The 72,089-nt window shown below is 40.6% G+C and overlaps 1 protein-coding gene across 5 annotated transcripts; it reads left to right on the top strand.

Moving 5' to 3' along the window:
* The first annotated feature begins 31,411 nt into the window (after positions 1–31,411).
* Positions 31,412–71,834, top strand: cfap20dc (CFAP20 domain containing). 5 transcript variants are annotated; one of them, XM_056438496.1, is made up of 17 exons: positions 31,412–31,690; positions 31,828–31,917; positions 35,637–35,730; positions 35,820–35,892; positions 38,397–38,511; positions 38,648–38,795; positions 39,181–39,327; positions 40,921–41,072; positions 41,194–41,221; positions 43,631–43,729; positions 43,840–43,974; positions 44,995–45,317; positions 55,405–55,752; positions 56,584–56,838; positions 62,644–62,711; positions 70,314–70,408; positions 71,251–71,834. In XM_056438496.1, exons 1-17 carry the CDS (start codon positions 31,670–31,672, stop codon positions 71,367–71,369), a joined length of 2,310 nt encoding a protein of 769 aa, XP_056294471.1. In that variant the 5' UTR covers positions 31,412–31,669; the 3' UTR covers positions 71,370–71,834. The 5 variants fall into 5 exon arrangements, 4 of the variants coding, with proteins under 4 accessions (XP_056294471.1, XP_056294470.1, XP_056294473.1 ...); XM_056438495.1 differs by having other exon boundaries at positions 41,194–41,287; XM_056438497.1 differs by lacking the exons at positions 31,412–31,690; positions 35,637–35,730 and having other exon boundaries at positions 31,765–31,917; positions 41,194–41,287.
* Positions 71,835–72,089: the final 255 nt, after the last annotated feature.

The following is a 72,089-nucleotide window of genomic DNA, read 5'->3' as shown; positions in this document are numbered from 1 at the left end:
ATTCAAACGAGGCTGAGAGGGGGTGAGAGTGGTCCTTTCAAATACTCTAGGCTTTGCTTTCATTTCTGAAAGTGAACAAATCCCCAGCTGATTCTGTGGTTTCCCCCTGATTGTATCACTGTGTTGCCACTCTGGTTAAAGTGTTTTTTTGTTCAAAGCACGGTATCCATGCCAATATGTTGGATTGTAGAGTGTATCTAAAACCAAGCTTTTAATGCAAGTTCAAGCAGAAAGGCAATTATCATTATAACTCATCGTCACCTCTTCCGCTGCACCTTTTAGTGGCGCTTTCACTGGGATTTGTTAACAGGATTTCCTGTCGTCTGGTGTTTATCTTATCTTAACAGATTTGTTATTGTTAATTTCTATTTATGATTTTTGTTCATTTCTGTTTATGATTCGTTCATTTAGCATATGCATGCCTCACTGTGTTAAATGTAAGCATTTTGCACTAACATGTGAAAGCCTGGTTGGTGATAAACCTCAACCAAAGATCATTCTTTTGCCTCCAGTTGATAAAAATAACGACTAATACCATTAAACCCTAAAGCCTGAACCAAACATGGAATCCTGCTGCTGTAGGAGTGAGGCTGCCAGACAAACCCACTGGTATAATACCTTCATAATCTGCAGCTGAACTTTGTTTGGGATCAACAGGGCGACCAACTGGCAGAACAACTTAAACAAGCTACAGCTTAAACAGCGCACACAAACAGAAAACATCTCCCCGAAGTTCTCCGCACAAAAGCCACGTATCACCAACCACCACTGACCTTCGTGGATAATTGGGTGTTGGCTCCGTCGTCCCTGTCAGTGCTTTCCACAACAAATCAAGCAACACTAAACTTCATAAAGATTTTTTCTATTATCAATCCCACAAATAAAAGCAAATCAGTTAAATGGTTGCGATTGTGATGCAGATACACAGAGTTTCCATTAAATAACCATCAGTACACTCATTAAAAAACTTTTTATGGATAGGATGTCTCACCAATTTAATTAATTTAGGTGTATACGAAATCCGACTCTAATTGAGAGGTTATTCTAACTCTGTGTCCAATCAAGACACAACTTCATCACTTCAATCAGCTGGTCAACTTAGAAAATAATTTTTGCCAATCAAATACATTTAATTCAAATTAGTGCTGGACAACAAAGTCCAGGTCAGGAAGGAGCAACAAACAATATAAGTAGATTATGTTTGATTATGTTACTATTGTTCTATGTATCCCATTGTTTTCTTGGTTTCCCTTATGTGGTTTCCATTTATTTTTCATTTTATTGTGAAGCCCTTGGAGGCTGAAACTATGATTAAGGGACACAAATAAACAGGACTTGATGCAACAGCCCAACAACTCATCACTGCGTTTTGAAGAGGTCATTAGTCTTAAGTTTGTTTTGGAAAATACATTTTCCTCGAGTGGTCACAGTATTTTCTTTAATGTTCGACATGGACGTATATTTTGTATCATGTCCTTGTTACCCAACACAGTGCTCATTATGGCGAGCTGTATTCTATCAAATGGCGGTGTTTACTGCTTCATTTGGACTTTGGCTTTTGTAGCCCGAAGGCCAGGAGACTGTTAGATGAAGTAAGAATTTCGAGGATGAGTAATTGTGTATACTGAATACTGGTTACAAAATATGCATTATTACATTTTGACTGTAATTTGGTCTTAAACGTGTTTCTTTTTGATCTTTAACTGTCACATACTTTTAAACATTAACATATTAATGCATTTCTTTCGGGATATTATCTACTCATTTGATATGCAACGCTCTCTCTGTTTTGTAAATGCTCATTAAAACCTCGCCTCAGGTTATATACACAGGTGCATGGTGTACAGATGGGGCTCATCACATGACGTGTGCTTCAAGCCACTTTGCACCTCTGAACACAGACTCTGCATGAAAAAATACTAACTAAAGTAATTTCCGTTCACTTAACCCCAAACAGGGTCTTTAATATAAGAATGTACAATTAAAAGGTACGGTAATTTCGACAGGATAATGATGATGCGCCAAATGAGTGGAAGAAAAATACAACATTTGAGAAAAAGCTAAATAATGAGAAAGTAAAGGAAATGTATTTGCATTTACAGTTACATGAAATAATGAATACAATAAAATAAGGGACAATTATATGCAGCAATATAATTCAAATGGAAAGTGCATTTCCGTTTGCCATTGTGCCTTTGTGAAGGTCAAACATCTATTTGCAGAGGACAAATAACACACTTTATTTTGAGCTTTGGCTCAGTAATGTCAAAGTGATATGAGGTGTGCTTGAACATGGTTCAAACAGTGGGTTAAAAGTGGTTTGATGGTTAATGCCAAAAGCTGTAGACCCAGCTATTCCTTTGGTCATTAATTAAACTGTAAATGACCAAATGGCTTCACCGTTCACAGTATACACAGGTCAAAAGATGTCATAGAAATAAATAAAATACTTGCTTGGAGATTTCAGTCGTTTGTTCAAATCCTCCCTCACCTCTGATGCATGTAGTTGAAAATTGTTCCATGAGCTATCACACCGGGTTCAAGAACACACTCACACAAGTTATGTTATATCACTGAAAATAAGGCTGGAAAAAATTGCAACTGCCATTATTGACTCAGTTTATTCAGATTCTCAGCTAATTCCAAGTCTTTCAGATATTCCCAACTGCCCTGCAGTTATGCCCATGTTCCATTCCCCATCTCCTGACACCTCGTCCACCTGCATACCTGTTCTATCCCATCAGCCCAGTAGCACACACTGGCCCATTTCTTTTCATTCCCGACTTACTCCAGCAGTTGTCCCTGGCTGCCTGAGTTTCCCATAAGGACCCACTCTCCAATAGGGGATCCAGGTAGAGAGAAGCTCGCCTCACCTTCCCTGCCGGCCTGTTTTTGATCTTGAGTTAACTTACATTTTTTGTTTTACTGGCACTGAACTGGCATGCTTTTAGGTTAAAACATGTATTTACTGCAGAGTAACACTGTTCAGTTTGTAAATTTAGGAAAGCAATCTTTCCGATGTTAAGAGAGAATATAATTGATTAAAAACAAGTTCTTAACTAGTCATGTGTGAGTCGTTTTGCTAAAATAGTGTAACACCATTTTGCCAAGTTTGACTGGTTCATGGAGTAGGCCTATATGCAGAGCTCGTATTTGACATCAGACCCTGGCCCTCATCCCACTCATTTTAGCATATGCCAAACTCAACACTGCAGAGATTGGTGGGTGCCGGTATAACCACTTATTAAATGCTACATTTACTGAAATGTTATGTGAGCAGCAGCAGTAGTAATAGCGCCAGATGTCTTACAGCAGCTCAGTTCTGACCGAGGAAATATCCGATCTAATGAGCAGCTTCTAAGTGCTGTCTGAGCACCAGATGCTGTGTGGCCATTCCCCAACAAAGCACCTGATACGCAGGAGCATCGCTAACACAAGACAGCAGAATCACTGACATAAATTGCTCTAAATAACATCTTTCAAGCAAATGATAAGGATTTCACTCTATGGAAAAACATGTGGGGAAACCTTTGGACCGAACTGTCGATTTGGCGACGACAACTGATACATTTGGATGCCGGCTCTGTGAGGCTGTTATTAGACAGTGCTTTGAAGTAAATGCTAATCCCCCAATGCTAGCATGCTCACAATGACGATGGTGATGACATGGTAATCTTTTGCAGATATGTTTTTCTTGTGTTGTTTGCTTAGTGTGTTAGCATGCTCAGATTTGTTAACACAAAACAAACATACATTTAAAGTGTCATTTTGGCGCTAAATAATTGGCCAGGAGATCCCAAATTATGTTTTATTCATCCTGAGGGAGACATACATGTTCGTACCTGTATTTTATAACAATCTATCCATAAGCTGTGTAGAAATGTGCCCCAAAAACACAACGTCAACCAGCAACCCCCGTGTTCTGCAATGTAAAAGGACAGTTATTTTAAATGGAGTCTTGTGGCTCTGGAAAGAGCATTGCTCGATCCCGTCAGAGGCATCGAATGTGTAGCTGTCTCGTGGATTAGTAAACCATCAAAACTATTCTAAAATATGCCTTCACTTGAACGTATATATTTTTTGCAGGGGTCTTTCTTTTTGGTGGCTAAAATACATTTTGCTGTCCACAGCAGTATATTGCTTTACTTACTTTAACTCCGAGCTGCTTCTCCCAGCTGGGAACCATCATCCACTGTCGGCAATACACTGACTGACCCACTTCAAAGCATCTGCACTATAAATAAACTTCTGCATCCTTGTTCACTTGTGATTTCAAGTTAATGGTGGTGCGAGAGGAAATGTCCTTTAGCACTGTTTTACGAATATGTGTCATCAAGATAGCTATTTCATTTAGTTATACTTTTGTGTAATGACAATAATATAATTCTAATCAAGAAGATACTTGTGATTAAATACATTGCCCGTTTTTAGTGTCATCACGGTCAAATCTACAAAGTCTAATAACAGAGCTGGAATAAATCCCACTTTCATGGATATTATGGACGCATTTAGTTGAAAGAGAGGTGTCCAAAGGTAACAGTTTGTCTTACTATTGAGTTGAATTATAATATGCTGACACATTTTTTCATTAAAATAAGGTGGGAATTATCATAAGATACCTATCTCAAAACATTTATATCTGCAGTGCCTTTGAATTTATTTAACATTCAAAATTGTGGAGAAGTGTTCCTCGGGCTTCAGTAAAATGTGCTGTGACTTATTTGCACTCAAACTTAATTCTTAAAAGAGATTTTTTTGTAATATTCAGTGTATTGTTTTTGCATGAAACTCAATTTTAGAGTGAAAACAGATTTATGAGTTTAGGAAAATATGCAGTGGTTAAACTGAAAGAAAAAACCTTCTCAGTGCAGCTTTTATCATTTTTCTTTGCATTTTGATTACTGAGACATCCGTAGGACTGTGAGACAGCACGGGGGGGGATACAGCTCATTTGTTCGATGCTAATGTGATGGAAAAAAGATGAGGTCAGCGAGGCATCGGAGTCACCAAAGTGTGATTGATTCCAGATCAGATCTTACTTACATGAGAAACATGTGCATAAACATATTGATTATGAGTGCTCAGAAATCCTCAGTGCCGCTGGCTAGATTAAAGATGCTGGAACCAGAATCAGCAGTGTCCTTCTCCTCTTGCCCCGTCCTTCTCTGACAACATCGTGATTATCGGGGATCTGACTCAGTCAGCTCTTCTCACCGCTGGCTTCACAGCATTATCTACTGGTCAGCATAACTTTACTGGAAATCACACGGTCTGAGGGTGTTTAATTAATAGCTACCAATTCCATTTACAGGAGCATTCCCCTGGTATGAAACTCACAAAGCCAAATATAACACGTTAACACAAATGCAGCTTAATTTTGTTGTTACTTACATGAAAAACAATTATTGAAATTCTTAACTATTGATATAAACCCCTAGCAGAATGTATCTTCCTTTGTTATGTTCACCTTTGTGCTTTCACTGAATTAAATTCAAAGCTACAAAACCGAGCACAAACTCTACTTTACAAATATCTAATCATTCACAAGGTGACACATGGATACCTTCGAGGTGGCCCTCCTCCACAAGTCTCAATGATAATCTGCACTTACTTACATCACTGATTATGTCTGTGGAAGAGAAAGTCCACCGGGCATTCACTTGCACTATTGCACAGAGACAGAGAAACACGAAACAAACAAGATTAATAATAGCCGGTGGTACTCATCCCTCGGGCCACGCAGCTAACAACTCTTGACAAAACAGGGTTTAGAGCAGCAGATGGATTGTCTTTAGAAATGAAGAGAATGCGCATTGGGAGTGTAATGAAGAGAGAGAGAGAGAGCTGGGTGCAGGCTTTTCCCAGAGTACCTTTGAACGAGCATATGGAAATTAAATCAGCCTGTGACAGTTCCCATCGACTGATTCCACCTGGGGACAGTGACCACAGTTATGAATATATACTAATCAGACTTGGTTTTTTCCGAAGCAAATAACGCTTTTAGTAATTACAAACAGTACTCTTGTGGTTCAGTAAAAAAACAATCAGTCCTTGCGAGAGTTGTGGGCCAACTAAGAAACTGAACAACGGCATCAAATTCATGTGTTTGTGTTTGGTTTTAAAAATGTCAATTTCCTGATTCTCTTCAACAGCAAAGCTTTCAAGCACCTTCGTGTGATTAAGGCTCGCGCTTTTCTGTGTTTCTCTGACAACTTTGGATACATCTGGAGTCTGTGAGGATCTCTAAGTGGTATTTTATTACGGTGCTGCTGAAAAACTGCACACAAATGGATGTCAAATGATCATTTTAGTTATTATGATTATTTTTAGTTCATCAGTAGTACAATATGAACACCACTAATAATTCAGAAGGGGCCATAAACAGTTAGACAACCATATAGATACTAAACCTTCAGATTAATTTAATGTAATTTGAATAGAGTCCAAATGTGAGCTGTAAAATTATTGCATAAAGCGTCTATTACAAATATCCATCATAGTATACAGTCTGACCTCCTGTTACAATGTGCATCTCTTGTGCTTGCCATATATGCATGTTTACACAGATTTCCTATACATTGATAAAGTAATGCCCACATGGCAGGTGTGCTCACTTTCATTGTTTACTCCTTTTGGATAATTCACTGTGAAATTAAATATAAATTTTGGAAAAAAAACATAGATAACATTCAGTGACGAGCATTTTATAATGTCCAATGTCAGACCTTTTAAAAATTCTTACTTCCAACAATTTCAGTTAATGGCAGCGATGGGTTAAGGTTAGAGACAATTAATGTTGGCAGTGGTCTTCCAATATTATCATAATTCCTGTAATATGGGGCGGCTGAGGTTCAGAGGTAGACCAGGTCACTGTGCGTCTAGTCAGCGCTTCGCGATCTCTGGCTCCTCCACGCATCCTCCATGTGATGTGTCCTTTGAAACTGAACCCCACATGTCTCCGAACCATTGGTGTATGAATGTGTATGAATATGTGAATGTTGACATGTAGTGTACAGCTTGTTGAGTGGTTGTAAGACTCGAAAGGTGCTTTTCAAATGCAAGACCATTTACCAAGTCCAATACCTGCCCCAGTGACAGATGTTAGATGGGTTGGAAAACCTCACGCTGAATGTTTAACAGGGGATCCAATCTCTGAATAACACACCTGGGCCTGTTGAAAAAGACGGGGGTAGTAGTAAGTTTAATCATAAGGTATAACTGCTAATGTTGTGCTCATGTCTGTCTGTAAAATCCACAGATCAGAGATCAAATCCAGAAGCTGTCAGGAAACTACACCCACCGGAAGCTCCCAGGCAGCTGGCATGATGTGAAGACCAACTACTACCTGACACTTTTAATCAAGTGAGAGGGTCCACATTTAGACAGGCATGGTCCACAGGGAACGTGCAGAAGGGCCTCACAGAAAAAAACAAGAGACAGGGAGAAAAAGACTATCTCATCTGATTGATTCTCTCAATGCTTGATTGAAATTCGTCTGCTGTGATCGGTGACTGTGAAGAGGGATTTAGTTTGAGTACTTTAAATAAATCAATGCAACCCTAAACTGTTAAAAAAATTATCTTTTCTGTACTGAAATGGCAACAAAATACAAATAAAAAAATTGAGAAATGATAAAATGAAATATGTATTTAGGAATCAATTATAGGAAATCAAGCCATCAATGCACTTTTGTTTCATACATCAATATATGTCAACATTAAACATATTACATCTTCAATATGTATTTGTATGGAATGTTGCAGATGAGTCGTGCACTGCTTTCTTTTAGTCAAGATAAAAACTATGTGACATAAGATTCTGATAGTCTAAATTTTACCAATGTCAAAGAGAATATAAGGATACAAGTATACAACCCTGTTCCATCTGTAAGTTGATTGCCAGGTTTCAAATATTGAAAAGGGTGAAATGAAATCTGTCAATAGCTCTAAACACTGCTGTGGTTAGTGTTAGCCCTCGATGAATCAACATTAACTTAATTAATTAAGGACCTAAGATAGGAAATACTGTTATTCAACTTTATTTTTATGTTGATATCAAGAATTATGTTTTCAGAGGTTGCATGCAGGATTTCAAATGTACAATACATTGTATTGTAATAAAGCTGTTAAATGCAGGTCTAAACAAAAACTGCTGTTGCATTTACATTTCCTCTTATCTAGAAATGACAGAATGTACCGTAGTAGAAAATAATTAGTGTTGCGGGTTTTTAAGTTCTGGCCACAAGGAAGTTCTAATTATTTTAATTTAACTAAATCGGTCATCTATTGGTCACTGTGAAAGTACCATTATACTGCTGGAATTCAATACATCCTGAACCTGCGACCAGATGCACATACACTTGGAGAAATATGACTGCATAACTTACTCATGACTGTACACGCAACAGGTGGCAGTTAGCGGATGATAATAATCACAATACGTCTATTTATTCAGCACCTTTTAAGGCGTCACAAAATAGTGCGTAAAAGACAAAACAACAGAATATGGTCTACTTTCAAGAGAAGATCCCTGTTTACCTAACATTGGTTATTGAGAAAGTAACTATCCAAGAACTAACTATCTTGATCTGCCGTCGAATGTGCTCGCTTTCCATGGAGACGTATCCCGTCATGGTGCCAGGACCCGTAATAACTGACTGACATTGTCTGTTTTCAACATTATGCTTCACAATCAGTGGGCCGTTGTACGTGACTAGGATATTTCGACCTGGACCTATTACTGTTACTCTGCTGATCACACTGAAGCAACGCAGCTTTCTGCCCAGCTCCCTCCAACGCCCCTTAACCTCATCTTATGTGCTATTAACTTAAATATGATGTATGCTCTTGTCAGTCTCCTAAAAATTACATTTCCATAAAGCAAAACTATAAATGTGCATTACAGAACATCAGGCTTTGACCCAGGAGACTGCCGTCCTTGCCGCTGCTCATATTCTGTGAGAGCTTCTCTCAAAGAGCAAAGCCTTTTCTGTTCAATACAACTGTAAAACTAGTTGCTATAAATTGTCAATTTCTGAATGTAAGTGTTTCTGACTAAACTGATTTAGTTGATTCCACTGTCTCCAGAGTCCAGGGGGAAAGAACTGCTTTCTCTTTAACGTTCAGTTTTACTATACGTCCATATGAGCTTGGTGTTAGCTCTTTAAAAAAAATTAAAAAAACATTAATATGCATATTTTGATAATGGAAGCGTTTTGGCTTCCATTCGTAACCTGGGTAGTATTCTAATGTCCTTTTTCAGTTAAATGTCCCATAGCTAATCTTAAATTGCTAATCTGGAAGCAAATAATAAGCAGCAAATGGAAAAGGAAGTCTTTGCCTTGATATCCGCCGTCTACACCGGAATCCCAGAATTACTGACGCTTATCCGTCGTCAGCCTGATAGCTTCTGATGGGTTACGAGATGGATGACGCTGTAACGTTTCAACACCTTATTGACAAGATGCATCCTCGGTGCTGGATATAAGGTACAGCAAGTCATAATACTTTTTAGCCAGTAGGCCTACCAAGGTTGTATTAAAATAATTTGCCTTTTTAAGGTTGCACATGGTGGCAGATTTCTCCTCCAGCTCATTTGGGTGGTGGGGAGTCGGTCACTGGCTGGATGAGTCCCCAGCATGTTGTTTAGTGGGTTATGTGGCAGCAGGGGGCTGTTCCAGGCATCATGTGTGACTGGAGAGTGATTAGTGACTCGAATGAGCGGATTGCACAGCTTTAAGTAGGTGAATTAACAGCTGAGTAAACACTGATTACATAACATTCAAAGTAATCTCCATTTCTTACAGTGAGTCTGGGTCCACAAACAACTGTGCACACACAGTTTTTTGTTCTCTTCAAATAGAGAGCTCTGTGTGACTGTGTGCTGGTCTTTATTCATATCTTTCAATAACCCCGGTAGAGACAAGACTTGTTTCAATAAAACCTTATGCTTCAAAATGTAAAAAATCGGCTTCTCTGCAAATGCTTTATTGCAATTTACTGCATTTCAGTATATAGAAATGTATTATTTTAGCTAAGAAACATAAATGTCTCATTTATTCCCTGTTGTTCGACAATACGAGTGTTTTTCAGTAACTCATTTGAGAAATACATTTGTTACCCGGAGGATGAAGCTTCATGAATTAAAGTGAGAGTAGCATCTTTTTCAATCGGGTCACGGTCATTATTCAAACAAACAGACGTTGGCACGGTTTTTTCACAAGTTTGATAGTTTTCTTGAAACCAATTTAAAAGGTTGCATCAAAAAGAAAGGCCACATAGATAATTCTGTTCAGTATAACTGGATGTAGGCAGCACACGGCACGTACGGCACGATGGGATAACAATTGTGTGAGCGTAAAGATGGCATGGATTTAAAAATGAAAAGGTTATTTGTCTTTTTATTTTCTTGTCTTGTAGTAAAGATTTTCTCAGAAATTAACTTCAGTCAGGTGACGGGGCATAGAAAAGGGTATAACAGGCAAAGCAGATGTAAAAAAAATATTTTCCTTATCATGTCTCGACCTCTATTACACATGATCACACAGAAGAGTCCATGTCTGAACACAGGATCACCTGAACTGAGAGCGCAGCACGCCTGTGCTTTTGTTGTAATGAGGCATTGACAACCTTCACCAGTGATGGGGTCTTTCATCACTCAAATGACTACATAATGCTGGAACTCATTTAGCTGAACATATGGAGAGTGCTATCAAGGTCTCTTCAGTGGTTTTGAACAGAGACACCATTCATCCTCCAAAGCAACACAAACGAGATCAGCAGTCGAAAAGAATCAACATAATCTGTTCTAAAACGCACGACTTGCAGACAGATCACTGACAACAGTTTGTAAATTGCTTTTTAAATTTTTAGCTTTAGAATTCGAGAAAATAACCTCGGCTCTGAGAAAGACAGTTGAATGAATATAAAATAAAAAAAGTTTAAATAGCCCTTAATCCATTCCTGCCATTGTAATATCCCTGTGTTATTAACACACTTGTTCTTTTTCCATAAACAAGTGTGTTAATAACTATTGTTTCTCATTAGCAGAAGTCATCACATTGGATCAATAATGGAGGCATAATTCAGCTTGTTTTCCATCTATTTAATTATGTGTACTCTATTGTTCCTGGCTTGTCTGTCCGCTGTGTCATGATGAAAAGAACATAGAGGCACTGATGATGATTGCACCCTTTATTTTGGCCTTAGCAGAAGAGGTTTGATTTTGGTTTTGATTGTTTATGTCTTTGCTTGTTAGATTTCAATACATCTCAAAAGCTTGTTTCAATGATTTCCAAACGCAGACTTGTTCATTCAACGGTTGGTTTATTGCTTTCCAAACTCAAATATTCAAGCAGAACTTGAGTCATCAGATTCCAGGTGTGATATTGGTTTGTGATTGCATTAGAGTATAACATATGGCATAAGCACAGCATCTGATATTGTTTGTTATTGTGGTACTAAAAGTATAAATGCAAGCGGGCCAATACTGTCCTAAACAAATATGGCATATCAGTTGCATCAGCAAATTCTCCAAAAAACTACATTTGTTTTTGTTCAAGTGACAAAGCAGACTATGAAATCATGACTGTATTGTGATGTTTGGTTCTGAGGCCTTGCTATAGTGCCCATGTCCATACAGTACCAGCACAACACTACCCTCCATGTTTGAGGTAAAAATCAAATCAAATATTTAAGCATTCATCTAAAGTTCAGCTGAGGTTCAAAGAAGCTAATTTATAAGTTTTCAAGTAAAAATATTGACCTTTTTGTAACACTAAATGAGACAACTCTCTGACAATAGATGATAAAGCTGCATGCAGCTTAATGCTACATTATCAAAACAAATGTGAGAATAAGCAGAATAATATTTTAATGTAAAAATGTAGATAAATGATTCATGCTCAGAAAAACCAAAAGATCATAGTTTATGATTGACATGATTGATGGAGGAGAAACCTAATAGTTTAAACTGTATTTCATCAATTTGATGGCTAGTATTTGGATGTACTGATTCATTGTAAAAATAGGTGACGATAGTAACAGTCCTGTTGTGATGGACGACAGGGATGGATGGGTTTTTTCTCAGCCCAAAGATCTTGCAATCTCTCCAAAGTCAATGATTAAGTGTTCTCTCATTTGGAAATTAATTCACACACAATCCGATATTTCTAGTACTGCCTCAATTTCTTTGCACTGAAAACACTTGCCTGCCCATGTTTTTGTGAATCAGGCATTGCGTGGCCCGTGGGATCACTTAAAATGGTGCATGAGCAACAAGTGTGTTGTGTGTCTGCAGCGGGCAAAGGAATGACCTAACCTTAAAGAAAAACATCCTTGAAGTAAAAAAAAAAAAAAACTGTGATGCTCTGGGGCTCATGAGCGATCTCCATCCCCAGAAGAGACGTTGGCACAGGCAGACCTGCTTTGGGAAGAGGAGCGCCGGAGGGCCCCGTGGGCGGATGAGTCACTTTGAGGCAGATCTGAGAATACGGTTATGGCTACAGGGGCTGGAGAATTGTCAACCACACGGTCTTAAACCTGAAGATCAAGGAAGGAGTCTCCCCCTCACTTTCTCACCAACATCAAACAACAATGACTGAATTATAACTCATTTTTGTTTGCATTTATTCACAACACAAGTTATTGTATTATTGCAGCCATGATTGCACGATGCAGAGGTGGATGCTCAGAAATGTTTTTCATGGCAAACACAAAGGTGGGTTTCCTATGCAAAGAGAACAGAGCAAATGGAAATATCCAGGGAATAATAGTCTATATACATACAGATGGTAAAGTAAATATTCTACCGTAAGGTTAAAAATGCCGTGCTGCAGAAAATGAAATAATTCATTCTCTTATCTGACGGTGTATTAGAAATTACTTTTTTATCTTAAGAAGACTGTCAGAACCGATGAACTAACTGCAGTGCATAAGGTAGCCTTTTCAAGCAGAGCAAAATATTACTTTACTCTATTATACAGTCATTTGAAAGTGAGGCAAAGGTTAATGATGAAAGGAGGGTCGCTGTCTGAGGCAAAAGGTCCAGACGGGTAGACAGAGGATTACTGACGAATGTTTTACAGAAATGACTCAGCACACAGGAAATGTTTTCATTGATGGCTAGATCAAATGTATTTCTTTTTTTTTCCAGTGTGGCTAAATTCAGTCCTCCTTGCTTATTATATGTCTTGCTAGGTAGATATTTGCCTTGCGTGAATGTCCTATCTTACATGGTCCTGTTTCTATTCAGCTATAATACAAAAACATGTGGTATCTATTACTAAATACTGTTGTGTTTTGGAGGATTATGCCAAAATGCTTTTGGTTATTAATGTGGTGGGGAATGCTTCCCAGAGCATAAAGCATAGGGTGTAGGGTTGTGAATGCAGCCCTCAGACTGGCTCCTTCCCCCAAGCAATTCCCTAATCAGTGCTAGATTATGAAAGGCACCTATTGGCATCGCCTCATTCCCTTTTGGCCCCTGTCCTGTCCCGGTGATGGCATGTAGTGGTTTCTGTGTTACAGGTATTGAATGTGATCAACACACATGTCAACCATTATGAAATTCAGCTCCAATTATTTACTCTAGACTGACATGTTGGCTGCAATGTTTTCAGAAACTTCTTCATTGTCCTGCCGTCTGTGTGACTACATTTGTTAATACCCCGTATATGGGGTGGTAAGTAGTCACATCCCTAATTTGTAGTATTTAGCATTGTGTTGAGCCCTGTTAATCAGTTGAAGGTTCACCTGCTGCGAATTGTTCTCTGCTTTGTTGCCTCTGTTTTAGCCTTTCATTTTCCTTTGATTCCTTTCATAAATGCATTGGTCAATTTTTCCCGAAACACGTCTGTGTCATATCTAAAATCATATATTAAGATTGTTAGGCTTATATTTCCTGGGGTTTAATTCCCCTGGTTGTTCCCTCTCATTTCTCCCCGAAGGCCCCACCATATTGAGAATTAAGTAACGTTTTTAATTTTGTGGATTTTTCATGCATTTATATTCCAAATGACTTTTAAATGACTTAACCACATCGTGAGGAAGTTTTGTTGAATACGTCAAAAGCTTTTTTGAAGAGATCGTTATATGTCGCATGATGTACTTTTCTTACATCAATTGTTGTCATTTGAGCAATTTCAAGCCAAGAAACATTATTTTTTCTTACAAACTACCTAACTACCTATTTACCCTTTATGTTCCACCGTCAGGTTTGCTCTCTTCCATCCGGTATTGGAAATCGGTAAGAGTCGATAACTGCTAATTGGTTAAAGTGAGGAGGGAATGGGTCAGGAAGGAGGGAAGTAGACAAGTCTGTAGCGAGGAGAGAGGGAAGGAATGGCTGCCGAGGGTAGGTGTGCTTTGTCAGGCTCCACAGCTATCCTTTTATTCAACATTTTAACACAGTTTTTATTTGTTTTAACTGATAATTTTCAACACAAAAGCTTTAAACCAAGGAACTACTCGGCCAAAAGACAACACCCCCCCAAAAGGTACGGAGAAAATGGACATGTTTATGTCGCATTGCTTTGCCTGTGGTTGCTGATTGCTCCACCTGTTCAAGGTCTTTGTTTGGCTAGAAATCAAACAAATTCTCTTGGACACTTTGCACCTTTGAATAGTGCACCAAGATTAATATACTTTGGACATGGACATTTAACTATACACTTAACATTCTGGCAGGCAAAATACTTAGGAAATTCTAGAGATAAATCACCACCGATCAAGAGAAGCAAATGGTATGTCCACAAAACCTTGCTACTCTTGTTGCTCTTAAGTGGGGACATACAGCTGAACCCTGGTCCATCAGTGAACCTTAATATAGATCAAAATGATGCTCTGTCTTGGCATGTTTTTACTAGAAGGGTTGAACCAGCAGATGATCTCCCCTTGGGACTGCTGGCTGCTGAGATGCAACCAAGCAGTAGTGGTTTAACTTTTCAGCCACTGGATGAGATAAGCCAAGTGTCTGCCTCCACCAGGCCAGGCCCCAGTAGCAACAGGCTTAATATCGCCAATGTGAACATCAGACCAGGCCCAGGCCCCAGTTATAACAACCTAGCTGTTACTAGACCACCTATCATCTGGCCGGGCACTTGCTCTAGTAGCAACTGGTCTGTTACCACCAACCTAGCTACTTTAGGGCCTGAACTAAGCTCCAGTCGCAGTAGTGGGCAAGATACCATCAGGCTAGGCCTCTCATCTATCATCAAGCCGGGCTCAGGCCCTAGCGGCAGCAGCAGCAGCCCACCCACCATCAAGCCGGGCCTAGGCCCCAGCGGCAGCAGCAGCAGCCCATCCACCACCAGGCCGGGCTCAGGCCCCAGTGGCAGCAGCAGCAGCCCATCCACCATCAAGCCGGGCTTAGGCCCCAGCGGCAGTGGCACCGACAGCAGTCCATCTACCACCGGGCCGGGCTCGGGCCCCAGTGGCAGCAGCGGCGGCCCATCCACCATCAAGCCGGGCTTAGGCCCCAGTGGCAGCGGCACCGATAGCAGTCCATCCACCATCAGGCCGGGCTCGGGCCCCAGCGGCGGCAGCAGCAGCCCATCCACCACCAGGCTGGGCTCAGGCCCCAGTGGCAGCGGCAGCAGCCCATCCACCATCAAGCCGGGCTTAGGCCCCAGCGGCAGCGGCACCGACAGCAGTCCATCGACCACCAGGCCGGGCTCGGGCCCTAGCGGCAGCAGTAGCAGCCCATCCACCATCAGGCCGGGCTCAGGCCCCAGCGGCAGCGGCAGCAGCCCATCCACCATCAAGCCTGGCTTAGGCCCCAGCGGCAGCAGCAGCAGCCCATCCACCACCGGGCCGGGCTCAGGCCCCAGTGGCAGCAGTCGCAGCCCATCCACCATCAAGCCGGGCTTAGGCCCCAGCGGCAGTGGCACCGACAGCAGTCCATCTACCACCAGGCCGGGCTCAGGCCCTAGCAGCAGCAGCGGCAGCCCATCCACCATCGGGCCGGGCTCGGGCCCCAGTGACAGCAGCAGCAGCCCATCCACCACCAGGCCGGGCGCAGGCCCCAGTGGCAGCAGCAGCAGCCCATCTACCATCAAGCCGGGCTTAGGCCCCAGTGGCAGCGGCACCGATAGCAGCCCATACACCACCAGGCCGGGCTCGGGCCCCAGCGGCAGCAGCAGCAGCCCATCCACCACCAGGCCGGGCTCAGGCCCCAGTGGCTACAGCAGCAGCCCATCCACCATCGAGCCGGGCTTGGGCCCCAGCGGCAGCGGCACCGACAGCAATTCATTTACCACCAGGCCGTGCTCAGGCCCTAGCAGCAGCGGCAGTGGCCCATCCACCATTAGGCCGGGCTCAGGCCCCAGCGGCGGCAGCAGCGGCCCATCCAACATCAGGCCGGGCCTAGGCCCCAGTGGCAGGAGGCCCCCAGCAACATCAGCAGCTGAGATCCACACGCCAGGCTTGCACGTGAGAAAGCAGAGGCTGTTTCGTCTCTTACAAACTGTTAATCATGCTAAAATCCTGTGGGACCCGACTGTGAAACCTAGGGGTCTATTTGGGGGGCACCTCAACATCAGAAGCCTTACTGGTAAGAGCAGCCAAATATCCCATCTTCTGTCTGACTCAAACCTGGACTTCCTCTGTCTAACTGAGACTTGGTTGAAGGAAACAGCTCCCGCGGACATATTTACGATGCCAGATTATCAGTGTTTTAGACAAGATAGACCAGATGGAAGGGGGGGTGGTGTGCTTCTTTATGTAAGAGACAACATCAGATGTGAACGTGTGACCTACAACGCCGGTGGCATGCTGGAATACGTTGGTGTTAAAATTATCCTGTCCCAACAAATGTCTTTTAATATCATAGGTATCTATAGACCCCCATCTGCCACCGATGCTTTCTATGATCAATTTGAGGCCACCCTGAAAGAATGTAATCTGAATAAGGAACTAATCTTGATGGGTGACTTCAACGTGAATTGGGAGGACAAATCCAAGAGAAAAAAGTTAAAAATGATTACTGATAAATTCCACCTGGAACAAATAGTCAACGGTCCGACGAGAATAACAAAAAGCTCTAGCACGCAGATCGATCTGATGTTCTCCAACAAGACAGAAAGAATAATTAAACACTATAACTTAATTACCGGCCTGTCCGACCACAACCTTACCTTATGTGCAAGAAAACTGACCAAAAATAGGTTTAGCAATATTACAACAAAAAGGAAGATCATTCAGTGTATTCCCAGAGCTAAACAGGACCAATTTGCTACCGAAATTACCACCCTAAATTGGGATGACTTGCTGTCCTCTGATGATCTGGCAGCTGGATGTGACATGTTCACTCACAGAATTAATTCTGTGAGGGAAAGATTTACTGTAAGGTTAAAGACCAAAAAGAAAAAGAGAAATAATTTACCCTGGTTAAATGGTCAAGTATGGAAGCTTATGAAATCTAGAGATGCTGCACTGAGGAAGGCTGTTAAGACCAGGAGAGACACTGACATCCTTCTATATAAAGGTCTTAGAAACAAAGTCACTCAGGAGCTGAGACAAGCTAAATCTAACTTTTATCTTGGTATACTGCATGAAGCGAAAGGGAACAGTAAACTAATTTGGAAGAATATAGATAATCTTACAAGGAGGGACTCAAAATTCTCAGGTGATCTTAAAGTCAAAATACATGGAGAGATAATTGAAGACCATCGCACGGTTGCCAATGTTTTTAATAACTTTTTTCTTGACTCTGTAAACGAGCTGACGAAAGGCTTCATGAAGCAGGACCTGGTCATCCGTCCAACTGACTACACAAAGCAGGCTTTCACATTGTTTGAAACAAGTGAGGTCCAGGTACGCAAAATAATTAGCTCCATGAAAAACTCTAAAAGTAGAGATATGTTCCTATTCGATACTGCGTTCATCAAAGCACACAAAGATCTTCTAGCTGCCCCTGATGCACATTTGATCAATCTGTCTCTTAAACACTGTACTTTCCCTGATGCTTGGAAATGTGCTATTGTGACGCCTATCCATAAGTCTGGAGACCGCTTTGATGCCTGTAACTATAGACCGATAAGTATACTGCCTATACTCTCTAAGGTTGCTGAAAAAGTGGTCGCTGACCAGCTGACCACTTTTATGAACTCAGGTGAGTTTGGGCTGCATCGGATGCAGTTCGGTTTCAGAGCGAATCATTCTACTGAAACTGCAACTTTGCTTTTTGTAGAACATATCAAATCCAGGCTTGATAAGGAAGCTATAGCTGGTGCTGTGTTTTTAGATCTGAGCAAAGCATTCGACACAGTGAACCATGCTGTTATGCTGTCAAAATTGTCTCATTTTAATTTTTCAAACACAGCACTGGCATGGATGTCTTCATACTTATCTAATAGGAGGCAATGTGTTAAAGTGGGTGTTACTCTGTCTAGTGTCATGAACTATACAATGGGTGTCCCACAAGGGTCCGTGTTGGGGCCGCTATTATTTAGCATGTATATAAACGATCTCCCACAGCACTGTCCTCAAGACATCCATCTTCAGATGTATGCTGATGACACTGTTGTGTGGACTTATGCAGCAACAGTACGCTAGCAGCTGTTAAGTTAACAGCTGCATTGGAGATTATCACAAAATGGCTAGAAGAGTCAGGCCTAAGTCTCAATGTATCTAAGACAAAAGCTATGTTCTTCCACAAGAAACACAGGAAGATGGCTCCAACAGCGGACATCTTGATCAAAGGTGTCAAGGTTGACGTAGTCTCTGACTTTAAATATCTTGGTGTGGTATTAGACCCCAATTTAAACTTTAAGAGCCATGTAAAAAATGGTTAAAACATTAAAATACAACATAGTTAATTTTAGACACATCAGAAACTGTCTCTCCTTAGAAGCAGCTAAGATATTTATGCACGCTATGATTCTCTCCCACATGACATACTGTATCACATGCTGGGGACAAGCTAGTGAATCAGATGTAAGACCTCTTGCTTCCTTGTATAAACAAACCCTGAAAACTTTAGACAAAAAGCCTATGCGTTTCCACCACTGTAAGATACTCGAGAAACACAGGCTACTGAGCTTGAAAACCTTAGACAACTAGCAGACTCATGTATGGTCTATAAAATCATTAATGGGTTGGCACCTCCACCACTGTGTGACTTTGTACATATTCGTCCTACAAATTCCATCAGAGCTACAAGAACAGTGTCAGTACTTGATTGCGTTAAACCGTTCCGCTACACTGTGTTTGGACAGTCATCTTTTTCTGTAAAGCAATAACTCAGTGGAACAGTCTGCCAGAAAAGATGAGGAGGTGCAGTTCAATTGTCACTTTCAAAGCTCACCTGAAAGGACAGTTGCTAGCGAGTCAATCATGTTCCCATTTTCAGTAGGGTACCCTTAATGGGGGGGCGGCATGACGATAATCAACCTCTGGGGCCTCTGGCCCCTGTGTAAATAGGCTCATTGACCGTAGGGGTTTTTTATTTCTATTTTATTTTTAATGTTATCGTACGTATTTCATTGTATTGTTCTACATTGTATGTTTTATTTTGTATTGTTTTATATTGTATGTACAAGGGACTGGAGGTGTAAAATAGCAAAAGCTATAACCTAGTGCAATGCATCTTTTCTCTTCGGAGACTAATGTTTTTTTGTACGTTGTCCCTGAAATAAACTTCTAAATAATAATAATATTTGAGGTTCACCACTTTTTTAAATTGTTAAAAACTGCGATTAAAATAAGGAAGAAAATCTGTTTCTATTGAAACGTTATCCCTGAAAATACTTTATTAACTCATATAATCTGCAATGATTATACTATACTATACTTCATTAAATTGTTTCTCTTGATTGAAATGCAATTTGGGAGGACTATCTGACCTGCCCATTGAGGGGGAAAACTATTTTTCAAACGTAATAGCTGGTGGAGAATAATCATAGGTTAGGTTTGGATTTCTCCTTTCTGTTAACATATCAAGATGTGCTGGTGCTCCAACTTGTGTCTTTTTTCAACTAACAATTCTCCTTTGCTGGTGCTTCTTGACACCTGAGTTCCTGTTGGATTGTCTTCTTTCAGTTAGGAAAGGGTTTGAAACAACCCCGGTTTGAGGTCAAGTCAGTGAGATGTTGCATGTTGACAGTTCCAGTCCCAAAAAATAATCCCAATGCTGAAACTTGGTCCTAAAACGGCAATGTCTTTTCATCTATATCTTTATGTGTTAAAGCAGGAAACTTAACTTTTTTTTAGCAAATCTATATCTGGGTATTGATGTGATGTTTTTGTATGACATACAAATTAAATAAAAGCCACATTAATAATGCAAACAAGTTGACCTCAGGACCACAAATTCAATAGGGAGAGGTTACTATGGCAACATGCAACAGAGACAGCAAAGGCATCCACGACATCCATATCTGAATGAGCTACAACAAAAACGGAAAATTCTACACAATGAAAATAGTACAAAGCAACACAGCAACATTCAACCTGAGATGCAACACAATGAAAAGTTCCTTTGTGCTGAACACGGCCAGAGTATCAATACACTTGAGAAATTAGACCAGCTGAATGTAATGCACTGAATCGTTTCAAAACAACAACCCAGTAAATGATTCAAAGGTCTGTATTTCACTGTGTGTGTGTTTGAGGTATTGAGCAGAACGTGTTAATTTAATGATGCCAATATGCCCTTTAATGTTACATGTTACACCTTGTGCTGAGCTTTACAAAATGCCAACAATGGAACTATTGTTACCTGAACTAACTCTTGTTCACAAAGCCCAGTATATATATATATATATATAGAGAGAGAGAGAGAGAGAGAGACTTGTCTGAGATGCACACTGTATAAATAAACCCTTTCCTTTCACTTAAAATACCTTGCTTGTAAGTCTTATGTTCCAGCCAGATGGTCGACTAGGAATGTCTGCAAGATGCAAGATGCAATTCTCTCAAGTCTAACAAGTGGATCAATGAAAAACTTTAAACATTAAACTGACCTGTCCATCACACAACAAGAGCAATATCCATGGCATGATTTTGAATTGGGAGATTATCACGTCTCCGAACCAGGAAAATAAGATGATACAATTCTAGTAGTCTTTGACAAGACCGTCAAAACTATTTATTGAATTATTGCAAAAACATTTGGAAACAAGTTTGTTCAGAACATTGAATCTTCAAAGTTTCTTGCTGTCAGTCAGATTGATTTCAAGCCTTTGTACCCATTGGTTGGGTAAAATGTTTATAGCAGCTATATTTGCCTAATTGCTCATAAAGTGGTGAACCAACCTATATTCATAACCATGGCAACATGCAGAAAAATGGAATCACTAACTTTATCCTTCATGAGTTCAAATTGTTCAACAAAAGTGTATCTTCATATTCAATGGTTCTTTGTGTTTATATCTTGTGTTTAAAACAACGAAACTGCGTTGTTCTTCATGGATTATTCCTTACTTACACAACTATATGCCATTTAGGAATAACTCTATATTACATTAGACAATCTTAGCTTGTGGCAATGCAAGCATATTAGGTGAATACAATCCCCCAGTGGACTGGACATTATTATGTGCAGGCATGTGTTCAAGATAAAGCTTGCTTCAGCAAATGCCTCATACTCAGCTGCAAATTAAATTAAAATGACCAATGGAGATTACAGAATGGCGTGAGCCAAGTAAAACATGTTTTAGTTACCACCACTAATGAGAATAAACCATGTGTCGTGTTATAATTTACATTCACTGACTCAGAGATCATGAAAACATCATTCTTTTGAAAAGGTGCATTGAGCATTTTGGCATCTCCTCATTAAAAGTGAGTAAAACCGAAGAAGCAGCCACCCTCCATTTCACAGCAATCATCTCTATTCATCAAATTGCCGGCACAAGACCTTGATTTCCTCCTTCTAGCTTTAATAGTATTTTGTTGGGCTCTTCATCAATGTGTTCATGGCTTGTTTTATTATTTTCAATGTACTAAAAAAATTACAAAATGGTGCCATTCATAAACACCAGCTGAGGACATCATGTAATCAAACATATGCCTTAAAAGTGAGACAGAATCCTGTATGAAGGGAGTGGTAGAACAAGCTGAAAGCAGTTTATATTTTGGAGAAACTATGAATGTTGCAACATATTCAGACAGCAGAGAGTGAATTATGCAGCACAGAGAGGACTCCACAATACTTTTATTTTGTTCAAGCTGACCGCAGCTGCTGCACTACACTTCTACAAGGACACATTTTGCATGAAGCATTTCTTGAAAGATACATCTTGTTGTGTTGATGCAGGAGAAGTTTTTCCCAACCAAGATTCATTCTGAATCTACTAAATCTTTAGCAATATTGAAGCTTATTGTTGTTCCTACATTGTTATATGTGTGTTGTTCTTTGTCATAGAGGCTTTGCTCCTAAAATGATAACACTTAGACCCCTGTACAGGAAAGCGACTTAATGTCAAAGCCTCTTTTATGTTACATGTATAAAACATCTTTATATTGTAATGTAATTGTTTTACAATGATTGTTATTAACAACAACAAAGCAAACTATAAACCAAATTGCTTGCAATGCAAATTTAGGATTTATTTCCTGCTGATATAAGCTATCTCAACCTGCAGAAAGCTACTAACAACCACAACTTTGTCACACTGCCAACCAAGCCCACCTCCAGGGTGGTGTAAATACACACACACACACACACACACACACAAGCTGGCATATGTGAGGGATCAAGTGCGCGAGACCACCTCCACTGGGTCTAAATTAAAATGAGATCCTTTTTCAGACGCAACCTGAAACTATGTGCATTGACCAAAAACAAGAATTAAATGGCAAAGGTAACATTGTGATCATTTCAAAATGACAGAGCAGTGTTTGCTGGCAGGTATGGTGTGTGCTGGTAGCCAGTGATGTGCAGCTGTTGGCACCGCTGTGCCATAGCAGAGTTAAACAAACCCACCACTGAGCTCTCAATGAAGCTGTGCCAAGTACACAGAAAATAGCCAATTCTGTGTGACTGTCTTCTTCTCTCTCCAACTCACACACACACACACACACACACACACATAATACACACATGCACACACACACACACACATCTACAAAGATATAATTTTCACAAAGGAGGGTCGACTGAACCAGTCTTGAATCTTTTCACAGCTGTCGAGCAACATGAAAAGAATTGAGCTGGTTGGTGTTCCCTCCACCATTTCTCATTTGTCTTGACTGTCCAGCAGCAGCTTATCTCTCATTAAATGAGCAATGAGCCTCCTTACAGTTACAGTTTGAGACGGACTCTGTGCTTGACCCAATTAATATCAGTAACATCATTTAGATGAGCAGCTCATTGTTTTTTCTTTATTAGACAACAGCGTTACATGAAGTTGCCTTGCTGTGATGAATTTGTCATTTGCTAATTTGTTCTTGTCTGTCAACTCCACCTGGAAGTATTGAAAAAGAAAAAAAGAAGAGTGCCATGGAGGATACTGGAGGAGCCAAATCATTTTTAATGACCAACTTCACCATTGGAGTTGTGAAGCCAGCTTGCTCGTCGTTATGTGCCATGTAAATATCAGCAAACAGTCATATTTAAATTATATCAGTTGCGAAATGTCTCACTTCTTTTGTGTGATGTACGAAGAACTCCTGAGGAAATTGCATTTAAAAGTGCTATCAATCATACAGAGATGGCCAGCATTGGAATCATGTGCAACGGTCCGCTTTAAGAGATGTTTTCATCTGGGAGCTCCCGGAGGCCTCTGCCGTCAATCATTGTCCACTGAACAGCAACTGTTCTGTGTTCCTATTGTACAGCTTACTGGACCAGAGAGCTTCAACACCCTTTATTGTTGCTGTGTGTTTTGTATTGATTACCACAGAAAGCTTAAGAATAAGTAAACAGTTCATCAATAGATGACAAGTCAATACATTTGCCATAGTTAAAAAAAGTGTTACCAACTGCAATGAATTTACTGTGTACAAAGTGGAGACCGCAAATGATCCGATTCTAATACATCATCAAAAACAACCATTAAGTTGAATCAGAGTGAGGATTAATGAAGCCTGTACATCTACCCTTTATCTTCACCATTCACCATCCACCTTGCCAAAGTCTTAATATAACCTGAATCAGAATGAGCGGGTAGCTTTGCCAAAATACAAGTTTGGTGTTGCCAGCTCTTGTCATGTGGAGGGAGATTTTGGAAAAATTGCCATAGAAATGATCCAGCTCTTCCACCGTTTTTTGGAAACCTAAATGATGGAAGACAGAATACATCATTTCTAATCCAAGGTAACAGACTCGGTTTTCCCTGTGTAAACATGACGTTTTTTGCATGCAGTTTAAAGGTTTTATTTTAAACTTGTGTATACGATGACCTTGTGTGACCTCTAGCATAATCACAGCCTCATGGAACAATACAATCACAAACTAGACCAAGGCATTCAGAGGATGTATGGCATTGCTATGTATACGGACGACAAGGGGGTTTCGGAGCAGTTTCCAGAACCAACGTCTTTGCCATCAAATTGCAGAAAAAATGCCATTCTCGGGGGAAATCTCCAAATGTCAGAAGTTTTAAATATCGAATCCCAGCATGGCTTTATCAATGATATCCCTCAATGTCCTGTTGTCGATGTTTCGTAAAGATGTTTCACCATTTAAAAAGAGGAGTCAAAAAGGGTTACATTTGATTTTACAATATTTATTACGGATTTGCGATTCCGAAAAGAATCATCAGGTTCCCAACTTTCAAATGTTGTCCACCAATTATACGTGTCATATATTGTTGACCTGCTATTTTCCACTTTAGATCTCTTCTCCCCCCTAAAAAAACACAAGTCTATGTGCATCTGTGAAAGTTGTGATGATTAATGTGGTTTCTCATTTAACTGCAGCAAAGTTCTGACAGTCTGCCCCCCATGCAGACCTGGTTCTGGTTCTCCCCAGCCTCCCTTCCCTCCAGCAGGCTCCAGCAGCATAGATATATTAACTATAATCCCTCAAGGGAAATGGTATAGCCAGTAGCAGCAAATAATACAAGAATAAAATAAAAATAAAAAACAAAAAAAAAATTAGGGTTAGTAGGGTGGCAAGAGGCAGAGGTGAACTGTTGTGAGGCCTCACTGCCTGTTCTCTCGAATGTTCCTCTGGCAGCGGTTGTGGCGGGAGACGTTGGGAGAAAGTACGAAAGTCCCTGTAGGAGGAAAGGGAGAGGGTGGTCCGGGTGGCCAATATGACAGTCGGGTCTTCAACGCCCTCCTTCCACCACCTGTTCACCACCTCCTCCTGCACCGGGGCCCAGAGCCAGCCTCCCAACCAGTTTGATGGTGTTTGCTGGTGTCACTGCCCGATGCTGGCTCCCTGCTGCTCCTCAGCAAAGTCCAGCATTACTGCAGCACACCGACGACTGAATAACTCCAGCTGGTAGAATAACTCCAGCTGGATCAAGCACACTCAGGAAAAAGAGAAGACTTCTCCTCTTCAAATCCTTCTTGCTGGCCTGTTGGTTCAGTCGGTCGATGGAGACTTCAGGTACTGTATGGGCGCCACCATGTCCATCCATCTCCCATACCTCTCCAGTGTCCACTCCCAGGCCTAGGAGCTGAAGCCTCTGACCATCTCTCTCTGGTCTTGGTCTCACGTCTCTCTGGTCTTCGGCGTTCAGGTGGTTCTTTTTCTCCCACTTTACACCACCTCCCTGTACTCCTCCCCTCCCCCCCACCCCCGATTCCCGACCACTGCAGAATCATCAGAGTACTTCTGCAGATGGTATGACCGTGTGTACTGAAGTCACTCGGTGGGTGGTGGGAAGGAGACAGGGAGACAGAGAGTTTCCCTGTGGGCTCAATATCACGACCCACCACCACAGACAGCACACTTCAGACAGCACAAAACTGACCTGTCCTGCTGTGTAGTCAGTCAGTAGATCAGGAGTGGACGCTGCCCACACCTGCCACCCTCCTTCTCACTCAGCAGTGGCTGGATGTGGAAATGCACTGAGAAGTCAAAGAAAGTCAAAAGTGGCTCTCACATCCAGGTGTTTCCATCCGCGTTGTAGCTGTTAGATCAGCAGATGATGGCTGATGATGATAAGTCCACACTCCCATAGAGGCTTGTAGGCAGTCCAGCGACGACAGCACCTGCGGCCGGACCAGGGCTACACCAGCCCACAGCACTCACATCACATGGGAGGTGAGGGCTGACCGTCGGTGGTAGTCGCTGAGGCCAGATGGTGCTGGACGGGACAGGACAGGACCAGGCACACGTCTTCCACAGCACTGATGCCTCAGGCTGAGGTTGAAGAAAGCGCTTTGCGCTGCCAGACACCAGACAGGGGCGCGCGCAGGTCTTTAGGACCCTGGGGCTGATGCAATCAGGACCTTCAGCTCTGCGCTGGTGTAGTTTCTCCAGCTGGTGTAGTTTCTCCAGCATGGTGTTGGTGCTGGCTCCCAGCGGGGACCGATGGCAGCTGAGACAGGTGTGGGCCTCGGTCTGAGCTGAAGGGGGTTTCTGGTAAACCTGCATGATTTCTTCCGATTTACCAGAATCTGACCCGGTGACACCACGGACAAATATTAAGAAAAACTATATAGAAATATCCAATATTTGTCTTGTTTACTGGATGCAGGTCATAAAGAGGCATCAGTATTAAAAACAAAACCTTACCAAAAGCACAAACCACGTACTGAATATTGCAACACACATACACAAATGTATCATCCTTTGCAAACAAAGATCTCATAAAGATTGGAATTATTTTTGTTCCCACGTCTATCAAATGTTCTGCTTTCACCTCTTTACCCTGTTGGCATGCCATGAGGTTTAAGGAGCAGAGAGAGAGGGTAAAAGAGTAAACATAGTTCAAGTTTGCTTGCTTCGGGCTTTGTTCAACATCGGATGCATGAACTTTATAAGAAGTGAAGACACAGTCACGTTTTTCTGTCAAGAGAAGTCAGAATCATAAGTATAGTAATACTTCTGCCTATTCCGTATGGATGAGTGTCAAAGTGGCAAGGGACATCGTCTGTGAAAAAGCAAATTGGATGCAAAAATATAGTATAACAACAGACTGCCTGGCTCCTGAAATGTAGGTCTTGTGTGGGCATGGTAACCGTGTGGCTTATGCTGCAATGTTTTCATCCTCGGAGGTAAAACATGATATTAGACAGGGGGGTTAGTTGAGCATGGGTGACTTAATGTGGCAGAGTTCATATTTCATCATTTCCTTTCTGGAGCTAAGGCACTGTAACCTGCAGCAGAGCTCTCCAGTTATCTTCACAATGATCACAAAGGCAATGTATTTTCATCATGCGCCTTGTGGTCCTAGCCAATTCAAAGATCACCAGCTTCACGTCTACATTTCACAGACACACTCATCAATCGCTGCAACTCTAAAGCCTTGTCTCAGGGCACAGTTGTGTTCAAGATGAAACACCCAGAAAGAGTTCTACTTTGGAGTCACTACAATGCATGTTCTCTTCATCTGCTGCCTTGCAGCGTGGGCGATAAACCTCTCTCACAACTGACATGATTATCCAAATTCAGCACCTTAAATACGGAAAGCAGCCGTCTGTCTGTAACCATGCATGTGAGTGATTGCCCGGCATCGAGGTGACCCGTTCTTTCAGAGCAGAAAGGAAATGTGATTCGGAAACCGCATACTTTGACAAATGAATTCCTCATGTCAGATACTTTACTGACTTTAGCGTATGTCTCGGGGTAATTTCACAGAATGACATGGCCTTGCTCACCCTCAGTTTACAGCTCCCTCTCTGATGCAGGTGTTCTCTTTGATGGTGATCCTCGAAAAGAGCAAAGTAAATAGTTTTTTTCTGATTGGCAATGAAATTGAAGAAGATAGAATTAAAACCATTGGAGAGAATTTAAGGTTAAATTCAATCACTGCGTTGTGATTTTAAGCCTGTACATTGATATATTATTCTATTGTGTTACATTGAGAAATTAAGGCACAATGAGTTTTAATTTTTAATCGAATCACTTTCTAGTTTTCGTTACAAAGGCTGTTTCAGCACATTCTCAGCAGAGGGATCGTCTCATTCAGATTGGCAGTGCTGGAAAAGTGTTTTAAATGAGAGAATGAGCTAATCCAAGGCAATTTACAGCTTCTTTTGATACAGCAAAGTTGCTGTTTTGTACAAATGTATCGACAATAAATAATAGAGATATTTCAATTAATTTAACAACTTCACAATTCTTTAAAAAACATTTTACTGGAAAAAAATGATTGAGGTTGCTCAAGCTCACTTATCTGTTACCCTTCAGCTCTGTGAATAAATGTTAAGACCTTTTTCACAGCATGTATTTGTACTTGTCAGAAGGACATTCTTCTAATGACAGTAAGCCTTGAACATGTGACGGCGAGCCAATAGCAGAACAATGAAACCGAAGCTACATGAACTTCAGCCATTTTATTATTTAGTGAACTTGAGAATGTCTTCTGTGAAAAAAAGGCTTTCAGGATATGTTTTTGGGGATATTATTGTTTAAGTAACGCTCTACATGTTTGTCTGGCTAGAGCAAGGACACAGACATGTAAATGTCACGGGACGATTTAACCACTTTGTCACCATTACGCCTTTTAATACCTTGCAGGCCAACATGTGATTGGTTTAAGGATGTGGGTCAGAGATTAAGGGCTAGAGTCAAAATAGTCAGTAAATGAACCTTTGTTGGTGAATATGAGCAGATACAAGGTATGAGAAGCTTTTCTGATTCTCCCAGTTGGTTTTTTATTTGAGGTTAGACTTGTAGATTACAAAACAAGGTTATAGTGGTTGACAATGTGTCCTACTTGCCACAACCAGTATTAGGAAGTGAGAATATGGAGTAATGACCCTGATCACGGACTTCTCACTTTAATTGGTTTTGTCTTTGTGAACTTCTGAAAAGTCTATGGCAAGGCTCTATTAATAGATGCTGCCCATTCAAGGTTACACTGTGTCCAGACACAGTTAAGGTGACTTGAACAGTGGCTTTTTAACATTTTTTATTTGAAGTAGGTCACAAATGAAAAAAAGTGAAACTGGAATGTAAATTGTGATAACAAGAAATCTCCTAGACAAGGACTTCAACTTTCCAACTTCTAACTTTTCAAAACTGCTGCTTCAACCTAATATGTCCCCAAATACTGCAATGATGAAAACAAAGCCTCTTCACGTTAATAAATGATCACTCATATCAGTTCAAATAAAACTAAAACAAAGCTGCTAAAGAAAAGAGGTGACGCTTATTTTCCACTATAGGTCTTTTTCATAGGATCCCTCTGGGAAACTATTTTCTGTATTGTCTTGTATTGATTACATGTTTTTACTTTGAAATAATTCAGCTTATCCTTCAGTGATGATGAGCAGTGTAAAGAGAAACGCTGACTGGATCAATGCAAATAGGTTTATTTTGTTGCTATGTGTACGATATACTCTGAGATGCATTAGCTCATCTGTAAACTCCCTGCTTTCCTATTGCCCCAAAATAAGCTCTGATGTGTACATATAGTTATTGTTCATAGTAATGGTGATTTCAAATCTGAAACCCTTAATTCCATTCAAAGCTTCATCTTAAAATGTGTTTTGGGAATATCAGCAGCGTGAACCATGAGCAACGCCAATGACAAAACCAGCTTTCGTTACTGTCACTCTCCAGTACATCAACACTAACATTGTCTACACTAATTGATGTGTTTTGACTGATGCAAATGAATAGATTATTTTCAAAATAATGAGTAAATAATTAGTCATAATTATGTATGCTAACAGGCACTGATTTATTAACTGATTTCTCCATACTGGCTTCGTCAGTGTTCACTGCATGCCAGGCTTTATTTTAATGGTGCTGTCTGTCCCAATCATTGTCAAACCAAGAAAAAAAGTTAATTATGAAACTTTCCCTGTGCCATGCTTCATTGACGCTGTTTCTATATTACCCAACTCTGCATTGAATGTCATGATAAAGCAGTAAAACAGAGTAAACTCTGCAGTGATTATTAGTTCGGCAGAGATGCATGCAGCTAAAGTGTATTACAATGAATGAATCATGGTAAAGTGAAGTGTTTCATAATCTTCTACACGGAGGTTCATTCAAGTACGTTCATTGTACAGAAGTAGGATTCCACCTATGAACGTGAGGAAATGAGGAAACAAGAGGACTTTCAGGAAGCAAGATATGACAAAAAAGCACTTGCATTTACAATGTGAATGTGAAACGAGTGCAAGGAGAAGCAGCCCAAATTACTAGTTAGATAAAGAAGAACAATCTCAGATTAATTATCCTCTGCGGAGTTGACCCCATTTGGACGTGATATCATGTAGAAAATCCATTTGCACCTTTTGACCTCTCTCTGTTACATATTCCCATTGTCTAAAATGTTTCTTATAGTCACACAACAGATCTGTACGTGTCTAAAGATCAATTGAATGACACAGCAAGGGTGCAGCCAGGATGGTCTCAGTGTGGAAGATATGGCACCCTTTTCTTTTTGTTCTATGATGCATTCTTATCATTCATTCCGAAAATGTTTTCAGGAACGGCGATGATTAGTTTTTGCTACAATATCAGAAGAGCTTTTTTAGTATCCCTACAGCGAGCCTGAACACAAACAAATCCACAAAAATGCAAATAGGGACAGCGATATTAAATGTCGTCGTGGCGCTTGTTCAAGAACAATAAAACTCATAGACAACGATGTGACGGGACTACTTTGAGTTTTGGTGTCTTTTGTTTTGTATCCATAAATAACTGAGACCACCATGTGTTTGAAGTCAGATACATGCGGGAAATTTTAATAAGTGGTAAGCCATACCGTTGTACTTAAGGATGTGGTCTCCCTCTGTAGCTAATTAAAAAGACATCTTTTTGATCTCATAATAGCCCTGCTGCAGGGTAAACAAAGCAAGCGACAATGACACAATAATGGGGTTTTTTGCATTCCACAAGAAGATATAATTTGAATCCTGTTCTATTTTTTTTACTGGTCTAGAAACATCTGTATTAAAACAACCCATATCACACTATGAACCGCATAGGGATTATCTGGTATGAGAATCTATTGTTTTTTCTCTTGTGTAGTCCGGTGATGAGTTGAAGAGTAAAAGATCAAACACTTACTATCAGCATTCAAAAAGTTAAAGCCATTCTACACAAGACTATTGCCCTGTGTGAAAGAAAATGGCGAATGGAAACATTTTGACTGTGAATTAAAAAACAGATTGTGGAAAACAGCAGGAATTAAATGAAAATAGCCTACATTTGGTGAAAGTAAGTATGATGAAATACAATGTGATAACGTCAAGCTGATCGTGATTAAATTCCGTAGTTTTGCCAGTATTTATTCATAAGCATAGGCTATGCATATTTGCAAAACACCGAAACGATAAAAACTTAATACACAATACAAATAGGTGCGACGTTCATCCATCAGTTACTGGTTTGATATGCCATATTTCCACGTCGATGAGTTGTTCCTTTCCTGAACCGCCAGGTCGCGATGCCCAACAGCTGAGCGGAATAACCTGCGGGAGAACAGCTTCAGTAGCGTCAGGTAACCATGGAAACACGCCCGGAGTAAGCAAAGCAGGTGTCCCATAACTCCGCGTGTAACACATCCAACGCTTTGGGGTAACGAAACAGATAGAATAGAAGAGATTAAATTAGATATTATTTTTCGACCGTTAACGTAAGGTTACGGATAATGTTCAGGACTAGTTATCAGGTGAGTTTGTCTGACCCCGACTGACTCTGGATCTGTTCCTGAGCTACCCGCAAACAGCGTGTTAGCTATGCGCGTTAGCTTGATGCAGCATCACATCAGCTGCAGGCCAACAGTGACGCGTATCTTGTTTCTCGCAGGGTGGAGCAGTGGTGGAAATCTTCAGTGGACAGGGAAAGGACCCTGTAGCTAAATGGAAACTTTACGGAGGCCCGTCAGCCATTCATAAGGTGAGTTTTCAGAGCTGCCAGTTTACCTGAACCATTGTAGCCTATGTGCTCACTATTGCACATAAGTTAGTCAATTTAACTAGCTCAGTTACTATGGAGGACTCAAAATGACTTAAGTGCGACAACGCGTTCCTGTAGGTACATGCTGCACAACATCAGGAGAATACGGCCTCTTCTTACTCAGAAGGCGGCGCAGGTTCTGATCCAGGCTCTGGTCATTTCACGCCTTGACTACTGCAACTCCCTCCTGGCTGGTCTACCTGCTAAGGCCATCCGACCTCTGCAGCTCATCCAGAATGCAGCAGCTCGACTGGTCTTCAGCCTCCCGAAATTCACCCACACCACTCCGCTCCTCCGATCTCTTCACTGGTTACCGGTGGCTGCCCGCATCCGCTTCAAAACATTGGTTCTGGCGTACCGTGCTCTGAACGGATCGGGCCCCGTCTACATCCGGGATATGGTCACACCGTACACCCCGGCACGTTCGCTCCGCTCGGCAACAGCCAACCGACTTGTGACTCCTGCACCTCGAGCTAATCACTCGAAATCCAGACTGTTTGCTGTCCTGGCTCCTCAGTGGTGGAACGAGCTCCCCACTGACATCAGGACAGCAGACTATTTTTTTGCTCCATCCCAATGCGCGCAGACCCGCGTCGGAGCTCTGCAGCGGAACAATCGATCGGCATATTGAGCACCCCTGCATTCAAGCATTAAATAGCCGAGAGGTTTTTTCAGCGTGAGGAATTCGATGTGTGGCGGGAGTGCGTGAGATAAAACCGAAATGCGTGAGTCTCACGCTCAATGCGTGAGACTTGAGAGCCCTGTAAATACTACTGTTGTTGAGTCACGGAATGTAATTTAAAGATGTTTTCAGTCGATAAGTTAGTAGTTTAAGCATCAAATCTATGGTCGGTTTCTTGAGATTCAGCCTAATAAGGATATGCGACGGAGATTTGAGGTCCTGCTCGCGGGACCAGTGAGCTCCGGGCGGTCAGCGCGCTGTGCGGCCGCCGAGAGAAGCCTGATCTCGGCAGGACTTTTTGAAATGCTCCGCTGGCTCTGACGCCTCCGTAGCGGCTAAACATGATATATAATTAGGTTTTGGAGGATCTAAAGAGCACAACGAGTTTATTATTTATTAAAAGATAACGTTACGTCAATTTGACTGAGATTCATAACTTCATATTGTAGCGACCCTGGGTCAGGATGGAAAGCTACGAGACGTTTTATAGTTATTACCGTTTATTCGGGAACAAGTACCAGGCTACTGTGGGCGGAGTATACGCCAAACGACAGTGAACACCGCAACACATTCTACTCCACTGTAAAGTATTTTACAGTGAATAATTGGAGTAAATTCATGAACAAGAACAGTTGATGTGGTGACGTCACACGACCAGAAAGACCGTCCTGCGTCCTCGAGAGTCTGGACTCCCAAGACCAGACTCCAAAAGAACACGAGTCTGTACTCAGTGCACTTGGAATTGATAAACGGCTGAAGTCAAAAAGCTGTCTAGGCTAACTTCTGCTCACGGTGAGCTGAGCGCAGGCCCGGGGTGGGTAATCGGGAGAATCGGGAGAGTTCCCGGTGGGCCGCTTCACTTCTGGGCCGGTCGAGAATTTTATTTGTTGACATTTGTCACGTTAGTCCATCTTCTCTTAAAGTGGGCTACACATGTTCCGCATTCTGACACCGCAGCCTCTGCATGGGTTACCGTGCGAGGAAGTTCACCCCTCCCAAATAATAGAGTTGGTTCGGTCCTTAGCCGTCTTTTCCAAAAAGTTCTCTCAGCTACGGATAGCTGGGCCGGCCCGACCGCAGCGATACGCGTCAGGGAGGAAGAGGGCAGGAGGGGCTGAAAAAGCCAGGTTGAAAAAAAGAAAGGCATTGGAGGAGGATGCTGCCAAATGTGCCAAGCTTACAGATTTATTTTCAAGAGGATAAACACAAGTGGCAACTGGTAAAGAGAGACAAAGGCCTAATGATTAGCAACATAACTATTCGGCTAACGTTGTAGCCTTGATTAATATCATTGTAGCGTTGTCAACCTATTCCCAAGCAAAATATTAAATTGAATTAAAATATTAGCCTTTTTATATCACCCAAAATATGGTGATCCATAGACTTTGCAAATATTATGCAAATATTGATATATACTATTGATATTGAAGTATGCCGTAATATGACTTAATTTTTCTTTGTAGCTTCGGAGCAGCAGATAAGACAGTCTCCTGCTGAAAATGATGAGCCCGACATTTGCAATGAGGAGGCCATGACTACAGGGACAGGTAGAGAGGATAACAGAGGAAATGATATGAATTAAAGTTATATATTCTAAGAAAGAGCAGTATATGACAGTACTTGGTGAACCAATATGCATTGTTTGCTCAGAAGTGGGTGTACTAGTAAAGGAGTAAATCACCACTATATAATACTCATGCAGAAAAATGATGACCATGCCAATGACGGCCCCCATGAGGTCTCACTCCAACAAATCTGGCCTACTGCCTAATCTGAGTCAGACACCCCTGCTACGCCCTTCTGCCTTTTTTAATGTTGTGCATATTTTTTGTTAACTTCTCATCTTAAGTGGATTATTATTGTTGTATTTAACCGTTACATTATTTGTTGGACCATGGTATTAATAAAAGAACTACAGGATAGTAAGAGCTGAACTGTTGCTTCATTTATCCAATTTCCACTACCATGAAAAAAGTGGGCTGGTCTTGAGCCTGAAATTCCCGGGCTGAAAAGTGGCCCCACTCCGGCCCTGGCTGAGCGAGCCAACTTCAGCTTCATGTGCCAGGCAAAAATAGTAGAGCACAACACACCAGGTGCATCACACTCCGGTGACCAATCATGCTTTTTAGACAGAGGTTCGGACCGCCCAGCTCATTTGAATATACGGACACGTAAATGTCACACATAAATAAATGAAGAAATACGTGTGGACACATAAATAAATAAATGAAGAAATACAGAAATGTAGAAATATATTTATTTAATGATGTCCTGTTGATTTATAACTTATATTGATTCATTCCTGTATTTATTTATACATTTATTTAAGCATTTATTTATTTATTTATACATTTATTTAAGCATTTATTTATTCCCATATTTATTCATGAATTTATTTATTTATACTTAAGTCATTTTGAGTCCTCCATACGTTACAGGCCTCTACGTCAAGCTTGCACACAGGCCAGGGCATGGGTAGACAATAACACATGCAATATAAGGCAGTCTAATTGGCTGATTGATCATAGAATTAACATAGTCGTCTGAATAATGTGTTGTGCATGTTCCCATGAATGTCATCCTTTACAGACGTCAATCAGATGTAGGCCACTTACAAAAGTTGGGATGCTGGCACAGCCCAACTTTTGTAAGAAAGATCTGTTGTAAACTGCGAAAATAAGGGAAATAAAATCCCATGATATCAGTAAATTCAACTATAAAAGCAAAATGAACTCTGAACGAAATGAGATCTTTTTATTGTAGATGCTGTGAAACTTTACACGTTCCCTTCACCTTTTCTTTCAATGTCATTATAGCCGAGAGCTGTTCTTGGCACACACACTCAAACCACATATTATATTTTGCTCACATGAAAACATGTACAGCCTCATTGACTGTATGCATACACACTACCGGTCATCATAGCTAAGCAGATCCTTGGACCTAGCAAGGGCTCTTATGTTATTTCTTCCCTTAGGAATACAATAAAGAAGTGAAAGGCTTTGTTTACTGTTTGGAGGGTAGCAGCCAGACAGTAAGGATGCAAATGCCAGAGAATGGGAAAATGTCTCGTGAGTCACCACCAACACCAATTTCTAAATTATAATGTGTTATGCTTACTTATTAGTCGTAATTCAAATCATGTTGTGTATTTTCTTAGTGGGACTTCTTCAACGTTTCTTGGTCCTTCAAGTGAATATTCCCCATTGCAAGGATTTTTCTATTGAGCTAATGTAAGTACAGCACGCTTAATATTGTTTAAATTGTTTTTTATATCGTGCGCTGTGGTATATCTGAATTAATCTCTAATTCTCTTGTTAATGAAGGACTTGTATTTTGGTTAGTGTGGCTCAAGATGGTAACCACATTGATCGTTAATGGAGCAAGTTAACACTTTGTCACATGACAGTATAGTTGATATTATAATTCACTGAAATAAAACAAGTGGATTTCCCTCAGACTACAGAAAATATGACAAGTCAATTGAGCCACCTGGAATATTGATTATATTAGCAATGACTGTAATTTAATCTAATTTCCCCTGTAATAATCATTTATGAACTGCTTAACTACTTGATGAACTACCAGCCTCAGTCAATATAACATAATGTATTCATGTCATGGTAAAATACAGTATACTGCTGTTTCAGGCCTGAACCTCTGAGCTTGGTGTCGAGCTTGGCGGGAACAATAGTGTTGAGCAGCTGAGCTGTAGTCCACAACCAGCATTGCACACAACAGTTTCTCCTCCAGGTGAGTGATTGTGAAGTGCCATGGCAATTCACGTGCATCGGTGGATCTGTTTTGACGATATGCAAATTGCTTAGATTGGCGTGGCAGGCAACATGGAACAAATGAAGTCCTTGACCAACCTCTCAAGCATTTACTGACAATCGAGGTGAGGGCTACGGGTCTCCAGTCATTCAGGCAGGTTACCTTGGGGTGTTTGGGGACAGGCACAATGGTGCGGACATCTTGAAGCTCTCAGGAACAACAGCCTGGGACAAGGAGAGGTTGAAGATGTCTGCGAAGACTCTACCAACTGGTCTGCACATGCTCTGAGGCGCGCCCGGGATGTGGTCGGGACCTGCTGCCTTCCGGATGTCCACCAGCTTGAAGCTCTGCGCACGTCGGCCTCTGAGATGATCAGCAGGCTGGTCTCTCGGCGGCGCTGCCTTGACTGCCGTCACGTCGAACCGAGCAAAGAATGTATTTAGCTCGCCTGGGAGGAGGTAGAGAGTTCTCTTCACCGCTGGTTCCTCCCAAGAGTCCGTGATTGTCTGTAGCCCTTCCACACACACCTCACGTCATGGCTCTTGAGCTTCTCCTCCACCTTGTTCCTGAACTCTTGAGCCGATGGTCTTACGGAGGTCGTGGCGGGCTCTTTTTGTATTCCGCCATATTCCCGGAGTCAAAGGCGGTGTTCCGCGGCGGAGTGCAGCGTCATCGCCATTTATCCACGGTTTCTGGTTGGGATAAATCCGAACCGACTTGGTAGGAACAACGTCATCTATGCATTTCTTGACGGTGACTGAGGACGCGTACTCACTGGCGTTGTTGTCCGCGCGACCCTGAACATATCCCAGTCCGCGCGTTCAAACAGTCCTGTAGCATAGACTCCGATTGGTCCGACCAGCGTTGCTTCCTTCACAGCGGTGGTTGGCTGCTTCAGCCTCTATGTGGCGGGGAGTAGTTGGATGGAGCGGTGGTCCGATTTGCGAACGGTGGGCGGAGGAGGGCTTTATCCATCCGGAAGGGAGTGTAGCAGTGGTCAGAATCCGCTCCCCTCGTGTTGCTTTTATGTGTTGGTAGAACTTGGAGAACTTTCTTCAGGTTCGCTTTGTTGAAGTCCCCATACAATGAAAGCAGCCTAAAGTGCCGACTCCTGCTCGATCGCCCGTAGAGTTCCTTCAGCGCTATGTCCCCAGCGGAATGTACACAGCAGTTACGGTGACTGTATACCCTCCTTGACCAGAGATAGTGCGACATGAGCATTAGGTACTCCAGGTCCGGGGAACAGAACGACTTGAGAGTATGTACATGACTTTGGTTGCACCAAGATCTGTTTATCATGAGACATACCCCCCCTCCACGATCTTTACAGAAAATATGACAAGTCAATTGAGCCACCTGGAATATTGATTATATTAGCAATGACTGTAATTTAATCTAATTTCCCCTGTAATAATCATTTATGAACTGCTTAACTACTTGATGAACTACCAGCCTCAGTCAATTCTACAAAGTCATATTCAAAGAAATAACCATTCGTGTATAACATTGCAGCCTATACTGTGTGGATGTTTATTGATAGAAAGAAGAATCACACTCTTTTTATGGAGTCTGTTATTGTGCTCAATGTATTCATGTCATGGTAAAATTCAATTTATTACAGACTAGGACTGTGTTAGACAGTATACTGCTGTTTCGATTGTGTTGTGTCATGAGAGCAAAATAGAAATACTGTCAGAATTTGAAATAATTTCTCACTATGAAGTTACCTATCCAGCTTTTTACTTGCACACTACACTTTAAGAACCCTGAAGAAATACTGCTGGTGTTGCTGTTCTTCTGTTATACTGTCATGACAGCTGATTTCACAGCAATACATTAAAGCGAAAACACCTTAAGCGCTTATCTCACAGAATAATAAAGCGTGAGGCTTCCTCTGCTCAGAACTTCTTAATGACACAATTGATGCTGGTGATAATTTATGTTCTGTTGTCTGTTTTTGCAGGATAACTGATATAGAGCACCGGAAAAGAAGAATTCACTTATCAACAGTGCATAAAGAGTTGTCTGCCACACTTTTGCATGCAAGGATACCTTTTGTAGGATTGAAACGCAGTATTGTGAGTATTCAACATCCATGACATATTATTTTAGTACTTAAATTGACCTTCTGCTATATGCTTGAAGGTGTTGAACTGCATCTCTCAGAGATCGTTTTACTGCAACTACACAATCATATTGTTTTTCTTGTCTCAGTGGTCTACTTTGTGCATCGACCTTGAATCATTCACCGGGGAACTGTTCAAGGGCTTTTTGACACTGGATGGCATCACGTTGTTTGCCACCTGTAAAGTCCGCAGAATCTTCACCATGAAAACAGAGCCTGCAGGAATGTCAAATGATGGTAATCATTAACGTCAAAACAGAGTTTTATCAGCTTAATTTAAAGTCCCCTCCATAAGTGGTTACTTAAAAGATACAATAGCGAAGCATCTGAAGTAATGTAAGTCAGTGGTCTTCAGTTTGAGTAAAGTAGTTGTGTGTTAATATGACATTGTGTGCATGTGTGTGGAGAGAGAGAGTTTGTCGTAATCTTTCCTTAACTTTTGAAATTGCTCAGCAGAGCCAATTGCTGCACCTGACGCTGGCTATTCAGCGCACACTTACACGACAAGAGAGCTTGTCGTTTGTATTTTTCTGTGTTACCATTGTTTGGTGTTCATATGTCATGATGATGTCTTTTGTTTTCTTCTGTAGACTAAATATGAGATATTTCTCTTTTTATCTAGATATGTTTCTTAGTGGTGCTGGTATTATGGACTTGATACCTCGCAGTTGCCACTTCCCACCAGATGTTACCCACGTCACTCAGGTGTTGAATATGGATCATTTGCGGAAAGCCGACATGAGGCCTGGACTGTTGAGCTCTGACTGTGGTGAGTAAGAGCAAATCACAGAATTGTGAATGTATTAATTAACGGTATTGGAGGGAGTGTCTAAGTACATTTACACAAACACTATACTATACAAAGGTACTCGTACTTGAGTATTTCCATTTTATGCTACTCCACTACATTTGAGGCAAATATTGTACTTTTTACTGTACTATATATTTTTTTCGCCCCAAAGTCTACCAGTGAAATGGTTACTATACATAGAGAATCGTCATGGTGCCAAAATTGTTGCACATAGGGAAATTGTTTTTCACGAAGAGATTGTGATGATAATCGGGTTATTTTCCCGTATGAAATTCCTGTGGTCCTCATTTTTGTGTTCATTTGCACCTCACCTGTACTCAGAGAGCTGCAATTATCTCCTCATATCAAAAGACATGCACCAGTAATTCAGCTCCGCCGCCTCTGTGGCCTTTTTATCAGCGCTTATTTATTTGTTCTGACAGCTGTCCAAGTCATGTTGAATCAACCGGCAATGCCCATAGAAGAGAGCTGTAACCACACAGAAGGAATAGCTTTTCATAATTAGCATCTGCATTATTAGCATAACATTCTTAATCATAATTAAAACGATTGCTATTAAAGTCGGCATCCAATTTAGCTGTGACCAAACTGCTTGGTGAATATTGTTGCTTTAGTACCGAATCTGCCAGAAACGGTTAACGCTAAACTACAGCAGTTCTTACAATGCAGCAACAAACAAACCGTGATTGTCAAATACACCAAAGACATTCTGTTTCAAGGTCAATTCATTTTTAGAGATAAAAAACATCGCTCACAATATTAATTATCATAGATCTCATTGCATTCCTTATTGTTAGCACATTCTTTCTGGGCTTCTGTAGACGTGAAGTAGACGTGAAGTACACTCACTCCTAAACCTGCGTCATTTTCTGAGTGTCGAATCTGCTGCATCAAAGAAGTGTAACTTCTTCTTCTTCTTCTTCTTCTTCTTCTAAAGGGTTTGCTCTCAGCTCTGATTATCAGGATGAGAGAGAACGTTTTTTTTTGGTTTGAGTCAGCTGAGGTGGTCCTAATGAGCCCTGGCAAAGATACAGCAGGGTCACGTTGTGACCCTTTCATGACTCTCTCTACAGCACAATTCTTGTACATGAAGATATGGAGCGGAAGAAATACACCAACTCACTCAGTTCAGCAGTCTAATTCATACACAGCCATTAAACCTCAACTGTAAACTGTGGGTTGTAATCAGCAGGCTCTAATTCAAACTATGAAAGACAAGTTTTCCATTCACAAAAAAAGATTTTTGAAAGGGCTTTGTGGCGAGTGTGGAGGCGGCTTCAATCTTCAATATGCTGCTCTGAGTCCTTCACAATTAACTGGTTTTCATCTATATCAACTATGCTTCACATTTGTAAATGTAAAGCATATCCTTGGGAAGTTACTGTGGTCACTTTATAATTTACTTGACTGACAACAAACAGATTAAAGAATCCAGTTGGTGCCTTTAGTCTGTAGTTATTTAATTAGAATATGTATGTATGACTGAGTGTTGTAAGATGTAAGAAAAACGACTTCAAACAACAAAGATCAATAATGAGATATTCTTTGCAGTTCCTGATCACTCGACCACGGCCATATCAACTGGTTATCGACGATCCAGGCCCCAGGGGGTTTTACACAAAGCCTCAGGCTCCCCACTTTCAGGGCCATCCCCTCAAACTGGAAGAAACAGCAATGCAGCCTCAGACGGAGTGGAGAGAAATGTACACTTGTTCTCAAATGTGTCATGTGTCATGAGTCTCACACTAACATATGTCTTGCATTACCACAAGTACAACATATAACATGTTGTCTTTGAACTTCTCTTTGTGCTGTACCTCACAGGGATCCCCGTCCAGAAGAATGGACCAAAGTGAGAGCCTTGCCAAGCTGAGGGAGAATTTATCCCACGGAGAACCTTCCCCCATTCTTATTGAGGGTAGATTAAAATAAGTCGTCATAGTGCTGTTTCATCTAGTCTGCATGCAACACCTATACATGCCGTCGTGGATTATTTTAATCATCAAATCACATTCCACCACTGTTTTTAATTCTGTATGTGTTGGTGTCGCTACTGACTTACGTACATGGCGAGCATGAGGAGGAGGACTTTGAACTCAATGATGAAAGGCTGTGTCAGAAAATGGAACCAAAGCTGGCTATTAACAGGAAATGGGAGGGGAACGCACGTTATTTGGGGGGCATGTACTTGCCATGGCAACCATTCTTTGGTTTCCTGGCCAAATATGGAAGCTGCTACGCTTCGTTTTTTTCTTGTTTTAGACACTGATGCCACACAGTAAACATATCTGTGAACTGTCACTGTCATCATTGTGTCCTCTCATTTTTTGACTTTATGATTCACATTTAATATCTACAGTACTTATAGAATATATTAAGTTTAACAAAACAATTTCACACTCTAAATTAAAAAATAAATAGAGGTAATGCAAATTGAGCTTTGTATATCTATAACAAGCACATCTGTATCCTGAGACTTGCTGTAAGACAGCGAAGACGCCATCACACTCACACACAGATATTTAAGAGGTACGGGTGGTGGCCATTGTAGGAGTGTTGAACACAGAGCAATAACAACTCTGTGACTGCTTTGGATCTTGTTTTCCAAACGTGTGTATTTATGACCCACATTAGCAACCAGAGCAGTCTTCTTTGTGAGTGTCTGAGCATTTCTTCATAAAGCCCATGCATGACCGGTTCCTTCTCTGATTGCATGTTAAAACCCACACCTGCCGTTTTCATTTTACATCTGAAGAACATTCAGTTGCTTCTCTTCCTCTTCCAAAGCAGAGAATGAAAAAGAAGAAAGAACAAAATAAATTGTAACATTTAGAGGCTACGTTGTAATGTAGACCCATCAGGATGCAGAGGTAGAGCAGTTATCTTTAAAGGCAGATATGATTACTTGTTTTTTGTTCAAAAGCACGGTTAATAATCGGTAAGCAATCAGCAAAGGCACACAGAGCCAATAAGGGAGATGACAGGGCAGCATATATCACGCTCATAAAACAATTTTGCAAAGAGAGTGAGTTGGGGAACCAGTATCTATACTTAGTGACGCAAAATAAATTTAAAACTAAACTGAACTCAATGCATAAATATTGTTGATTAGTTTATGGAAAATCTACAGAGAATTACAGTTGAATCCTGTATCTATAAAACGTTATTTGAAAGAGCAACGCCTAGTTCTTATGCTCACATTTTTGCATAAGTGCTCATCAATCATTATTGATTATGAAGTAAACATTAATATCACCACTACCAAAAGCATCATTAGTTCATAATGTCTCCGTCTCATGAGGTTTTTTTGAGTTGAATACCTTTTTCTCAATTGCCAACAAAGCAAATCAATAATATGTCGTGTTGGGTTTGTGACTTTGTTTCATCGTATTCTTGTTTGTACCCAGTGAAAACGTTGTTGAATTATTAATTTGATAAGTACATTGTTAAAAAAAAGTAGTGTAGAGCTGGGCGACATGGAGAAAAATAAAATATCACGTTATCTCCTAGCAAATACCTCGATAACCATAACGCGACGATACTGTAGGGTTGACTATTGGTTTCTTCTACAAAATTTTTGTCAAATAAACATTAGCAATGTAGATATAATGAATAATTAGGTGAAGAGAAACAATAAAACCGTATGGATAGTTCAGAAAACTTTGCCATATTACCAGAACCAAATCGTAAGACGATAACTGTGTAATAACAATATTTTGTCCCTAATGTAGTGATTTTGCCAGTAAATTTAAAGAAGGTGAAGCAAGAAGACCTGCGAGTGGGTCAAGTTAGCTTCTACTCAGTACATCTAAATATCTTATTTGTGAAATGTGTTTATTCAGAACAGGATTTTGACTGCCAGCTGTAAAAGTGCACCCTATTCCTCTCATTACAGCTCTTTATTCTTATTCTCGTACATCAGTAAAAGCATTCCCAATTAACTAACAAAACAAGAGCCCCTCTTTGTCCAAGCATGTTCTCCAAAGCACCTAATAACAGATTTCATAGTTGGTAATAGAACATCCTCTGAGCATGACTCAATGCAAAAAAACGATGATTAAAATTCCTTAATTCAGTTGAACATCATGTATTCTCCCTGCACTGAATGAATGAAAGCTCAGTTACCGAAATGCCTTCATTCATAGGGACTTTCACAGTGCATAATCAGTTGACAGATATGCTTCTGGCAAACTATAATAACATTGTTGTTTGACTGTTTTGTGTCATAAAGCTTTTCTAATGTTGAAAGTACTGCATGCAGGAACACTTGGCACGATACAGCCCCATCCCCCGAGAGACAAACAGGGATATAAGAAGCTACGAGTCTACGGCGCTGGAAGAGAGAGGCCAGTATCGTCAGGTAAGATATACAAGAGCATCTTATATTCTCTGTCTATGTTGGAATGCAGAATATGGTTTGGTGAACGTGTCATGGTTAAATATGGTAAGCGGTTTAATTCTGCTTAAAAGCAACTCCAGACGCTGTACCTGGTGGCCAAGGAAAGATAACTAAAACTAGGAAGAAGTACACCGCTTCACCCAGTTGGCAAGAGAGCAAGCAAGAACTTCTGACCCGAAGAGAAAAGACAGATCACCTAACAGCAGGTGAGGCTAACATCGGCCTGAATCGACGGCGAGCATGACAGCAGGAAGCAGCAGCGGCGGCAGCAAGACGTGTGCATTTCCATACGGAGTGGTGTTTGGAAAGGTGTAAAAAGACACTGAAGGATGGAAAAAAAGAGAACTATATACATAACAAGTGTATACACACTTAAAAATTGTCTCTGAGAGTTCATTTATCGATGTTTCTCCACAGCAATAAGCTTCTTTGCGGCAGCCGTCCCCACAGACAGAAAGTAGTTAGTTCATTAATGGTAATGTAGCACATTAAATACAAGTCAGAGGAACATGTCCTGAGCCCAGGGTTTGCCACACAGTGGGCAATTAGAGAAAGTCATTATACTGTTGAGAGGTTCAGATCTGCTAACTCATTCAGATAGAGGTGCTCTTTCTTTGATCTCAGGCCTATCGGGGAGTTTAAGGATTCGGTGTGTCTTGCTCACACATATGAGTGATTGCTTATTTCAATTAAGGTTTCAAAATAATGTACCCATATATTTGAGTAATGAAAGCAATATTCCCTTGGAAAATATGTCAGCTGTCATTTCACGTGTGACGACTTTGCAGTAAACTGCTGTTCTCACTCCAGATGATGTTGTTTGTATTGTTATATTGTCCTTAGGTATTAGCAAAGCTGGGCTACCAACAAAACCTACAAAAATGTCAGTGTGGGAGAAATGAATGTTCCTTTTTTGGCATGCAATGAAATTCATTATAATCTAGCATATTGCTAATATGAATTTGTATGTGCATAAAATCAAATGAAATTAGAAGGACATTAGTGAGTCAAATGATGAAAACATGGATTTATTGCTCACTGTAATTAGATTCCTATCATTATTCTCATCTCGGTATTTGTGGCTAAAACCTTCATGTGTATTCTGAAAGACATATTCATCTGTTATACAATTTATCCTCTCAAAACCTCTTTATTTTGCAATATATGCTTCAAATGGAGGATTTACTCCCTTCTCATTTTGTTCTTTAATCTTTTTACAATTTTAGATGTGTATAGCCTGACTCGTGCCAAGGAAAGTTCAGAAGCTGCTCCCACAGCAGCAGAGCCTCTCTCCTGCTCGATCTGTCCAGCTTTTTCTAGTGACCTGCAGGTCTTGAGCAGCTGGGAGAGTAATGAGGGGCCTGAGCCCCAGCTCACTCTGCAAGGGGAGGTGTTCACTTTCAAACCGCAGCCCCACTCACCCAAACCTGGGCAAGTCCAGGGTAACCAAGAGATGACCGGGATGGGAGATGATCAGCTTCGGAACCAAAATGTTAGGCGGTACGAGGCCCAGCTTGAGGATGACTTTATCGGCAGTGAAAGTGATGAGGTACGTGTGCCGTCAGGGAGGGGCACAGGCACGCTGCGCTTTAAATGTATACACGTCGTACAGTGTGTTGATCTGACACTAATGACCATCAGCCTTTCAATACACTAACAGTACATACACACACCAGATTAAAAACTATATTTTTTGGCAAATTTAGGTCTCTATCCAGATTTGTGTTATCTAATTTTATCTCAATTCATCAGAATAGATTCAGTTCATTCTGATATCTGTCACCATTAGAACATTAGTTTTCTTTATGCTGAGCAGGGAAATTAAACTGTTGAATTGAGTATAAAGATGACTATCTTCAAAGAAATGCTAATTACTTTTACTTATTTAAAACATTAGAATAAGTCTGATAATTCATACTTGGGAAGCAAATTGTGTTGCGCAGCTGATTAGTTTAGTTGTATGTATTCTATGCACCAAGTTAAATACAAAATCCACCCTAAAACCCAAAACACTCACGCCAGGGTGCCCTGGTAAGAAAAACATTATATAACAGGTTTGTTTGGCAAGAATGTGATTCTTTTTATGATGAATTTTGTAAACTGTAGGTACTAAACCTTCAGTTTATTTGTCTTAGTTGACATTTTCCCAACTACTTTTTGGTTTGAAGAATTGTTTCATATTTATATTCACCTCTGTTGAACCTGCACAGCCTTTCAATTTTTCATCTTATTATTTAAATGACTTAGCCAAAACACATTATTATCTTATTATCAGCAGTGAAGCAGTGGTACTACTTCCCAAAACAAAAGAAATGTGAAATACACTTATCTGCTTTTGGCAAGGTGGGTATAAATCGTACACCGCGTACACATGTTGAGAGACAGGTCAGCTTGTTAAATGGGTAATGATCACATAGCCCTTTTAAACACAACCAGAATAATGATCCATTAAAACACTTCTGAACGAAAGCCAGCCACCATAGAAAAGTATGGCCTGGGTTAGTAGAATAGTGTGTAGTGTTTGCTGTCTGAACCAGTACAATTCACTTGGCATTAATATTGCCGAGCTTAAAGAGTCATTATCTCCCTTTCACCTTTGCGTGTGAAAACATATTTGCTGCTTCGTCTGCAACAATGTTGGGCAGAAAAAAACGTGCTAGCAGTCTGAAATTCAAAAGTGGTGTTGTTCGGGAGGTGCAGGGACTTAAACCCGGTTAGAGTAGAAGAACAATGAGAAAGGAAAAGTCATAAAAGAGCAGCGAGGTTCGTTAATCCAGTGTACAATTCCACATGCGTACAGGAAGTGTCCTGTCTCAATGAAGACCTGTTTTTGTAAATGACAAAATATGTGTATTGCACTTTCAAAGGATTTATGGTTTGTTTTTGTGGGTCCTTCCGATGTTGGAATTGCAAAGCTGCAGCTTTATACATTATTGACTGTTATAGTTAGTTTTGTAAAACGCATTCTAAAACAGCGAGTATAATCAGATTCTTTGTTGGGCATTAATTGATGAATAAAAGGCCATGTGCAGTATCAATGTGATACATCGAGAATAATTCTCATGTGACTCAGATGAAATTGATCAAACCTTGAAGGCAGTGAAGAAACACTTCTCTACTGTATTTTGAAACTACCAGCAGAAAGAAGACCACTTTCATGTTGTTCTGCCTCCCATCTGCAACCTTTCAGTGAGTCATCTTGGAGTGTGCTTCAGAGGAGAAAAGGAAAGCAACAATATCCAAAGAAAATAAAACATTTTTAAATAGGACAAAAGATCATATTAACCACATTGCCAGACATATTAGCATCACTGGCAGCAACATAGTTCATGCCCTCCTAATATGATCTGAACCAAGATAAACCCACCCACCTATCCAGTTGGTCAAGAAGTATTTTATGGTCAGTAACGGTAACACTATCAAAGGCTTTTCTAAGATCAAGCGGCATAAAAACTGATGTTTTACCTAAATCAGTATTCATACATATGTAATTTAACACCTTTTTGAGTGCAGTCTCAGTAGTGTGATGGGGTCCAAATGTCATGCGCAGTCCAGGTTGTCGCAACGAGAGAGGACCCAAACGCCGACATTATTGCACAAAAACAATCTTTACTCCAAGAAACCAGAACAGTACGAAGCCACACTGGGAATGAGACGAACAGGGTTTACATACACAGGCAAGGTGAGAGGATTGGACAACGAGACACAGGTGGACACAATGAGGGCGGGGCCAGCAATCACAGAAGGAAACAATCAGGGCCAGGGCAGACAATCACAGGGAGACAGACGACACAAGGACTTCCAAACAAGACACAAAACTAACACAAACTCCAGATCATGACAGTACCCCCCCCTCAAGGGACGAATTCCAGACGGCCAAGCGTTCCACAAGGGTGGGTGGAGGGGAGCCGGAGGAGGGTCCAAGGCTGCAGAAGCAGTCCGGGGGGGCGGGCCGCAGGACGATAACCAGGCCGAGGGGCGCTCTGGAGGGCGGGCCGGAGGACAAGAGCGGGAGCTAGGGACCGGGCTCAGGAGAGGAAGTCCCAGGGTACCGGGTCTGGGATGGGGCTCTGTGGGACCAGGACCAGGCGACGAGACATGGGGAACCAGGGCTGGACGGACGGTCACGGGAACCGGGATTGACGGACGGAACACGGGAACTGTGACTGACCGACGGAGGCGGATGAGGAGAACCAGGGCCGGGTGGGAAGGAGGCGGAACACCGGGACTGGAGCCGCGACGGAACACCAGGGACTGGAACCGGTGACGGAAACCCAGGGACTGGAGCCGGCGGCGGAACACCGGGGACTGGAACATCGGGGACTGGAACTTCAGGGTCTGGAGCCTGTGACGGAACCGGAACATCGTGGACTGGAACCGGTGACGGAACTCCGGGGACTGGAACCGGAACCTCGTGGACTGGACCCGGCGACGGAACACCGGGGACTGGAACATCGTGGACTGGAACCTCAGGGTCCGGAGCCTCTGACGGAACCGGAACATCGTGGACTGGAACCTCGGGGTCTGGAGCCTGTGACGGAACCGGAACATTGTGGACTGGAACCTCGGGTCTGGAGCCTGTGACGGAACATCGGGACTGGAGCTGCACAGGGCCAAGGGCCCGGAGGGACTCCCACATGTTGTGGAGATGCACCTCATGGAAGGCTGGCCAGACCAGAACCGGCGACGGAACATCGGGGACCGGAACATCGGGGACTGGAACCTCGGGGTCTGGAGCCTGTGACGGAACATCGGGGACTGGAGCCGGCACAGGACCACGGGCCCGGAGGGACTCCCACATCTCCTCCAGAAGTACCTGAAACTTAGTTGGCCCGGCAGGAACCGTGCAGTGGAAACTGAAGGCTGGGTCCATTCTTGGTGGCTTTGTTCTGTCATGCGCAGTCCAGGTTGTCGCAACGAGAGAGGACCCAAACGCCGACATTATTGCACAAAAAACAATCTTTACTCCAAGAAACCAGAACAGGACGACAAAACACACGGACCAAACAGTACGAAGCCACACTGGGAATGAGACGAACAGGGTTTACATACACAGGCAAGGTGAGAGGATTGGACAACGGGGAACGAGACACAGGTGGACACAATGAGGGCGGGGCCAGCAATCACAGAAGGAAACAATCAGGGCCAGGGCAGACAATCACAGGGAGACAGACGACACAAGGACTTCCAAACAAGACACAAAACTAACACAAACTCCAGATCATGACACCAAAGCCACACTGACATCTGTCCCAAAGGCAATTTATATTTAAAAAATTGTTACGTTTAATATCAACAACTTTAGAGATATTGTTGTGATGTGAAAATGTCTTTTCTAAGAAGCAACCAAAAATGTCCACGCTGCTGAAAACATATTTTTTGGCAGCATGTCAAAACAGCAGGTGGATGAATTATTGAAAAACTAGCCACGTAGTTTCTGGGAGTTTGCAGTCGTGGTTCCACGGTTTGAGATGGTATAATTCATGTCTGACATTTTTGTATTAATATTATTATTTACAAAATGTGCATTACACCTATTGAGGAATAGGAAGTTGGTGTCTATTCATGAGTGATTTCTTAACTTATTATTTATATTCTTGTCCCGTTAGAAATATCAACACCTGGTCGAATAAGCAAACGGCGTGTCACGGTGTGCCCCTTGCCTGTGCGTTGACCCGTTCACATGCTGCAACAGATCAAACGTTTCAAACCGACAAGAGATTTCCATGGCAGTTTGGTCTGTGGGATTGTCGACGTGAATCTTAATATCGATTCATCTGTTGAGATGTCAGAAAACAGCTCAGTGAAGTTACTAACAATCCAGCAAAACATGGTCTGTAAATTGTTAGCAGTAGGGTTTTTCGTGTACCTTTTAACGCAGTGCAAAGATATTCGAAGTAGACTAAATCACCACATGATAACGGCTTGCACTGAAATTAATCTGGCAACATCTTTCCTGTCAGGTCGAGAAATATTCATCAAAGTTAGGTGGCACTGACTCAATGAGAACTGCTGTACTGCCACTATCATCTAACACGGTTTCAGTTAAAAGACGAACAAACACATTATATTTAATTTATAAAAGCTGGCCAGGGGCTAAACGCCAGTGGTGGAGGGTGACGCTGGCTTCAGGGGAGAAAAAATGAAGGGACGAGAGGGAAGTTTGGTTCCAGCTGTGGCCGGTTCTTTCATTTGGTCAGTGAACTCCAGGAGGGGAGCGAAAGCACTTCATGTGGAACATTAAAACATTGAGATAAAGTGCCAAAGAAACACACGATAAGAGATACCAAATAAGATGAAACAGAATACATAAAGTAAGAAACTGTCTTCTGTTCTTTTCTGTGGGGGAGACTTACATTTCTTTAAGACAAAAAGACATTTGAAGAAAGTGAATCCTCACAGGTGGTAATTGGCATGTGGGGTCGAGACTCTTGATTCCAACATCCCTCATGTTTTAAATTATCTGAAGGAAGGGTCTAAAAGGGCTCTTCTTAAAGCTTGGGTTGGTAATCTTGGGAAACTAGGGAGAAAAAGAAAAACTTGCCCAACTGAAAAAACTAGCCCATTGTTCAAACTCTTTTCCAATGAATGTAGCAGCACTAGATCCAAAAGTTGCAAAATGTTATAAGAAATTTGCCAAGTCTGCGACATTGATGACATTGACTGTGGTGAGGCGTAATGAGTGCTAGTGCAGAAGACACACAGGCAGGCCGGTAAGTAGGCAGGTAGCCCATCCAATCATCTCACTCGGGCTGAAATAAACGATTGGACGGGCTCATTACAGTCCTGCCACGGCCACACATTTAATCTTTTCTGTCAGAGAATTTGATTCATTGATTGCTGTCAGGATGTAATGAGAATTAAAAATATATACAGGACTGTCTCAGAAAATTAGAATATTGTGATGAAGTTCTTTATTTTCTGCAATGCAATTAAAAAAACAAAAATGTCATGCATTCTGGATTCATTACAAATCAACTGAAATATTGCAAGCCTTTTATTCTGATTTATTGCTGATTATGGCTTACAGCTTAAGAAAACTCAAATATCCTATCTCTAAATATTAGAATATCATGAAAAAGTATACTAGTAGGGTATTAAACAAATCACTTGAATTGTCTAATTAACTCGAAACACCTGCAAGGGTTTCCTGAGCCTTGACAAACACTCAGCTGTTATAAATCTTTTTTTTACTTGGTCTGAGGAAATATTAAAATTTTATGAGATAGGATTTTAGAGTTTTCTTAAGCTGTAAGCCATAATCAGCAATATAAAAAAAAATAAAAGGCTTGCAATATTTCAGTTGATTTGTAATGAATCCAGAATGCATGACATTTTTGTTTTTTTAATTGCATTACAGAAAATAAAGAACTTCATCACAATATTCTAATTTTCTGAGACAGTCCTGTATATAAAGGAAAGGGGTTTAAAGAAGATTACCAAGCCTGGTGTGTTGTAATATTTATTGTGATTATTTTGAATCCTCAGAGGGATCCAAAGGATAATGTAGGAACTATTTCTCTCCTGACTGACAGCACTCATGTTTCTTAGTGGTCTTGTTGATGTTGTTGTTGTCCAATGTCCAAAGTGGTTTGACCTCCACACAGCCCATTCAACAAAAAAATGAAAGGTTCCAGTGATCTATATCGGCAAAAGAATATAGACAGAGCAGAGAGCAAACAGCAAGTGTCTGCTATAGAAAGAATCTAGAAGTTATCTTCTGAAGATATGTGAAAGAAAACAGAATGTCAAAACGCTTATCGGAGTTCAACGTTGACTTACATAGAACAGGCTTCCACATGACACAAATAGATACAGTGTATAGGTACAAGATATGCAACATGGATTGTGAGCAGTGTTGGGCAAGTTACTGAAAATTAGTAATTAGTTACAGTTACTCGTTACTTCTTTTAAAAGTAATTTAATTACTTTACCAGTTACTGTATATCAAAAGTAATTAGTTACTAGGGAAAGTAACTGTTAAGTTACTTTTATGTCTGCTTTTTTAATGTAATGAACAGTACTGAACAGTCAAACACAATAAACATATTTTTTAGACCTATTTATTGCAATCAACAGGGCAACAGGCCTTCAAATCAAGCAGGAGTACAAAAGTCCCTTTTAATACTTAACCTAATACAAAATAACTGTCTCAGTCATTTAACAGTGTTCTTTTTACCACATTTGGCTCAATGAAATAAAAGTGATTGGCCTACAGTATTAACACTAATTAAAAGAGAAAACAAAGGTGCCTTGAGGTGCTGCATATAATTGAATATGTGATTTAACAAAAGGTTAACAAAATGTTTTAACAAACATGCCTCATAAGGCAAAGCTAAATATAGATAAGAGATGAGATTCTCAACAAACGTTAAAATGGGCTAACAAGTCTCATCTCTCACCTCTGACCAGTAGCCACAACATTGCTAGCTCTCAAACCAGTTATTGTACCTCAAGAGAAGCTTCTCAAACGTTTGATCTGAGAGCTTATTCAATATCAATATCAATATTATATATCAATATTTGCAAAGTCTATGGATCGCCATATTTTGGGTGATATAAAAAGGCTAATATTTTAATTCAATTTAATATTTTGCTTGGGAATAGGTTGACAACGCTACAATGATATTAATCAAGGCTACAACGTTAGCCGAATAGTTATGTTGCTAATCATTAGGCCTTTGTCTCTCTTGACCAGTTGCCACTTGTGTTTGTCCTCTTGAAAATAAATCTGTAAGCTTGGCGCATTTGGCAGCATCCTCCTCCAATGCCTTTCTTTTTTTCAACCTGGCTTTTTCAGCCCCTCCTGCCCTCTTCCTCCCGTCCATCCTCCCTGACGCGTATCGTTGCGGTCGGGCCGGCCCAGCTATCCGTAGCTGAGAAAACTTTTTGGAAAAGACGGCTAAGGATCGAACCAACTCTATTTTGGAGGGGTGAACTTCCTCGCATGGGACACCGGTTGTACCATGCGAGGAAGTTCTCCTCTCCCAAATTGAGTTGGTTGGTTCCATAATGGACTGAACCAACTCTATTATTTGGGAGGGGTGAACTTCCTCCCATGGTACAACCCATGCAGAGGCTGCGGTGTCAGAATGCGGAACGTGTGTAGCCCACTTTAAGAGAAGATGGACTAACGTGACAAATGTCAACAAATTCTCGACCGGCCCAGAAGTGAAGCGGCCCACCGGGAACTCTCCCGATTCTCCCGATTACCCACCCCGGGCCTGAGCTAAAGTAGGCCTATCTTGTCTTCTTGTCTACAAGTGTTCCTTTTTCACAAAAGAGAGTAACGCGAGTAACGAACTCATTTAAATTTCAGTAATTGTAACTGCGTTAATTGATTAAAAAAAATACTTTGTTACATGCTCGTTACCGCTAAAAGTAGTGGAATTACAGTAATGCGTTACTTTGTAACGCGTTACTCCCAACACTGGTTGTGAGACAGTTTTAGAGTCACATTCTTAGTGTGACGGTTTGGAGAAAAGAAACCAGGAGACGGACCCAAACGCAGATAGACACAGAGAGCAGAGGAATGATAAACAGGGATTTTCATATAGAAATGTCCAAAACAAAAGTTACAAAGCAGGTGAGTCCAAAAATGAGAAACTGAAAATCCAATAGGCAAAAAGACAATAAACAGGACTGAGTAACTTGGACATGTGCGAAAGGAAAATTAACAACAGGAACCTAGCAGACAAACCAACCAGCAGATAAAAGAGAGGACCATACATACACAATCAACTAATCAGACAACAAGACACAGGTGGGCAGCTGAAAGCTGATTGGTGGAAGAAACACAAGGGAACACAGAAAAGGAAAACCACTAAGACAGGAAGTGAAACTACCACAGGATAGCAGCAAAACATGATCATGACAGATAGAAGCTTTATTATGTTCAAGCTACCATATTCGGACACCCTGACTATAGTCATTATTAGACCGTGGTTTGCCATCGGACACAAGTTAGACAGATTTTGATTTTCATTCATTTATGGCAGGTTGCTCATTTCTCAACTTTGAGCTATATCACCTTTCAAGCTGTTGCATCAGTTTCATGCAATTCTCTTGAGCTAACTTTTGTTCTTAAATATAGAGAAATATTAAAGGCAAAACAAAGCAATGGACCATTTGGAAATGTATGAAATATAATAGACCAATTTGAAATGTTAGATATTTTAATTGAAACGTCAGTTATTTTAATGCAATAAGAACTTACATAATGGGCTATGCCATCGTACAGCAACCGTCTACTCAAATGCTGGCTAAACGGTGCATTACTTTATGCCCTCAAAACACAGACTGGCACAGACACTTATACCCATACACTCACACACACTCCTACACACACACACACACACACACACACACACACACACACTGCCAGCCCACACACTCAGCCACACCCATAAAAGTTATTTCAATAATACATGACGTTCATTGTTTATTTACTTGCTTTTATAAAAATGATAACGCTTTGAAAGAAAAGAGAAAACAAATAACATGTGGAGCAGGTGAGTGCCAATGCCTTCAACCCGCAAACTAAGGTCAGAGATGATAGAAAACGCCTCAAAAGGAGACACCAAAATGAAGAAACAAAGAGAGAGTGCAGTTCTTAGGGAAGCTGCAAACATTCCAATGTGTAAGAAACATTGTCGATAATATGAATCTAAATAGTGTAGGTGTGCTGGCTATCTGTCCGTAGATTGACTGACGGTTGAGATGGGGCAGCATAATGTCATTAAAGGAACAATCTCATCCATGTTGAGTGTGAAACATTCACTCCTTGTCGTCAGTGGTAGGTCTGAGAAGTGTGTGGACAGTGGCAGCTGTAGGCAGCTTTGATTTAATAGTTAAAATGTCTTTCAACTGTGACCCAGTTTCACTGTAAAAGGCAACGTATCAAAATGTCCACAGAAACTTGGATCACGCATCAACATGTCCACACATACTGCATGCTCAGCCCAAAACAATCACATTTTCTCCAGTATGGCATGTTATCCAGCTTTCAAGTGCTGCTAGTCTCTGTTGATGTATGCATCTACTACACTTACCACATTGTGGGTTTCTAAGAATCATTTGTTTTAAATGTGTGTTTTCGGTGACATCATTTTTTTTATTCAGGACTTTTTAAAAAAGTTTCCATTCGCTGTGAAACTGGGTCACATTTGGAATTTATTGTTACTTTTGTTAGCTGCCGTCCTCAATAAATGAGTAACTTACAAACTTTTCCGAATTACGTATACTTCTAGGTTTCTTGGGCTGTAATGTTGAAAAGAGCCGCGTACCGTGTCTGTGTTATGTAACCTGATTGGGCGACCTGTGAGCTATTTTTCAGAGTGTTTGGAACTTTGGATCTGAAGGGTGGGGATTAGCATTAACTTAAAAAGAATACCATTACCCTATTTAAATGTGAGGTTAATTTAAAGCTAACCCACCAAGACCTGGTAAATCACAATGACTGTTTGTAACCTCATTATCACATTTCATTAAGCACAGTTACATCTAAAGGGAAGAACATTAAAGTGCAGGTGACATAAGAAACAGTCTACCATTTACACTTTGGCCGTGACTAATCTTCCAATTTACAGTGTTTGAAATAATTTAGAATGAATACATTTTCCCTCTATATCTTTCAGGATAAGAACTACAACACGTTCAACCCCATCACTCCCAGATCTCCCAGTCCAATTCTAAATGTGCAAGGGGAAGTCCATCCTGAATCTCATAACATTGATCAAATAACACCAAAAGAGCTCAATCCAGCTACCACCGGTATGCCGTCTCCATCCAGTGCGAGAGCTGAACCAGCTGGGATCGCCCCCACACGCTGCCTCTCACCCAGTGCAACACCAAGCAGACAGGAAGTCAAGTGTGCCACGTGTGGATCAGAGGTGGTGAACCAGGTTGTGGATGAGAACAGCAGTGTACCGCTTTCAAGGAGACTCCAGCAAGAAGTCAAATTGGATGACTCCACACAGCACAAGGTACTGCTTGTATCTACAGCAGCCCTCATCCAGAGGGCTGCGGCTCTATATATTTATTTTGTGTCAGAGACACAGCCTAGGAAGACTTGTTTGTAATGCCGTGCTGAGAAGGATCAGGCTATACAGTCTGTTACAAATTGAGGTTGGCCGCCGCTCCAGTTGAAAAGATGCAGGATCACAGGATAGTCAACTGGAGAGATCCCAAGGCCTGAAGGGAGATCTGTCACTTGGCAGTTGCTTTCTGCATTTGCGTAACTCACTGCTGAGACATGTCCCAGCATCCTTCATCACGGCAGCTCTTGACTGCTGATTTGTGCCAACTCCAGCAGGCAACATGCAGTGAGGGCTTTGACTGAAAGGTTGTCAGAGAAAAATGACACAGTTTGTTTCCCTCCCTGCATTTCTGGTTTATTGACTGCCATTGATTCAATACCAAGGCAACACTACGCATGCACAAGTCAGGTTAGCATAGCCTTCTGCTAAACTAGTAAATCCACTGTGTAAGACATTTCCTCAGAGGGTCTAAACAAAGACTACCCAGCCTGGCCTTGAGCTTTGTCAATGACTTTGAATAGGTCCGTTTGTATATGGAAATATGCTGTTCAATGACAGGCTGGGGGCTGGAGTAATTTCTCTGGTATTGGGACAAAAGAGGAATATATAGTTTACTGTGTTGAGGGATTGGAACAGGAGTTTTTCTGTGGGAGTAAGATGGGAGAAACAGGAGTGAAAATCCACTCCTGTTTCACCCTCTAGTGTGTATGTGTGACTGTGACTAAGTGCATTGTCATTGGACTTGCATCCAAAAGAGTCATTTATTTTTTTCCACAGGTAATCATTTTAAAGGCAGAAGAGAACGACACACTGACGCCTGTTGACTGCAGCGATTACAACCTACACAAGGTTAGCCGTCTGCGGATGCACGGGGATGATGATCACGAGCTTCGAATGCTGGCGAGTCTGAAAAGAGAGCAGGAAGCATATGAATGTCGAGCCTCAGGCCTCAGTGCATCGCAGATCCACCACTGCAATGTCAGCATCAGCATGAGCAGTGACGACGCCTCTACCTGGACCCACATCTCCATGGTCTGTGCCATCATCCTCTGCTACTCTTGATCCTTTCTTGTTGATTCTTCACTAACGAGCAACACTCACATGCAGCTCATCTACTATTTACAATCATTAGTACGTTGTCCTTCTCTCTATCCCGTTTGGAATAATTATTTTGACCCGGGTTGATACTGACCCTGGTTAATTTCCATTTCAAACCTCCAACTTATGCCACCGTGAAGTGCTAATGCACCTTTTTCTCCAGCGTGGTTTCTGCATTTCAAAAGATTATGGAGATAGAAGCACATTAATTGGCCTTGCACAGCTTTTAAAAGCACACTAGCATAATGTCTACGCTTCCCAGCAGTGACAACAAATTATTATAGGTCATTTGACATGATCCCCAGATCCCTTTTTAGAATTCAAAGATGGCATAGTTTGCTCTTGGCTGTTGAAGGTCATTTAGATCCATGGACCATTAGCATAAGCACATTGCACTCATGAAGAGAACACTGCCCTGCCTAGCCCTACTGGGTGCACTGTGAGATCCCCAGTGATACAATCATCACAGATGCTGGCGTTGAAGGCCTGTTACCATTTCTGTACTTGCAGATATGCATTAATATATACTGAGATTCAAGCAGAAAACATTGAATAGTGGTAATGCCGCAGGGATTTTCATTTCACTGTTTCTTTTAGAGGACACAGTGATGTGGTGACCAATACAAACATATATCTTTTGACCAGACCGTTAGAACAGTTTTCCACAGGGACAGGATGAAATTTACTTTTGACTTAATCAAACCCTGAAGGGATGTTTTCCGAATAAGCTGCGGTACTTTGCAATGACTTATTATTACATATGGCAACAGCACCACCATCAGCATATACAAAAAGTGCTTTGCCAATACAGAGAGAGAGAAAAATACAATTTAATTTGTCAAATACAGATATTGTTGTTTTTTGGTGAGTCATTGTAAATGTTTTTCTAGTCTTCCGACCACTGAAAGCACTTTAACACTACATGTCATCATTCACCCATTCACACACCGGGTGAACATGCCCATCAGGTCTATATAATCATTCATAAAACATTCACACATCGCAGAAACAGCCTGCTGGGGCAAATCCAGGCTACATTTCTCTTCCAAGGACACATCCGCATGGCCTAACGGAGCTGGGGATCGAACCGCCGATCCTTTAAATGAAGGACAACCCTGCTCTGCCGCTGAGCCACAGTCACCTCTTGTAACAAATACGACTTTTAAAAATGATCTCATAAGTGTCTGTGAAAGACAAAAACGGAGATGGTTTTAGGAGCCACGAAGAGAATAGTCACTGGAGCTGAAACTCCTCCAGTAGAAATGTCTTGTCCCTGGGTGCTGTGACTCAAGTGGCCTGTTGTTGCCATCTCTACTGTTGCTGTCTCTGCTGCTGAAACTACTGTACCAGTAACTTCACCCCCAGGCGATTATATATAAGAGCAAGAGAGAGATTTGATACACATTCTCTAGCATATAACTGAGATAAGAACTGTCAAGTCTGTTTTTTCCTGTTGGACCATGGTGTTGGATTACAGCTATGACAGATTGAAGAAAGAAAACACTCAAAAAGGAAAACTCCAACTAAAACCTTTTTGTATAGAATGCTCAACCCCTCTTGGCTTGAAAACTGGCAGTTCCATCCTTCATTGTGAATTTATGTCAGTCAAAATAAACTCCAGTGGGGATGTTATAATGTTCTATTTATATTGAATAGGTGTTTGGTTTTAACATGGAGTTAAAACCATCAAATATATCATGTGATGGGATGAAAGGTTTGTGAAAATATTCAACTATATTATTTTTGGTAATAACAATTCATTACTGACGAGAGCAGTGTAAAGGACTGCTTTTATTCCCAAATGTTTTTTACTGAACTGACAGAATCTGAATTTAAATAATGTGACAAACAAAAGATAATAATAACATTCATTACTCCCTTTGAAGATTTTAAGACAATTTTTCTGCCGTCTAAAATTCTGCCTGTCAGTTTTTGAGACGGAGGCTCTCACAGCATTCCCCGGGTTTTATACATTCTGAACAACACAGTCAATGTTGAAGAGTTAAGTAATTGGCCAGTGAAACAACTCTTTACATAAATCAATACATGTCCTTTGCTTTTCCTGTCACATCTAAATGAGTTATGTCTGGCAACACTTGAGTCTTCAATTCCGCCGTGTATTCTCGGGTGTGCCTAGATTTACTTCCATTTAATTCCAGCCGGCTACTTTAATATATTAAATTCTGATTAGAATAAAATAGTTTTGATTATCAAGTTGCAATTTGTTCTGTGTATACATTTTACGACCACGAGCCTCAACTTCCAAACAAGGCAAGACGAGAGTTCCCACTCTCACTGGGTCAGGACCCACAGCTGGGTCAAAGGAGATTGTATTAGGATTAGAAATCAATAAATGTGCTAATTTCTTCCAACATGTTTTATTCAGCATATATGTCCGCAGTACAGTCAATGTTAAGGAACGTTCATGCATGCACACATTTGCTCTTCCTCCAATTTATATATAAGGCTTCTTGTTTAAAAGTCTAAAAGTGGGTTCCCAGAAAAAAGGTTTGGTAATCACTGCTCTTTATGAATGTGTGCACATGCTCAGCAGAGAGTTTGTGGCCTGCACAGTAGAGAGCGAGGGTCGCCTTCAGGGTTTGACAGAATGTAATTGTTTGCACAGACTGGGGACATCCTCAGTGAAGGTTTCAATAAATAATACAAAGAATTAGCAATAAGGCCTCATTCAATTCAGTTTATTTTGTATAGCGCAATATGACAAATTTGCCTCAGAGAGCTTTACAATCTGTACACATACGACATCCCTGACCCAGAACCTCACATCGGATCAGGAAAAACTTCCAAGAAATAGAATAACCCTTTCACGAGGATAAAAAGGGAAGAAACCTTCAGGAGAACAACAGAGGAGAATCCCTCTCCAGGATGGACAGATGCTTATGATTATGAATTTATGATTCCTAATCACAAAAGTTCTGATCAATCAGGAAGAGGCACGGTTTGAAATATGAATAGTTATTTACAGACAGTATTCTCCTTTGCAATAATGTATGTCATCGGACCCGACTGGGTCCGATGCCGTGGCCCTGCTGATGCTCCGCCCACTCCTCCTCTCTACCTACATCTGCCTGATGGATCATCGAGGTCTGGATCGTGGAATATGCCTACTACCAACTATGCCATGGCCCTGTTGAGACTCCGCCCACACTTCCTCTCTACCTCCATCTGCCCGATGGATCATGGAGGTCTGGATTGTGGAATATGCCTAGTACCAACTATTCATACACTCTGTCATATTCATTGATTGTGTTGTAACTGTGTTTTAATTTGTGTATAATGATTCCTTCTGTACACATTACATCTATTGTTCTGTCCATCCTGGAGAGGGATCCTTCTCTGTTGCTCTCCTGAAGGTTTCTTCCCTTTTTTCCCCGTGAAGGGTTGTTTGGGAGTTTTTCCTGATCCGATGTGAGGTTTTGGGGCTGGGATGTCTCTATGTACAGATTGTAAAGCACTCTTAGACAAATTTGTAATTTGTGAAAAAGGGCGATACAAATAAACTGAATTGAATTGTATGTTTACAATCCGGTAGGTAGACTTATTAAAATATTAAATATTGAAGTCAACATATATAATGGAATTTGTTCTCTTTCTGCCAATTTCTTTCTCGTGGGGAGATGCCCCCTGGCCACCCGAACTCACGTTGTTTCTTGCCCTCATTATATCCCACTGGCCCACCTAAATTAATATTTCTAGCCAAGTGGTTCATTTGAACACTGGCATTGAGCCATGTTTCTGTTCTGATCAAAACAAGTACAATAACACAGTACAATACAAAGTCCAATTTGGGAAGATAACTTCTTATGTTTAGGTAGTCTGAATCCAATATAGTTATTAAAATAAAAGAATTATTATTATTAGATGTGTTAGGAAAGGAAATAATCTTATGAAGAAGAGTAGTGATAGGTCAGAGATTCGCTAGTGTTAAACTGCTCAGCTGCAATGGGGATAGGGCTAATAATAGGAGTAGCATATAATGAGGAAAAAGCAGGAAACCGGCCAACAGCATGGCGCTGATCGACCAGCAATAACCTGGAAATGCTTTTGATAAAGATGTTAAAAAGATCACTAGCACTGTGCAGCGTAGTTTTACAAGGACATGTTTTGACCCAAAGGTTTCTGCTGAGATGATGTCTCCATAACAGAGTGCCAGAAATAATTGAGTCTATAAAGCTATGCTGAGGCTGATCAGTCAAGCAGAGCTCTTTTTTTAAACTTTACTGAATGTTGTAGCATCATTTGACCCAGCAGGATAACGGATGATGCACAGGGGTGAATATGTTAGAAGGATAGTGCAGCTTGAGCGCCATCATAGCTATATGTTTGAGCATCAGTCAAGGAGACTGGTGAAACAACAAAGGTGCCGCCTACAAGAGCCAACTAGAAGTTGGCCCGTGTTGAGGACCCAGCAATACCGGGTGTGCAGACACACTTTAAACAAGACCTATCCTTTGGGTTTTTGGGGGGGGCTGGACAGCAGGTCGTGTTTTAGACAAGTCATCAAATTGACTCTGCAGCTACAGCATGTTGTTGTGTTCACTCACTGACCACATTGTGCTGCTGAATAAAGAGGTGATCAAAACAGGTGATGCACTTCTGTTAGCAGCAGATGTATGAACTAATTATTTTGGCGCCAAGCCTTCCCTTTGATTCTGTGGTTCATGCAAGTTTAAAATACACTTGAGGCACTGGGTTTAATATTACAGATAGAGTACAGAAATGGTTTAGCTCCTACCTGCTCAAAATCATTTTCTCTGTCATGAGACAGTAACTAATCATCATCAGTACATATTACTTGCAGAATTCCACAGGGTACAATTGAGTCTCGTCTCACTTTTAGAAGAGGATTGCCTAAAGAAGGCACTGGAGTGTACAGACAGCTCAACATTTACTTAAGCAATGCAAAGACTACAGCTTCAGCATGACTGCTTCTTCATCAACGCCATGTAACATAATCGCCTTTAAACAGGCTCCAGATTTAAATAGCCTCCTGGTCTTTAGCTTTGACAAGATGGAGAGGATAATGCACTTGTGTTTCTAACAGCGGAATATTACTATTTAATGAATGTGAAACCATTCTTTTCTTCTTCCTCTGTGAAATGTATCTTATACGCACATCTCTCAATGAATGTCCCTTTTTTCTTAAATTTTTTAAGGTTTGACAGAAAGTCAGTGATGTTTCATACTTGCCATTTAATATGGCACACAACATACAGGAGGCCTTTTTTTTAAATCGTGACCTGAACTGGCCGCATATGAATTTCCCTAAACTGTAGAAACTTTAGGATTAATTTGTGGTCAAACTAACGACATTGAGAAAATATTCCTCGTTTGGCAATATTGTTGATGTGTGCCTGTACATTTTAATGAGCCACTGTTTGTGATATTGGGCAACTATATTGATTTTCTTGACAGTGGTCTCTCCACAAAACGGGTTCATCCCTGGGACAGTTTATATGTCAAAACACGCACAATTCCTGTTGAGAGACATAAATCATTTGTCAAGCAATCAAGCTTAAATAGTCGTCTGGTGGTGGTTAAGCACTGTGAGTGTACATTGAATTATTCGTTGCCCCAATAAACCATGCAGTGTTTTTAAAAACTTAATGGAGATAACTGAATACTGCTAATGATTTTTGGAAACACTCTGCTCATTTTTGAGTTATGAGTATTTGTGGAAATTTCAACACTACCTTTGACTTTGTGCTTATATTGCAGATCAAGCCAGCTAATCAAGGTCACCACTATCAGAAGGAAATGAACCCCCTCCTGCAATCAAACCCCAGGTAAGAAAGCAAATGTCACACAGCTCCACGGTGTGCATTTATATTTATAATAAAATGTACACTACTCGACAAAGTTAACAGTCTTTGTGTAGAAACTACGCATTCCGTGATGTTACTTATATGTTGTGCATGAAGGTCGAGCTATTGATAGAGTCGTTCTCTTTAAAAACAACAACAGGCTCTCTCCCGCAAGTTCCTGGAAAGTAGAAGTGATAATACTTGAGAAAGGTGGTAGCCACACTGATGTATTTCATGTAACAGACAGACTGCTGACAATGCCTAATGTAGCCTTCTTTTTGTATTTGGCAGCACGTACGTGAAACTCACCCTAAAATTCATAATCAGATGGTACCTGCAGTGACTGCAGATTTAAGGTTAAAGGTCAACTGTCAGATAGATATGCAAATTGGGGCTTTTCTCGCTCACAGATGAGTCTGAATAAATTGAGTCTGTGTCAGGTACTGTAGTTTTCTTCTCCCATAAATGCTTCAAAAGGAGAAATGATTGGTTGTGAAGGCTGAAAGCAATTAAGACATTATTGTTATTACTATTATCATTCATACCTGTAATAGTTTCAGAAAAACATGCATTCAAACGATTGGAAGGAAATTCAAATTGGACACATTTTCAAACTTTGTCTGATATCTGACAGAATTGTCAACTTGTTCTACTCAATTTACATCTTTGATCTAACATTGCCTTCACTCCACTTGTAACGTATCCGCATAGCAATGCCAGCATACTTGTTTTGCTCGAGTATTAAAAGGATAGTTCATGTTTTTTTATGTGAGGTTCTCTGATGTAGTTATCCATAGCATATTATCTTCAGTTGATGGCGGGCAGCACGTTCTCTTTTTGGTGAAGCAGAGAGGGGTACCAGCAAAGGACCAAAGCAATGCACTTCTGTGGAAAGGGACAGATGCAAAACCTATTTTGGCATCCTTAAGAAAGTATCACCTGAATTAATCAATATGCGTTCAAGTGTACTGTACGTTTAGAATTCCAAAGGGGAAATTAACTAAAAGTTAAACTTATCTCAGCTGTAATCAATGACTATGCACACTTCTACAGTCTATGGTTTCATTACTTTGCTTAAGTTCTGCTGTCTGTTCCTCCAAAATGGAGGCATTATGACTATAGATATAAAACATGTAGTCTACAGCACACAGATTGACAACAACTTTACAGCTTCAGGCGCCAGTACTTTTTAACCAAGAAATGTCTCTTTCATGTCATGATGCCAGACAAAGGAATCAACTCGGTTGAGTGGGCAGCGGTATCAAATGTCCAGAGCCAGGCATGCATTAAGCATCAACCTCACGTTTCCTTGCTTATCATAAAAATGTTTTACTTGAAGGATTAAATAAATGCTTCAGGTCGCAGTTGCGCTCTTGAGACACGACATGAGAGCCTACATTGAGCCCCGTGTAGACAGCTGCAAAGATCAACATGAGAGAGCATCTAAACAGGGCTCGACCGTTTCACACTCAAGCATTTTTCAAGTCTTTTCTAATTATTTCTATATTACAGTTATTGTTTTGCTTGTTATATTAACCACTGGCAACTTTATATGACCCTTTGTTTTCTAGATAATTCATGTTAGAAAGAAAGTCCGAAGAAATGAAAAGCAGGAGTTGGACTCATCATTAAGCACCGTCTTTCAGCAGTCATACAAGAAGAAATCCATTATTGATGAAGCAATGGCCAACTTCTGCAAGGCGGGAGCTTGTAGTTCATAGTGCAAAGCAACCACAAGACATGTTCCACCTTGGTTTACCAGACTAAGGGTTACAACCAGAGTACAGATACAGTTCTAAACTCGAAAAGAAAACATATTGATCAATGGGCTGATGTTACTGGAGGAGGCAGCATAATTTACAACAGATAGGTTTTGGGAAAGTGCATCCAATATTAACTACAGGTATATGCAATGCTCAAGAGAATACATTGTGTAGCTCAGAAAGTGGGGAAATCAAAAAGGCAAATTACAACACTTTGTCGTGTGTTGAACATTGCAGATGGCTGTAACAGTAAAAGAGTATCTGGAAGTGGAATTTATTTTCCTTAAATTAAGGTGAATGGGCTTCTTAAGTTTCAAGACGAGATGAAATATAGTTCTGAAAAGTGTAACCCTAATGGACATTTAGTCAGTTTTTTTAAATATACAGGACTGTCTCAGAAAATTAGAATATTGTGATAAAGTTCTTTATTTTCTGTAATGCAATTAAAAAAACAAAAATGTCATGCATTCTGGATTCATTACAAATCAACTGAAATATTGCAAGCCTTTTATTCTTTTAATATTGCTGATTAAGAATAGAATGCTTACAGCTTAAGAAAACTCTAAAATCCTATCTCATAAAATTTGAATATTTCCTCAGACCAAGTAAAAAAAAAGATTTATAACAGCAAAACAAAATCAAACATTTGAAAATGTGTTTCCAGGTGTTTCGAGTTAATTAGACGATTCAAGTGATTTGTTTAATACCCTACTAGTATACTTTTTCATGATATTCTAATATTTAGAGATAGGATATTTGAGTTTTCTTAAGCTGTAAGCCATAATCAGCTAAATTAAAAGAATAAAAGGCTTGCAATATTTCAGTTGATTTGTAATGAATCCAGAATGCATGACATTTTTGTTTTTTTAATTGCATTACAGAAAATAAAGAACTTTATCACAATATTCTAATTTTCTGAGACAGTCCTGTATATATACCTGCAAGGAAAATTAGTGATGAGTTTTGGCTCCAAAGTTCAAATATCTCTTTGAGGCAGGTTTAATATGTTATAGGACAAGATAGAAGAACACGTCTTCGTCTTCGTCTGTTGCTTTTTGTGGCGGCTGGCAAACATCTTTTGGGTGCATTATCACCACCCTCTAATCTGGAGTGTATACTTAATGAAAGTAAATATCTTATTCTAAAAAAATTTAAATTAAAAACAAGAAAAACAAACAAACATAACAATAAAAGTAAAATGAAATCTCAGATTCTACTCATCAATCATGTCGCCTCTAAATATTCCAACACTACCTTCCAGCTTTCATCACTAAAGCATTTCTTCAGTACTTTCATAATATTACCCTCTCCGATCTCTCCTAACCCCTTTCTTAGAACAGGGAGGGGAGCCGGGCTGTTTTAACAGGAAGGAATTGATGATTTGATTGAAGACAGGTGTGGAGATGACGTGCAGGTGTGGAGATGAGCCGTGACTCTTCTCTGCTCATCTCCATCTCTATGTTGGTGTTTACAACATGCAGCACGTTACAAGAGAAGACAAAGGGATTGCATCATAGGTCCGCTACTCAAATGATGCACCTCTTCTCTAACACTTTTGATTTATTGATGAGCAGTGAGGTAGCCTGTTGTAAGCATGTGTAGACTAAGAAATGTTCATATTTCAAACCTAACATGTTTTGGGGCTCTTTAAATATTTAGTGAGGTTATGCTGTTTTATTGAATGTCCACTGAAATGAATATGACTATGTACAGCTACCTTAATCCCCGACTTGTTTCACAAAGAACTACAGCATCCGCAGCTGTACTTCTGAAATGAGACGATGAAGCAAGCCTTGATTTACAGACTGGAAGACCAGCTGCACAGGCTTTGTTGTTTTTTATGCTCCTTTTCTTTTTGGCATTGCATGCTGAGAATTCCTGACAGTGAATTCTATCATGGTATTATTTGACATCTCTGGAAGGCTTCCTTGCTTTTGAGAACTACATTCTCCTTGAGAGCCTAAATGCTCCTGCTGCTGTGCTTAATGTTTCAACATGAGTCTTTGCATGTGATGCTCTTTGATTGGCTAACATGGAAAACCACAAATCAGAAACAGGGACCTTGAGTAGCAATTCAATTCAATTCAATTTATTTTCTACAGCCAAAAATCCCAAATTTGCCTGAAAGGGCTTTACAATCTGTACACATACAACATCTTCTGTCTCAGGACCTTCACATCGGAACAGGAAAAACTCCCCCAAAAAACGAAGAAACCTAACATCAAAGTGGAGTTACAACACTTTCAATGCATGTGAGATAAATTATTTATATAATGATGGGAGTAAGCTAAATATTTATAGCAGTAAGTGGATACAATAGAATATTAATGATAATAAAAGTAATAGTAATGTGACGAATAATTATGATACTAGCAGGGCCACAAGAGGAGGCACAACCACAGTCCACAATGCATGGACACCTGAGGCGAGAAAGCACGAAGACTCCGGAGAAGAAGCAACGTTAGTAATTTGCATTAATAAAACATGAATATATACAGACAGAGAGAGAGAGAGAAGAATAGAAAAGAGCTCAGTATTTCATAGGAAGTCCCCCGGCAGTCTTGGCCTATAGCAGCATAGGGGCTGGACCAGGGCAAACCTGAGTCAGCCTTAACTATAAGTGCTATCAAAAAGGAAAGTCTACTCTTAAATGTGGTGAGTGTGTCTGCCTCCCGGACTGACACAGAAGATGTTTCCCAGAAGAGGAGCTTGATAACTGAAGGCTCTGGGTACCATCTTAATGTTTGAGACTCTAGGAACCACAAGTAGCCCTGCATTCAGTGAGCGTAGCTCTCAAGTGGGGTAATAGGGTACAATAAGCTCCTTAAGATATGATGGTGCCTTGCCAATTAAAACTGTGTAGGTTAGGAGAAGGATTTTCTTAGTTTGTGTTACAAGCTTGATTAGACTTATTAGAGAAGCCTGCTAATAGGGAATTGCTGTAATCTAGTCTAGAAGTAACAGATGCATCAACACAGTTTTCTACATCACTTTGAGACAGGATGTGCCTGAGTTTTGCTATGTTACCAACTTGAAAAAAGGCAGTCCTTGAAATGAGTTTAATGTTGGAATTGAAGGACCTAACCAAATCAAAGATAAATTAGATTATTTACGCTAGTGCTGGATGTCAGGGCAATGCAATCTAAAATAACTAAATCATTAGATTCAATTTCTGAGGTGTTCTGGGCCTTGTAGGATAACTTCAGTCTGAGTTTAACATCTGGAAGTTGCAGTTTTTTATATTTTAGAGAAATGCTTGAAATTTAGTGAACTGGCAGGTTTTTTCTAGCTTGATCAATCCAAATTACTAAATATCATCTGCATAACAATTCAAGTTTATGGATGATAATATTGCCTAATAATTGCTCCAAGCACAGAACCTTGTGGAACTCTTTGACAAACCTTCGTGTCCATGGAGGATTCATTGTTTACATACTAACTGTGATCAATATGATAAATAGGTCTAAAACCAGCTCAGTATGGTTCCTTTAATACCAATCAAATGTTCTAGTCTTTGTAATAGGATGTGATGGTAAATGGTGTCGAATGCAGCAAGTCTAAAAAGACTGATGCAACTAGGAGGTCATTCGTCATTTTCAACAGTGCTGTCTCTGTGCTACAATGCACTCTAAATCCTGACTGAAAATCCTCAAATAAACTATTGTTATGTAGAAAGCAACACAACTGATTTGAGACGACTTTCTCAAGGATCTTAGAGAGGAAGGAAAGGTTAGAGACCGGCCTGTAGTTAGCCAACACCTCTGGATCAAGAGAGGGCTTCTTAAGAAGAGGTTGAATTGCAGCTACTTTGAAGGACCGGTACATGGCCTGGTTGTAAATACAGATTGATAATATCTAGTTGAGAGGTACTAACTAAAGTTCAAACTTCTTAAGCAACCTAGTCAGGATGGGTTCTAAGAGACATATCGATTATTTAGATCTTGAAGGTGTTGATTTGAACAGTAAAACCAATTGTGAAACGCAGTGCCAGGATGTCAGACAAATGGAGTTGCCTTGACAATGTTTCACTGGGAGATATTTGGAAAGCTTAATTTCTATGGACTATAATATAACCGTGCAAAATCAGTGTTCTCACTCAAATCAAACTAATTTATTCCCTCAACCACTGGTTCGTCCTTATCTGATTAATAATTACTTAAGAATTGATTCACTCTCCCCAAGTTCCTTTTAACATTTTAAGTTCAATTTTTCAGCACTATAGAGGCCTTTGTCCTTGAAAACAGCTTTCATTAACTTCTGTACTCTGTTCCTGACTATCACACAATCAAATTGGTGTTAGTGTATAATGAATGCCTTTGTTAGAAAGGAAATTCAGAGCCTCTAAATTAATGTACTTGGTCACTTTAAAGGCGTTAGTTTAAAAATGAAGAAAATATCTTATCCAGGCTTAAATTCTTGGAGAAATGAGATATAGATAGACCGGCATAGCATTGTTAATCCTTGCATTTATTTTTTATTTTCACCAGAAATAATGTAATCCTTGGTAACAATAGTGCCTGCATTTATGTGTCTTGCTATTTCAGATGTTATTAAATTGAAAGCTGTGAAATTGAAGCTTTTACTTACAATGTTGTTTCATTGACATACTATAAAACCGGTCTCTGAAGTAGCTATGTCATCTTTTGTATTTGCTTCACTGGTGCAGTGAGTTCCAGGTATCATGTCACGAAAGTTACATATACCTACATTATGAAAATGTAATACTGTATATACTGTACTTAATACTGTATATTCGACCACCTTATGTACAGTGTGTTTTTTATGTTTTTATATTTTTCTTATTTTTATTATAGTGTGTTTGTACCTCTGTTGACTCGGAGAGCCCTGCAAAACAATTCCAATGTGTCTGGACAGTTGGTCTAGGCACAAATGGCAAATAAAAAACCTTGAATCCTTGAATCTTTGAAGTATTATAGTATTTATGTACTGAAATGATGACAATGGGGATTCATTGGCACCCATTAAAACCAACACGCTATTCAGTCTATTAACACTAAAGTTAATCATTAAGATAATTTAAAAAATCTTTTGAACATACCCTGCTAAAAGTATTAAGATTTCACAATTTTAGTGTCGTCAACAGACTATATTGGGGTTAGAGAATGTACTTTTTTTTGAGAGGAAGTGACATTATCAATCATTGATAATGAACGTTCGAATTGTTTGGTGTCAGCTAAATGTTGTACAGAAGAAGAGTATAGGACCTCATTAAATATGTTGTGATATGCACTTGTGAGATGGTATCTCCAGAGGCGAAAGATGTTAATGGATAATTGCGTAACTGACTATTATGAATTCAGTTTAACAGGGGAATCTTGCAGTGCTTCCAAGTAATAATTCATCTTGTGGCATTTTTTTGTCTCCCTCTAATCTTTTGCTCTGTACTAAAAGTGCAGTGTTTCACTTTACTGTAACATGATAGATGTATAGTTGTAGCCTGTGTAGCTCTCAGTCGGTGAAGATAAACTCATTTAGAGAGAAAGGAAGTCCTGCTCCCTCAGACGCAGGCAAGGTTAAGACATCTCCTCTGGGCCCGAATGTGGTAACTTGGAGTTCGCAGCTTGAGTCAGAATCTAATAAATGATCCTTCAGGTAAAACTGTGAGGCGGTGAGCCTAAGTGTGGAGGAGAAGTGGCTCAAGGACAATGGCTGCTTAGATGGGCTTGTGAGATCACACCATGATGGGACTTCATTGTTAGAATGTCATATGGAGGTAATTTGAGGGGCACGGTACAGTAGGATGGTGTGTGTAATGGCATGTGTTGTCATGACTGTGTGTTTTTATGGTCTTTGCCCCTAGGGAGTGGATGGACGTGCTCAGCCCTCCCATTATGCCTCCGAGCCAGCGGGGATGGTCAGGCAGCAGTCGGAACCATTTAGAAAATCTAATCGGAGGTACAGTAACCTTAATTTTGGTCATTTTGCCCCCCAAGACCCTACTATGTGATTTACACTCAGACAGCAAACAATACAATGCCTTAACATTACCACACTAATTGCTCAAATGCATAGAGCTAATGGAGACATTCACCCGGTGTCAAAGCTTCCATCCAAAGACTGCACTTAACATGGTGGAAAAGCATGTGAAACTGTATCTAATTAAGGGTAAAGACCCATAAGAGTGGAGCTCTCGGTCCTCCATATAACTCCATAGGTCAAAAGAGACAGGTTCATTACAGGTCTGTACCCCCAAGACACATCGACAAGGTTAATTGATGAAACCTTTCAGTTTACAACATCATTTTTAAACCTCTTACACAATGTGTCTTATAATTAGTTTTCATTATCATCGTCAAAGTTCTGATAAGATAAAAGGTTCCTCCCGGAGCATTCCATAACCTTTTTAGCATTTAACTGCCTGTCAATTTAATGGCTAAATTCTCACACTTTAAAGTAGTGGGGATTACAGAGAATCTCTTTACAGCTTCATAATGTGGTACAGGGTCTGGGTGTCTTAGGTCTGGATTGATGAGAGAAAAAATGTCAGCGACAGAAAACTTTTGAATCCACCTGAGTCTGAAGGTGACCTCACCATCCACAACAGCTGATAGAATCACCATTACTTATATCTGCCATATGCAACTATACATAGAACATCACAAATATATTTTACATTCATGTATTTTTTTTCATCTGTTCAAATTGAATTAATTTGAATTTCCAATGCACCGTTATCTATAAATGTTCTGAACAATTACTTTCAAGTGTTGCAGAGTAATCTTCTTGCATTATTGTAGGACGGGAGGAGTCTGTGAAGGACGAGGAGAAGGAGGATGAGTATTTGAATCTGCTCTATGACCCCTGCCTGAACTGCTACTTCGATCCAAAGACTGGGAAGTACTATGAACTCGCTTGACTCAAAGCTTGAGAGAATCTAAAAGAAGAAATCAGAAGTTATTGACAGTGGATGAATGGTATCATCCCCTTTTGAAGGCCTATATAAATGCACCATTCACAGAAATGTTGCTGCTTTAAGTTTTTGTGACACTAACAAGGGGATATGTGTCTCCATAAATAGTCATATTGGTATGTAAGGGAGAGGAACTCAATAAATAAGACAGATGCTTTTTGCAATAAATAGAGTCGTTGCCCTTTTAGTAGCACATCTGATGGTAGAAAGAGTATGTTTTTAATTCTTGGTGAGCAGATTAATGTCATCCTTTTGAATGAACTTCCTGGAGTTTCTTTTGACAAAGAGGATTTCTGACATTTAAGTTTTGCTTGGATTAGTATAACAGTAAAGGACATTTATGTTCTTTATTTATCATTATTTATTTTTTAAATAATGTAATTAAAAATATGTGGATATTTTGATGTATTGTTTGAAATAAATATGAATTAAAGTAAACATGTTGCTGATTTCATGTATTTATTTTCATAAAAGTGTCCTGGTAAGACGAGTTTGACAGAGATGTGCTTGCCCTGCAAAAGTTATGAAAGAAGATGATTGATTTTGAATTTATCTATTAATCAATTGTTGATGTTAAAATGATCCCTTGTTGTAACACGTGAACCTGTACTAGATGTTTTTGATGTAACCAACAGTAACAGCTGAAGGGGAGCTCTGTTCATCGGT

Source organism: Pseudoliparis swirei, chromosome 18 (assembly GCF_029220125.1).
Source record: "Pseudoliparis swirei isolate HS2019 ecotype Mariana Trench chromosome 18, NWPU_hadal_v1, whole genome shotgun sequence".
NCBI classification, from domain to species: Eukaryota; Metazoa; Chordata; class Actinopteri; order Perciformes; family Liparidae; genus Pseudoliparis; species Pseudoliparis swirei.
This window is presented reverse-complemented; position numbering and strand designations above follow the sequence as displayed.

Excerpts from the sequence above, each read along its gene's own strand:
- cfap20dc (XM_056438495.1), top strand. The coding sequence starts at position 31,670 with ATGTTCAGGACTAGTTATCAG. Across the intron at positions 38,512-38,647 it reads TAGGATTGAAACGCAGTATT|TGGTCTACTTTGTGCATCGA; the intron begins GTGAGTATTCAA and ends TTCTTGTCTCAG. Across the intron at positions 62,712-70,313 it reads CTCCTGCAATCAAACCCCAG|GGAGTGGATGGACGTGCTCA; the intron begins GTAAGAAAGCAA and ends CTTTGCCCCTAG.